This window comes from Ochotona princeps, chromosome 26 (genome assembly GCF_030435755.1).
Source record: "Ochotona princeps isolate mOchPri1 chromosome 26, mOchPri1.hap1, whole genome shotgun sequence".
Classification (NCBI taxonomy): Eukaryota; Metazoa; Chordata; class Mammalia; order Lagomorpha; family Ochotonidae; genus Ochotona; species Ochotona princeps.
The window spans coordinates 5,214,435-5,286,306 of NC_080857.1; the positions used below are offsets into that span (position 1 = coordinate 5,214,435).

General features: G+C 51.1%; 1 protein-coding gene across 1 annotated transcript; it reads right to left on the reverse strand.

Annotated features, from left to right (window-relative positions):
* Positions 1-14,508: 14,508 nt before the first annotated feature.
* On the reverse strand, positions 14,509-42,935 carry TUNAR (TCL1 upstream neural differentiation-associated RNA). The gene is made up of 3 exons (XM_058655435.1): positions 42,819-42,935; positions 42,253-42,556; positions 14,509-14,802 (listed from the first exon to the last, which is right to left on the reverse strand). The coding sequence occupies exons 2-3, from the start codon at positions 42,262-42,264 to the stop codon at positions 14,617-14,619; spliced, it is 198 nt and encodes a 65-aa protein (XP_058511418.1). The 5' UTR covers positions 42,265-42,556; positions 42,819-42,935; the 3' UTR covers positions 14,509-14,616.
* Positions 42,936-71,872: the final 28,937 nt, after the last annotated feature.

Below are 71,872 nucleotides of genomic sequence, written 5' to 3' on the forward strand. Positions count from 1 at the left end.
GAAGAAGAGAGACAGAGAGGAAGATCCTCCATCCACTGATTCACCCCAAGTGGCTGTAAAAGGCCAGAGCTTTGCCAATTCGAAGCCAGGATCCAGGAGCCTCTTCCGAGTCTCCCACATGGAGACCATCCTCAACTGCTTTCCCAGGCCACAAGCAGGGAGCTGGATGGGAATTAGGACCACCAGGACTAGAACCAGCGCCCATAAGGGATGCCAGCATGTGCAAGGAGAGGACTCTAACCACTAGGCTACCACTCCGAGTCCATTAGTACACTCAGTTTAATGACTAAGACAGTACCGAGGGATGAACTGTCCACGCAGTCAGGAATTACAGGTACACACTGTTTACACCCTTCACCGCTGAGCTCTGCAGAGAACCTCCTGGAAATGGTGCCACAAGCACAGACCCATCCCCCGACTCTTCTGTCTCCAATGGGGAAAAGCCCCCTCCCCCAGGGTCTGCAGAGCTTGTGTCACTTACCAGCTGCTGCTCGACCCTGTGGCTTCTTAACCCAGACGCTCGGCTCGAGTCTCTGTCTTCCACATCTTACAGGAAAAGTAGCTGAGGTATAGAGGCCTAACTCTCCTCCATCTTCGTGGTCTGTGCCGTGGCTCCCCGTTGATTGAATCCCAATGGAAGCCAGAAATGCAGGTGGTTTGTGGCTGCAATCCCCAGAGCTCAGCCCACAGGAGCCGGTGCTGGATAGGGCAAGTGACCTGGGACATACCAAAGGTATTTGGCAGAACCAAGAGGTGGCACTGGGGGCAGCCACAGGCTGCTCGAAGTCCCAGCAGCTCCCACCCTGAGCTTCATGGAAGGAGCTGGGTCTATGGAGTCCCTGACACAGCAGGACCTCCTCTCGGGGATTTTCACATGGCCTCTCAGGCGCCGCCAACTCACCCATGAATTATTCACCCTTTAGATTAATATTTGATTTCTAACAAAAGAGCTGGCTTTGAGAGCACTTGGTGCAGAAGGGAACCAGCTAGTGCCCAGGGCTACAGCCCACTCCTTGCCAGTCTGGTTCACCTTTGGCAGTTCAATATTTCAGAGGGTGGCCAGGGGTCCCTGCCACATGTTGTAAATATTTCAGGAGTTGAGGCTGACTGTCAAGATGATGGCTCATTTATGAACGTTGATGGAACCCAACCAGTGAAGGCAGTTCCCGCAGTTAACACAGGAGCAGCTCTGGGAACAACCTACGAAGCCTGAACTTAGAAACCCAGGGTTGAAGGGGCTAGAGGGGCTGGAGAGGCTGGGGTTGCAGCTGTGCCTCTCTGGCTGAGAGAGAGAGTGAGTGCGAGAGAGAGAGAGAGAGAGAGAGAGAGAGAGAGAGAGAGAGAGAGAGACTCTTTAAAAGCTAGTATTTTGAGAAAATTCCCAAAACAACCAGTCCTGAGACAACTGAATGCTACGAGGTGGGGCAGCAAGTGGGAAGGGCAGGTGCTGGGTGGGTGCTGATGGTCTGCCCTGTGGAAGGAGGCAGGTGCTGGGTGGGTGCTGATGGTCTGCCCTGTGGAAGGAGGCAGACTCATGCTCTGTCCCTATTTGGTATCTTTGTGTTTGCTTAGGGTAGTCTCTGCCTTGTATCTCACAACCCAATCTTACTCATCCTTTTAAACAGTGTTTTCCAGCAAGGCTTCCCAATAAGACAATGGACCCAGGACACTTGGCACAGGGCCTGGCACACGGCAAGTATCCAGCTGTTCTCTGGGCTGACAAACATGGGCAATTTTTGGGTTTCGAAACGAATTCTTTCTCTGCCATCTGGCTTTATTTCTTGTTGCATCTCCCCTAGGATCTTAACCAACGAGCCTACAGTTAGAGGCAGGTTCCGAAAATTTCTCAGTTATCATCCCACTGTCATATTTCACGACGGACACAGTAAAACGGGGCAGAAGATGCTACCAGTTTCCCTTTGGTGGCTCAGAGATTCTGATTCCCTCCCATGGATGCTTTCCAAGTACCAAGGTACATACTGTAGACCTGACTCCTCTTGCAGGAGCGTTGGTCACCAGTTTCAACCTGGAAGAAGTAGCCTAACGCAGCCCCACTATTACATCTTGGTGTGAGCCCAAGTGGAGGAGCTGGGATGGCTCTGGGCATAGAAGCAGCCGGCCGCTTCTGTTCCTGCTCCCGGAGGGAGCTCTCCTCCCAGCATGCGCAGAGTCGGAAATCCAGGCAGCCTGCCGGTCACAGAGCGTGGCCCTCAGGTACTGTCTTCCCATCAATTTGATTGCTGAGCACCTTACATGTGTTGGGCACTGTGCTGGGCATAGAGAGCATCAGAGGGGAGTTGGGTGGGCTCTCAAAGCCTGACTGCCCAGGGAAGGGAGCTACTTGCCCCTCAGGAGGCAGAGGGCAAAAGCTGAGGGGTTCTAGGTAGAGCAGGGGTGGTAGGAAATGGGCAGGTCCCATCCCCAAGGGCCCTGCATGCCAAACCACAGGCTCCCACGTGAGTAATGCTTTGGAAGCAGAAACTCCACAGGAGCAGAGTGGCTGCCCTGGGGAACTTGGGTGAAGTGTGACAGGCTAGGGCCTGGGATTGATGGATTCAGGCTGGGCCTGGGAGGTGGGGACCCCCAAGTGTGGGTTCCAGGGCTGAGACGCCCAGGTTCCAATGAGAGTTCTGGCAGGAGTTAAAGCATGAGCCCTGTTAGCTTCAGCTTCTCCATCTCTTTATTGGGGACAATTCCAACTCCCAGCTCACTCCAGGAGGTTGCTGTGAGATCTGTGTGGAGCCATGCCCAACTGACCTGGTGCAGCTGCCCACTGGGGGACCGTGGCTCTTGCTGTTTCTGTTTAACTGTGCCTGTTGAATGATAAGTCCCGGCCCAGGCACTGGGACAAGATTGTGAGCAGACAGTCTTGGCCACAGACCTAATGCCTTCCTGGAGCAGGCATCTGCCAATCACTGGTCATTGACAAGGCTAACCCCCCAGCAGGTGTCACCCCGGCCTCCTGCTCACGTGCACATTAGGGATAAGGAAGCAGGTACCCAGGTGAGCAATACTGGAGACACATAATAGAAACAGTTTAATCCTGGGCCGGGTCTGACCCCAGAGGCCACATACCATGCTGGCACAGGGGGACTGGGGCAGGGGTAGAAGCTAGAGAGCCGGGCCCGGCGCCATGGCCTAGCGGCTAAAGTCCTCACCTTGAATGCCCCAGGATCCCATATGGGCGCTAGTTCTAATCCCAGCAGCTCCACTGCCCAGCCAGCTCCCTGCTTGTGGCCTGGGAAACTACTTGTGGCCTGGGAAAGCAGTCGAGGACCGCCCAAAGCTTTGGGACTCTGTACCCACGTGGGAGACCTGGAAGAGGCTTCTGGTTCCCGGCTTCGGATCGGTGCAGCAGTGGCCGTTGCGGTCACTTGGGGAGTGAATCATTGGACGGAAGATCTTCTTCTCTGTCTCTCTTCCTCTGTATATCTGACTTTGTAATAAAATAAATAAGTCTTTATAAAAAAAAAAGAAGCCAGAGAGCCACCAATGAAGAGCAGGGGCAAGCGGCTTCTTAGGGGGCACACAAGGGCTAAGCTGAGGCCAAGGGTGTTAACATGCCAAGATTGTCCCAACTCACTGTCCCTCATCATGTGACAAAACACAGGCAGTAGTTTTTTTTTTTTTTTTCAAGAAACCAGAAATAAGAGTGAATGTGGGGTGCAGGGCAAGCAAAAGGCCAAGGGGCACCAGGTGAAGGGGCATAGGCAGAGGTCCCGCAGCAGGGCAGCCCTGCCCCAGAGGAGATTCTGTGCTTGGAGTTCCTCTGTGCCCAGTCCTGCCTCCCGGGACTTGGAGGCTAAATGTGGAGCTGGGTCCTCCAGGAGCATTCTTGGTCTTCCTCTGCAGTGAATTCTGCTGAGGTGGAATTGGCAGCCTGTGGTCTTGGCACCAGCCCCTCATGCTTCCTTCAACTGGTCAAACCTCGGAGGCAGTTCCTTTGGTCCCCGGCCATTGTGGTGCCCAGCAGCATCGGGCTGTCTCAGCTTGGAAGGTAGCAACTCTGACGCTGCTACCAAGAGGGCATTCCATGAACTCTGCAGTCTCCCATCCATGCCAGGGTGTGGGCTTCTGCTTCAAGTCCTCTGGACTCTTGGCAGCTGCTGGGCAGAAGACGGCTCTTGTGTTTTCTCAGTCCCTGGTGTTGGCAGTCAACTCTGCAAAGCTGTGGTCCATGGCATCCCCCTCCCATTGGGTCCTCCTGGGAAGGACCAGAGAGTGACTCTGCCTGGCTCTCCCTCTAGCCTCATGAGTCGTGGCAAGTATGTCCCTCTAGCATGTGTCTTGGCAAGCACGCATTTTGTGGGAAGCACGTATCTTGACTTCTCCCAGCACAGCTTTCTTTGTTCTTGTGTGTGAATTATTGGCAGCTCAACCCTCTTCCTGGGCATGCCAGTCCTCAGCCCGTCCCACCTCCACTCTGCAGGAGACCCTGACACACCTGAGTCATCTCCTGGAGGGGGTCCCACTTTGGAAGTGTTACTGCTCTCCAGGACTGGCAGATCAGCCTGCTCCCTAATCCCTTCCTGAGAAACTCTCCCTATAAAACTCTCTCCCCAAATACCATGATGGATCCAAGGTGCCCTCAAGGTGAGCCAGAGACCACATTAACTTTCCCCTTGACACATAGGGCCTGCTGCTTTGAGGTCCCAGAAAAAAAATGGGCAGACATACCCTGCATTGACTCTGGGTGGCTGTTGAGGGGGGGGGTCAGTTGGAAATGGGGCGAGGCAGGGAAGCGTAGTGCTATAGCGTAGCTGGTAAAACCATCAACTGGGACACCAGCATCCCATATGGGCATTCATGTTGGCATGAATGTGTCCCACCTGTTCCACTTCCAATCCAGCTCCCTGCAGCTGGGAAAGCAGCAGAGGATGGACCAACTGCTTAAGTGCCTTCCACCCACATGGGAGACCCAGATGAAGCTCCTGACTCCCAGCTTCAGCTTGGCTCAGCCCTGGCTACTGTGGCCATTTAGGAAGTGAACCAATAGATGAAAGATATCTCTCTCTCTCTCTTTCTCTTCTCCCTTTCCATAATTCAGACTTCAAATAGATGAGTAAATTTTTTTTAAGTAGGAAACAGAGAGTGGCCTTGAGAAAGAGAGAAAGGCCCTGAGTGGGTGCCCAGGGCCACCCAGGGCTCAGGGTGTACTCCACACCAAGGGACAGTGAGCACAGCCATGGACTGTGATTCACTCTTCTTGGTAATTCTCACCTGAACACTCACTTCCCATGGCAAACCTGTCTAACAGGTTCTCTCACTGCTACCCTCACCTCACAAGGAACAGGCCAGACACAATGCAGTTGAGTAACTCACCGAAGTTGTCTGGTTAGGAAGTAATTCAGGCAGGACTTGAGCCTGACATTGAACTCAAGAATTTTGTCCTGGATCATGGTACCATATTGCTAAGTCATGGCTTCGTCCCCCTGCCCCTTGGTCTCAGTTCTCTTTGCCATGTACAGGACTGTGGACCTTGTCAAGCCAGGACAGAGTTGTGATACAGACTGTGACCAAGATGTGGCATCCCAGCCCAGAGATGGACATCTGGAGGTATTGACACAAACCTGGGCTTTGGGACAAATGTGGTTCATTATGTACCCAGAAGCTGACATCCCGGACTGACCAAGCCAGTGTCGGCTCTCTGTTTAGACAAGGATCCCAGGGCACAAGACCCAAGGCCAGCTGTCAATACAGAACACAAATACATCATGTCACTGCGCAGGCAAGAGTGGCACACTTCCAAGTGAGTTTGGGAAAACAGTTCCATCTTCTGCCCACCAGCTGCCAACCATGTCCTCTGTGAAGGTGGCCTCCTGCAGCCCACAGCAGCCTGACAGGTACCTGCCACTGGCCATGGTTATCAGCAGGGAGGCAGGTGCTTCCTCTCTGGCTGTGCCTCAGGATTAGCTTCTGTCTCTGCCTGAGCCTGTTTCCCTTGGCTGTAGAATCCGTGGGGTGATAGCACATACCCAGTGCATCCTAGCCTGACAATCTGTTCATTCCTGCATCCATGTACATGGACAGGTGGACTCTGATGCTGGGCTAGGGGGTGAGGGGAGGGGTACACAGGCCACCAACCAAAAATGGCAACCAGTTGTGTCAAATAGAGGAGGGTAGAGTTTGGATACTCAGGAACTCCCTCTCCACAGGTGCCTGCTTTTCCTGTTACACAAACATATGGCATAGAAGGAACAATTTCTGAGCATTTCTCCTAAGCAGGGTTCTCTTGATTGCCAGGGATATAATGTGAATTTTATTATTGCTGTGTTCCCCGGATGGAGCAGGAAGTGATATACATGGGCCCCAGCTCCTTTTTGTCTTACTGACGGCAGGCTTCACAGTGTCCCACCCACTTCCTCCCCAGCCAGGAAGTGAATAAAGCAATGGAGACAGGTAGGTAAGCAAAGGCGCCCTGGGACCCTGCCTGGGTGAGCATCCCAACTCTCCTACTGTTTAGGTTGGTGCCCCTTTAGCACATTTGCTAAAGTCTCAGAGCCTCCGTATTGTCTTTGGTAAAGTGTGTTTGTGATGTCAGAACCTATTGACCATCCAGCTGATCCTGGCATGATGACGATGATGATGATGTTTGCTGCTGTCTCACAGCTTTGTCATTCAAGGGACTGGCACTCTTCTTAATCTTTACTTTTAATTACCTTGGCTTGGATCAGGTGATTAACCATGGACCATGCAATTCTGGTCATATGGGAGGTTATTTTGATTAACTTCCCTTTCAGCTAATCGGAAGCAGGGTTGCAGAGAGAATGAATCAGGACAAGGTGGCAGCTCTTGTTGACATCACCTTAAATAGCGGGAGAACCCCAAAGAAGGGAGTCCTGTCTGAACAAGCAAGAGGACAAGGGACACAGAGCATACAGGAGCAGATTCTTCTGCTGGTCAGAACCTTGACAAGGTGCTGTTCGTGTTCACAGGGTCCCACGTCTTTGCCAAAGCAAAGTATTTTCACAAACACTTCTGATTAAAACGCTGTCTCTTTCCAATGCAGTTTTGCTTCCATCCCACATTTCTTGGTGTCAAGTGACATTGGAGTGTCTTTGAGCATTTCTGGTGTCTGACTAAAGGGATCTCAAGCTAGAGACATATTTATTTGTTTGCAGTTTTGTGAAATAAATTCATGTCATTCACAGTTACTCTCACAGATGGTTAAGCTCCTGCTGGTTCTCCCAGTGCAGGCAGTGCTTCCAGGAAAATCTCCACTTGCTGAGCTGACTCAACTGGTACGTGACCCAAAACGCAAGCCCGGACTCGGCTTCTCCACATGAACATTATCAACGGCAGCCAGCACCAGAAGCCAGCTAGTGTGGCTAATGGAAGAGAAGCCAGGTTGAATCACACAAAGAAAATGTGGAAACTTTCTGATTCTTTCAGCTTCTAGACTCTTACTGTTGGATGATGATGTTGAACACACACATGGCAACTTGGATTTGTCTTAGAAGAATACTAGATGTAGTGAGATCTGTACCTTACAAAACTGTTTAAACCTTATCTTACAGGTGACAGACATTACAAAGATCCTAGCAAATATTTTTGGAATCTCAGAAGATGAAAACAAGATGCAAAAACTTCACTTGACATGTGGGCATGTTGGGTGGCATTCTAAATATACATTTCTCTGATGATTAATGTTTTGCTTTGATGGTTGGTCAGCTGCAGGGCCTCCTCATGTAGCGTCTATTGGAGTCTCTTGCTTATTATAAAAAACTGGACTGTATTACAAGCCCTTTGCCAAATCTATTGTGAATATGTTCTTCCAGCTCATGCCTTAATTATTCATTTTCCAATAAAGCCTTCTGATGACTAGTTGTAAGTTTAATGAAGTCTAATTTATCAATTTGTTGTTTCATAATCAGTGTTATCTGCAGCCTCCCTTGGAGCTTTTCCCATATCCCAATGTTGAGTAGGTATTCCCTTATGCTTTCTTAGGGGGACTTCTACTTTCAGCTTTTGCCTTGGTCACTGGCCCACTCTGCAATGTGAGATGGAGGCCGAGGTTCGGTTTGTTCTCATGGAGCACTGCTTGTTAGGCTTGCAACGAAGTCTTGTCAAATTTCTTGGCCTTGTAGCTTTCTGAACTTTCTGTTCTCTCCCCATGGGTCCGTATGTCTCTACGAAAACCTCGACATCTTGGGCATCGTAGCTTTAACATGCATTTTGAAATTAAGAGGTATAAATCCTCAGACTTACTCTTTTTAAAAACTGCTTTGGCTGTTATATTTCCTTTTACATTTCATGCACAGTTTGGAATCAGCTTGTCAGTTACAGCCCAAAAGGCAGCTGGCATTTCATAGGGATCATATTAATCACATTGAACAAATTTAGGGAAAATGGGAATTGTTAAGTCTTTCAATCTGTGAATATGAAATAGTGCCCATTCATTTACATATGTTGAAGGATTTCTTGGTCAAGTTCTATGACTTTCATGCACAGATCTTGGACATATTTTTAAGACATATTCTTAATTGCTTCTTATCTTTTATACTGGCATTTTGTTCTAAATTTTGAGGTGAAGGGAAGCATTTTTTAATCCTTTAGCACATTGAAAAAGTTCTAGCCTTTTCTTTCCAAGATTTTTTGGTCAAAAGTACTTTGTGGGTCCATGGAAACTGTTGCACCTACCAGTGAGAGCTGGGACTAGGGCAGGCTGGGCTGAGCCAGATTGTAGTAACTGCCAGGAAATGCCAAGACTGGGGGCAGGCCATCTCAAACTGGGTTGTAGCATCTGCTGGCATTCAGAAGACTGGGTTGGGAGTGGGTTAGTGGGGAACTTGAGGGGCTCCCTTGCTGGGCTGCTGCACCCACTGGTGAGCACGAGATCCAGAATGGGTGCAGGCCAGCTGGGCTAGGCTGCAGCACTAGCTGGCAAATGTCAGTCTGGGTGTGAGCCATGTCATTCTGGACCACACTATTCCCTGGCAGACACAAGATTTGGGGTTGGTAGCTTGCCTGGTAGAGGAACTACAGGCACTCCCCAGTACCCCAGACAAGATTTGTTGGGCCACAGTGGAAAAATCACAGGATATGTGGTCCAACCTTGGAGTGCAAGTATCAAGACTGGGCTTCCTTTGCAGGTGATGCCTGTGCAATGAACAGCAGGCCCAGATACACACAGCTGAAAAGCAGCTCGTCTAGGCCAGCAGGGGACATTGACTACCTCATGAGTGGATGGAAAGTAGAATATGTTAGCCCACTTTCCTGGCCAAGCTTTGCACTATGTTCCTGGGTCTGCAGATGCACTAAGCTGGATTTTATCAACCAAAGTCCTTAAAAAGATTATCTCAACCATGGTGTGATGAAACCAACAACTTCTTAGAACTACTAAATTCACTCAAATAACATCCTCGACACACCCTTTCTCACTCAGGGTTCTAAGGTGTCCCTCTCTCAGGGTGCTGATGTAGTTTGACAGCAAGGAATGACCTCCCACCCCTCCTCTGTAGATACAGGAGAAGAAAAAGAATTGGGATATTTGTCCCACATATCTACCTGCATGCATGACCCTCCTCACCCTAATCAGAGGCCCACATGGGTAGGTAGCCATCTCAACTGTGTAGACAATATTAAAAAGAAAATATAAAATTAAAAAAAAAACATGTGGGCTCAGAAATACCAAGGCTGTAGCCCAAGACCCATGTCCGGTATGCACACAGGCCTCCTGGTTCTGAATCTCATCCCCGTTCCTGTTGACTTCCCAGCCCACAGCAAAAGGGGCATGTGTCCTGGATAAGGCAGGAGACAGGGATTTTCAGCACTCACAGGCAGTGAAACTGCCCACACCCATAGGTGATGTGTGGAACTTTCCACAGATTTTTCTGGAAGAAATTGTGATAGAAAGAACTGCAGGACAGCTGCAGCAGCCACGCCAGCGTCAACCCCCAAAGCAACCCTTGGAACTGAGTCACACGGAGGCAGGCTCAGAACTTCAGAGCCCAAAACTCGCCAGTGGGCTTCAGATCTGAAAACACCAAAGTGGACTCTCTGAACCGAAATGAAATATTATCAAAAGGAGGAACATGGCTGACTTCAATCAGGTAATGTCCTCAACAGGCTGGGACCACAGCCAGACAGAGGCAAGGTGATGATAATCATATGGCATGGTGAGTGGCTTGGGATCTGTTTTCAGAACTATAGCGAGAAGTGGACTGGGGGATGACCCAGGAGTTAGGTGAACTAACCACACATGATTGTCCATGGTAGCCCCAACAGTTAGTTCTGGAACATGCAGGCTTGTGAGTAAGTGTCTGGGCCACGTGCTCCTGGCTGGGCATCGCAGGGAGTCAGGGCAGCTTTGATTTGCGGGTGGTGCGCAGTGGCTCACTCTGCATCTGTGGCCTTTTGTGGTAGAAGTCACTCAAGGACTCCTGTGATACTTTGTTCTGTGATGCACACACCTGTTCTCCCATGGATTCTGCAGGGAGCTACACACAGTCTCACTGAACCAGCTTGGCTAGCACCTGGTCATGAATGGGTAAACCCAGTTACAAACAAGGGAAAGGATCTGTCCAACAACCCATGTCCTGGTGCCCAGGTGGTCACTCTGGGCACCCCCACTTGCCATTGGAGGTACTACCATGAGACCCTGCCTCAGGATGACCAGCCAGAGCCTGAGCAGAGGCCTGAGGCTGGGGAGTATTAACACACATCAGGATGGTCCCGACCACTAGTTTATACCCATTGGCAGTCATCTTGGAAGAATCCCACCTGAGATCACTCTAGGGGAGACATGGGGAAGCCAGGCTAGTGCCTGGGGTGTTTGAAAGAGTAGGGCTGAGGAGGTGAGGACTGAGGAGGTCACAGCAAGACAGAACCTAGGCAGAACCTTCAGGTCCAGCAGAGATGCCGGTGATGATGCCAGGACAGCCACAAGGACAGAACCCCAAGCACAGTCATGGACAGGGCAGCCCAACAGACTTACTGATAGAGGTGCCACGGACAGTGTCTGGGAGCAGTGTCATGACACGCCACTTGTTTTACGTACAATATTCTACTGCATTTGCCATTTACTGGGCGATGTTGGAGTGCCTGTTCAAGGCTACCACATAGGATGTGGTTGAAGCCCTAAGAAACAGGCCTGTGGCAATGCTGTCCAATGTTAGATGTCAAGGCACAGGGACAGTGAGCTGGAGGGTGCCCACCAAAAGGCAAGGAGATTTTAAAATCACCAGAAGCCCACCTAGTCTGTATTTTATACATTTAAAAACTAACCATGATGGCTTCTGGGTGGTGTGGTTTGGAGATGGTCTTAATTGTAAAAACCACCCAGAACTCAAAACAAGTACAATTCTTTTTCAATGGCAGCTGAGTGACTAAAGAGTGGCTCAGCTCATCATGCCTCACTCCCCAACGCTCCTCTAGCAGCTACTGTGACGACACAGACGAGGTAAGCTGCTGACACAGCCAGTAGCATGCCTGGTCCTGCCCTGCCAGGAGGCTGAGCTTTCTGAGTTGCTCTTTTAGGGGAGAGAGGTGACACATGTCAATCCAGCCGCACTTCCTGTAGCAGCTTTATTGTGACTGAGCGCTCACAGGATGAGTGGGAATCTAGCCTCGGCTGGGTATAGGGCAGACGGCTCATGGAGAGGGGATGCTGGTCTCTGGCTGTGTGACCTTGGCCCAGTCAAGTTGCCTTTTGGAGTCTTTTTCCCCTCTTGGAAAACGAGGATGAGCATGCACAGTCCACAGGACTCTCTGCATCCCAACAGGTAAGTGGCAGGTGCTGAGTAACATTCACAGTCCAGTTAAACCACCCCTGGTGATGATCACACGCCCGAGTGGAGAGCTGGTTGGAGTCCTGGCTTGCCCACTTGCAATGCCTGGGAAGCAGTGGAGGGTGGCCAAAGTACCTGGTTTCCTGGCACGCCTGGGGGAGCCCTGGATGAAGAATCTGGAAGCTATCCTTTTCTCTCTCCCCTCACCCTGTTGCTCTATCTTCCACACGCATATCCATGCCCTGGTGTAGTTTTGAGTCTAGCTACCATGATCAAGGCTGGGCTTGGGCTCACTTAGGCATTTAAAATCAAAGCCGTCGGTAGTCTCCCCACACAGTCCCTCACCGTGGCCTCCGATGCAGGGAAGCCATGAGCTGGCCCCGTGCAAGCGTGTTTGTGGCCTCTGCTGCATATCCCAGCAGCACAGAAGTGCGGTGCTGCCTGGCAAACTTGTATTTGCAGGCCATGGGTTAGGAAGCCCAGAAGCTCCATCTGGGGAGCTGTTCCAGAGACCACAGAGGCAATTTATCCCCTCCATAAATTTCCAATTAGTATCCTTGAAAACTCACCTAGGCTCCTATGGTCCAAATGCAACAGAAGCTCATGAAATAGAATTCTTTTCAATTTTTTTCCCTTTAACTAAATACATCCAGGCAAATGGCACTAATGCTTTTTAAATGCCCCAACATTGGAGAAAAGGACAGACACAGATAGTTTGTTCCATTGCACCTTTATTGTTTCCTCTGTCCAGAATTTTCATACAGTTTCCCAGAATCACACATCAAATCACCCCCTAATGGTTCACCGTATGCCTGCCCAGCCTCCTCTCGGCTCGCACCCTTATGCACAGGACATTCCATCAGTGTCCAGGTAAGTTCCCAGGGTCACTGGTCCTCCTGGGAGTGTGGGGTGGGGAGGTGTGCCGAGCTCGGCAGCAGGCTCAGCTTCATGCCCTGGCACTTCATGCCCTTCCCCACCCCTTACTTCCTCCTCTCCTGCCCCCCCATCACTGGCTGAAGCCCTCCACCATCCTGGCCCCAGCAAGGGGCCTTGTGATCTCAGGAGGCTGTTCTGACTTCTCTCTGCACCCCCCTGTCATTCACAAGGTGGGGACAAAGACTCCTCTCTCGTGGGGGTTACTTAGGATTCAAGTGAGTTCAAGAATGCCAAGTGCCTGGCACATGGAGTGCCCTAAATATGCCATGGCATCCTTCCTTTTGGCAGGGAAGGGAAGGCGTCTCATGAATCAGGGTCAGAGCCCAATGCTCAGGGGCGCTGGCGTTCAACAGAGCCCAGGACATGGGACGTCAGACATCGGGGCCCAATGCTCAGGGGTGCTGGCGTTCCAAGGGAGCCTGGTCCCCAAGCACAGCCCAGACGCCACAGAATGGGGGTGAGAAGGGGCTGGAGGCAAACACAGCCTCAGCTGGGTCTAACCAGGTGGACAGCATCCCTCCCACCCACAGGCCAGGCTAGCTCTGGTGGCAGGGACCCTGTCAGGGGACGGCCCATTTCAGGAGAAGGGGGCCAATTTGCATTTATTCAATTGTTTCTGCCAGGGAGCTTTGTGAAAACCAGGAGCTTCACAAAGAGTAGCCATCCTTTAGGGTGGGCAGTTATCAAATCCCCTTCTAGTACCCTTGGCAAGCCACCTGCCCCAGCCCCGGCCTCACTGCAAGCTCACACAGAGGGCAGGGAGTGTCTTGGTCACTCATAGCCCCACTGACTTTGGAACAGGAGCCCCAGGGGTTTGCCAGGCAAGGAATTGTGCACCTGAGGCTGGGTCTGTTGCTTTCATCTCCCCACCACTCACGGTACACTGCCATTAAAATCCAAGAAGGCTGCCAGGACGGAGTTGAAGATTTTCCCGGTAGCTGTGGATCTGCGAAGACAACCACGCTCGTCTTCCTCCGAGGGAGTCCGTGCCGTGTTTGCAAGCTGATCTGCCGCTCAGCCTTCCTGCACGCATAATTCTCAGGAGGGATGGGGCGGGGGCGAGCAGAGGGGGACATGCCCACAATCATCTCACATCTCCAGTGAAACAACAAAAAGCCGCTCAGTGGGCAGTCTTAAAGCATGCACCAACCAAGACCATGGCTGGTATTATGGAAAAATGTCCTCTGAGGAAAGGAGAAAGAGAGGAAGAGAGAGAGAATTCAGGATGAGACAAGAGATAGAATGACTGGGCAACTGAATATCTGCAAAGGTACAAAGCAGATTAAACCAAGGACGCTAGCTCTGTGGTTCTGGGAGGATCTCTCGGGATATTTGGCTCATGCTAAAAAATAGAGCACATTTATTAAAAATATAGATTTATAAACCTTGATATGAACAGATACACACGTCAAGCCAATGGAAAAAAAGAAAAATAAGTTATCTTTCTGGTATCAAAGAGTGAGATGCTTTTGACAAATGGGATGCCAGTCGAAGGGCTGCCCCTGTGGCTCTCCACCAGTATGGCTGGTGGAGCTGGGGGTGGGGCACTCGGCCGGGGAGACGCACGCCACTGGGTTACACCTGCCCAGCTCCTTGTTTCGAATGTGTCAGGGGGAAGGAGGTGCCAGTAAGTGGTCCGGGATGATGCGTGCCTGCAGCCCTCGGCTCGCCATCGGTGCCAGAGGCTGGCGGTGCCCCTCCACGCCTTCCTCCCGGCCTGCCGCTGGAGATGCGGAGTTCCTCGCTGTGTGCATGAGTTTGATTGGATTCATTGTGCTTTAGTGTCTGCTCCTTGCAGCAGAACTGGTTGGTTGGTCGGGACTTTTGTATAAAGTCCAGCAGGTGGCGTGCGTGGGGATCACACCTTTTTGCTGTTGCCCTGGCAGCTCACAGACGTGGCCACCCATGGGGCTGCTATCCGGGGACCATCCCTAGGCCACCAGGGCCCCCTTCAAAGAGTGGTGTATATGTAGACGAATATGATGACGATTAGGTTCAAGATGGTCCCAATGATGCCCAGCATGGCCAGGACACTCTCTTCCTTACTCTCCTTCTCTTGGCCTCCCCTGTCTTCGTCATTGCCACCTGTGATGACCATCTTGGTTGCAAATGTCTTTATCTTCCTCACCGGGCTAACCTGAAAATGGAGAGAGGCAGCAGGAGAAAGATTAGCATTTGTTACATGGTTTCTGTGTGGCCAGGAAGGGCTGCTGACAAGTGCACGCCAGGGGACTGTATGCTATCCAGTCTCAGGACACACTGCTCTCACTTTGGAGGGCAACAGAATCTGGTGGCTGGACTTCAGGGATGCTGTGACATTGGAATAAAGACATCTCCCATTTGGGTGCCCCCAGAGGGGTGAGCAGGTGGGTCTGCGGTGATGGAGCTATGTAATGGGGCAGCACGCAGCAGCAGCAGCAATGCATGATGGTGTCCCATGACGACACCAAGCCCAGGCCCTTGGCGCAGAGGAAAACATACATGGCACAACGCTGTGCATGCCTGGCTCAATTCAGTCAGGCTTGGGGCTGCTGTGGAGGGGCCAGGAAAGGCCTGTCTACCCATTACTAACCCCAGCCCTACGGAAACATCACTGGTGTGTGTGCATGGTGGCAGCAGCCATCTCCTGGCTGCCATGTGACACAGACCAAAGCTGCCACAGTCTGGACAGCCAGGGGACTTGCCACACTCCAGGGATATGCTGGGGAATTTTGTGCATTGCCCTGGTCAATGCTGTTCTAGGGTGCCAAGAGGGTGCTTCAGGATGCAATGCCTGTGCAAGTGGCAGACTCGGTGGAGCTGACTGCTGAGGCAGCACGGGTAGAAACTGTCTGATTCGTGGAGAGCAAGACCTCAGCAGAAAGGCCGCAACAGCCGGTTGATGCCTCCTGCCTGACTGCTTTCCAGCGGGAACCCCGCTCTTTTCCTGTCTTTGTACTCAAACTGTCAGCTTCTGTCGGGTCCTCCCAGGACTGCAAGAACCTAGGTTACTATCCATCCCAGCTCTCCTGCTGGTGGACTCCCACTGCAAGGACCCAGGCCTTGCTGGTCTCCATCATCGCGGCATCAACTGCTCACAATGGACCTAGCTCTGCAGAATGGATGCACCCATCAGGAGGATATGCCAGAGCAAATTCCCACGATTTCTATCAGGATCATAGACAGGAGAAGGATGTGGCTGAAAAATAAAGAACTGTACACTCCTCTGCAGCCTCAAGGGCGGGGCTAGGCCTCGACAGATGGAAGAGAGACACGAGGAATGAGTGCAGAGCGTATGTACCAAGGAACACACGAACAGCCTCCGACTTTGGCTAAGAGAAGGCTCCAATCCTACAGCTCGGTCAGGCTGCGCCCATGTTCTCAGCCCTTCCTCTCCCCTGCCCTCACATGCCCATCTTACAAAAGCACATGGACAATGCATGTTCTGGATAAACTCTGCACATATTTCAAAGTTTGGGACACCCAAATAAACCGATCCTTCAGTGAATTCCCTTTCCACAGAAGTCCTCTGGTATGGTGGGCAGGCAGGAAAGTGTACTTTACACAGCTTAACACATGCTTGAACCTGGAGAGCCATGGAGAAGCAGAGCCTGCCAGCACCCCTGGGACTGCCCACAGGGCCCTATTAGCCTCTCCCCTCTGCCCTTCCTTCTGAAAACCACAATAAGACTTCTAACACCATAGATAGGTTTTGCCTGCTTTGGAATGGAAATAAATGGAATCCCACAGTATGGGGTCTTCCAAGGCTCATTTCTTTGCCCCAACCATGTCTGTGAGATCCATGGAGGTTGCTTTGAGTCACTGGAGCCCATTTGTTCACTTGGCAACAGTTTTCCATTACACCAACACACAAACACACAATGTCCACTTCCAGTCTACTGCCTCCAAATGCCATACTTTTATTTAAAAAAAGGTTCTTTATGTTGAAAGGTATAGAAACAGGCAGGCAGAGATTGTCCATCCACAGATTTAGTCCCCCATGCCTATCAGAGCCAGGACTGGGCCAGACTGAAGTCACGCCACTGAAACTAAATCTGGGTGTCCCATGTGAGTGGTAGGGTCGCAGGCACTGGGCTATCAGCTGCTGTCCCCCAGGGTGCACAGTAGCAGGAAGTTGAGCCAGAACTTGAACCCAGGTACTCAGATATGTTCCCAGCAGTATGTTAACTACTGTAGCACATACATGCCTTACAGCATATTCTACAGTTGTTGGGCACGTGGGAGGCTTGGCATTTGGGGCAGCGGTCCCGGTACTGCTGGGAACACCCCTGCCCACACCGGCTGGACACACATGGACCTTTCCCTGGTGTTTGATGTGAAATGCTCACACCTGCTCATCTTTGCTCACCTCTCTCACACTTGCTTCCTCACAACCCTTGCCATCCTTGACTCTCCCATCTCTTTTTTGGGTGCATTTCAAAGAAAGTTAGAGGAAATATACTTTTCCCCCTTGAATAGTGCTGCATGCATATTTAAACTAGACTTCAATATTTATTCATGGATTTTTTCAATGTAAAATGCGTATGCGTATGGGTGAAACACTGTAGTGCCTGCATGCACTGAGATTTGGGAGTGTATGTGCATGGCGTTGGCAGGTTCCTCTGGGCAGCTTTTCGATGTAGCTGTGCGTGTTTGCTTGCTTGTAAGGGCTGTGTGGACACTTCACCACCCAGCCTTGGCACAAAGTCATGGGTAAGCGCAAGTTCCTTAGAAGCCTCCCTGCTTCTTGACTGCCCCGAGGGAAGGCAGGCACCCATGCAGGGAGTGTCCCTTACCTTATGTCAGTCTGCTTAGCCAGATCCCGAGTCCTGACCAGGGGAGCCGTGAGGCCCCTCTCCAACCTCAGGGCCCGGCATGAAGCATCTGGGCTGAATGAACGAATGGATACTGTGGAGGGAGTGCAGGGCAGGGGAGAGGAGACATGACCAAGGTCAGCCCGAAGAGATGCCATTAATGCTGCCCTTCAGTTACACATGATGACAAAGACAACCACTTAATCAGGAACGCAGGGGCTGTGTCAAGCACTCCATGAGCACCACCCACACATCTTCCACCCATTCATCCACCTACCCATCCTCCACATACCCACTCATCTACTTGCTCGTCAAATATTAATACTTATTACATGCCAGAACCTATGCTAGTGTATTGGGTCCTACAATCAGCAGACAAAACAGACAAAAATAAGTATTACTCATATTTTCAGAATAGTTACAAAACACCTGCAATGTGCAGGACACTGTTCTAGTCACTCCATGTAAGAAAAGAGCTACAAATACATGTGTACCTGCCCGTTAATACCAGACACTTTTAAGATGGGCTGCATGGAGTAGGAGAGAAGGGCAGATGGCAAGGGGGTGGGCGGCAGGGACAAGGAGACAGTGCCACTTCTCCATCTAGCTTTCGGTCCAAAACTGACTTAGAGGCAGCCCCTTCTCTCACACACACAAGCTGTGCACACCCATATATACACACTAAACTCAACCACGACATATGTGAATCACAAAACAGAATGTAAACATTAATAAGATCAAATTATCATAAATACGGAGCATTCCCATCCCGCAGAGGGTGGGAAAGAAGAGAGACGGTGCCTTGGCTGCCTGCAGGCTGAGGCCACAGAGACCCTGCCCATGAACACCACTACCGACTCTGAGCTAGTACAAACCTTTCTCACACGGCTGTGGGTGAGTCGATCTGAAATGACTTCAGAGTGTTCTAGAATTAAGTTGTTACATTTTAGCTAACGGGTGCTTGCTTTCTCTTCAGAAAGGGGAGAAGGAAAGGGCCTTGTGCTGCTGGCATGGGAGTGGGGGTGATCAGCCTAGGAGTCAGCGCTCCCTCCAGGAGGGTACAGGACCCAAAAGGACGCACAGGACCCACAGGACATGTATACCTGTGCCTAAGCATATCTGCACCGCCATGCCTCGCTTAACGATATGGATGCTCTGAGAATCACTTGGCTAGGCAATTTGTTTGCTGTGTGAACATCACAGAATGTAGCCACACATGCTCAGCAGGCTATAGCATCTCACGGCCACACAATCTCACCTGGGCGCTGTTTTCACCCAAGCAGTGCGGGACTATCGTTGTCAGTCCTGTCCCTGGGGAGGCCTTCAGGATCGATAGCTCAGTAGGAGTGGGCACACCTGATGCCCACTTACATCTCTATGCCCGATTCTCCAATGAAAGGAACCAGGGCTCCTTGAGGAAGGGAAAATACAAAATGCACTCTTAAACACAACTAAGAAAGTAGTGAGGGGAAGACAGGAGTGGAGAGATAGGCTGTAAGCACAAAAGCTTCAAGGAACCGGACGCAGCAACTAAGTTGTTGCTAAGGCTGCTGCGTCCAGTATTCAAGATCCGGGGCCTGTGCTGGGCCCCACTTATGGAGCTGCAGAAGCCGAAAGCCCTCCGGTTGGGCACATGGGCTAAAGAGTTTTGCATGGGAATCTGAGCAACACAGGGCCAGGCAGAAGGGGTCTGTCCCTGGTTAGGGGCCACCCAGCATAGAAAGGAGCCTCTAGAACATCGTGCCCAGCATTCCTAGCCAGGGCTGCAGCCCTGAGAGGAGGCGGCAGGGGGCTCAGCCTCTACATCCCTGTGGCCATTCTACACAACCTGCCCACCCCAGTCCCCAGGACTTGAGGGCTGAAGCAGCTCCACTTCAAGGTGTTGCATTCCAACTGGGACCTGCTGGATCGCCCCAGACCTGGGTCCCTGACTTTGGTACCTGCTCCTCCATTGGCTGGAGGAGAAACTCAGGACAGCTGGTAGACCACATGCAGCACTGAATGAGCAGGTGCAGATGGGAGGAGCATCATGAGGGCAAAGGTCAAAGAGGAACGAACAAACTGACCACAGAGGAGACTGGATGTAGTCCATGAGCAGGAGCCGAGACACACACTACAGCTGAGTTAAATCCTACGACTCAGTGTGTTCCTAACTATAATACAAACTTAAATAGACTAGGAAAGGCAGTGACCAGAGAACAAGATAAAGCTCCTGTGAGTGCCAACAGGTTTTTACAAAAATCACAAAGGGCCCAGCATGGGGGCACAGTAACTAATCCTCTGCCCGCTTTACCAGCATCCCTTATGAGCGCCACTTCAAGACCCAGCTGTGCCACTTCTGATCCACCTCCTTGCTGTTGGCCTGGGAGGCCAGTGGAGACTGGCCCAGGTCCTTGGGCCTACTCCTAGACCCATGTGGAAGGACCAGGAGGAGGCTCCTGGCTCCTGACTTCAGATGTGGCCATTTGGGGAGCGAGCCAGTGGATGGAGGATCTCGTCTCTGTTTCTCCTTCTCTGTAACTCCGCCTTTCAAAAACAAATAACATATTCCAAAAAAAAAGTAACAACAAAGATACCATAGAAGGGGAAAAAAAATGAAATCAGTGAAGTTCAGGATAAAGAGCAAAAAGGCCAAAAAATGAGGAAATGCAGGGGAGATGTACACAGAAGAGGACAGACCTACCCTGCAAGGCTGGGGAGTCCAAAGAAACCTGCGGAAGGGACGTGCGGGTTTACGGCGGCCAATGCACTGGCTGACAGCACATGGCTTTTCCAATGCAGAGGGTACACTGGGCACCCACAGAAACACATGGATGAAGACCCAGAAGGGGGCCATCTATGTAATCTATGAATGCCAGGGATGGAAAATGCTTAAAGCTTCCCAGAAAGCAAAGTGAGAAATGGAAAATCTTCCACAGAGCATCAGGAATCCGACTCAGCAGCAGCAAGGAAAGCGTCCTGCGAGTTCTGTGCCTCCTATCCTGGGAGTTCTAACGGGAACAATTTTGAACCTAGAACTCCACTTCCAGTGAGGAATTCTGAGAGCAGGAATTCTCCCAGTTTGCTTCCTGTGTACCTCTGCTTAGGAAGTGAGCTGAGCCGTGGGTGGCTCTGAGCCACAGAAGCCATGAAGGCAGCCTGGGGCAGCTGCCAGAGGAACTGGGCTGCTGGGGAGAGAAGACCGCACGTTTCAGAAAAGAGATAGCTTTCCAGGGCAAAAACTGCTGGGAGGGGCTCAGTAGAGCAGGTGCAAAGGAAAAAAGAAATTCCAGGGAAAAAATCCTGCACAGCAGTTCATCCAAAGAGGAAGCCAACAATGAGGCTGATGCTGTAGTGCAGCAAGTTAAGCCCCAATTTTAGTACCAGGGCATATCTCAGCTGCTCCACTCCTGCTCCAGCTCCCTGCAAAAGGTCTGGGAAAAGCAGCAAGGATAGCCCAAAGCCCTAGCCATGACAACTCCTGGCACTGGCTGGCCCACAGCCCTAGCCATGACAACTCCTGGCGCTGGCTGGCCCACAGCCCTAGCCATGGCAACTCCTGGCGCTGGCTGGCCCACAGCCCTAGCCATGGCAGCTCCTGGCGCTGGCTGGCCCACAGCCCTAGCCATGGCAGCTCCTGGCGCTAGCTGGCCCACAGCCCTAGCCATGGCAACTCCTGGCGCTGGCTGGCCCACAGCCCTAGCCATGGCAGCTCCTGGCGCTGGCTGGCCCACAGCCCTAGCCATGGCAACTCCTGGCGCTGGCTGGCCCACAGCCCTAGCCATGGCAGCCATGTGTGAAGAGATTCCTCAGATGCAAGACCTCTTCTGCTGTCTATCAAGTAAATAATACCTTAAAAAAACCAATTATCTGTTGTTCCGTTAAATATGTTTTTTTAAGTCATAAGGCAAAAACAAAAAAAGAAAGAAATGCCTGTATCAGTCGTCTTACAAATATGGCGTTTATCAAGCTGTTTTAAATCTTTGCCAATCACAGTGCTAAGGATCATTCATGACTCTAATTCTAGTGTTCTGTGACTATTATAGAATCTATTGTGTATGAGTGAAGGTGACAGCTTTCCTTTTGATTACTGTCGACAGTCCTTATCAATACTCTTACTGAACTATGATATGTTTACTTTTCATCTGATGAAGTGCAGAATTAAGCCTTTCAGCAAAATACAAACTAAAAATGTTATCTGAAAAAAATGAAAATTACAAAGAATAAAACACCACAAGCTTTAAGCCGCTGACAAAGGGAAAGCAGCGAGAAGCCCCCGCTTTCTGTCGTCCAGCCCGTTCCACTCTGAGCGATCCCTGGGCAGCAGGCCCTCGGTCTCTGGAGAAGGAACCGTCCCCCAGCCCTGATCCTTCACATGGAGTGACACGGACATCCAGCCAGCATCCAGCTGCGGGTGACACATCTGGTGGGGCATAGGGAGCAGCTCCAGATGGCAAACACCCCAGCATAAGGTCAATGCACCCCACCCTGCCCCTCAAAGGTGGCAGAGGTGATACAGATGCCGACAAGAAAGGAGGGACAGACGGTCAGGAGTGACCCACCTAACCAAATGAGGAGACAGAGTGCTGAGAAAGAACCAAGCAGAAAGATGCCAAGGTGCAGACTGCAAAGCCAAGCCAGGAGCACTTTAAGAAATGCGGATGGGCCACTGGCCTGGAGGTCAGCGCTTTTGGCTTTGCATGAAGACATCTGTGACAGGGACCAGAAGGTGACCCAGGCACTGGGCAGAAATGAACCCTGCCTCACCCAGAATGCGGACAGAGTCATGGTAGGGATTAAGGGAGTTTGTTTAAGGAGTACCCCCAGAGTGGTTCCTGGCACAAAATCAGCACTGGCTTACATAGGGATTTCATTAAGCATCTACCTATCAGGGAGACGTGGGGCACCTGGTGTGGTGCTTAAAGACACTGCTACGGGTGCCCGCATCCCATAGCAGAGTGCACAGATTTCAATTCCACCTCCACTTATTTTTTTTAATATTATTATTTTATCCATTTGAAAGGTAGAGTTTCAGAAAGAGGGCAGGTAGAGAGGAGGGAGAATCTCATTTGCTGGTTCATTCCCCAGATGGCTACAAGGCTAAGCCAGGCCAGTCTGAAGCCAGGATCCAGGACTTCCAGCTGCATCTGCCACTCGGGTGTAGGTGCCCAAGCACTTGTCTGATGCCTTCTCTGGTGCACTGGCGGGGAGCTGGATTGGAAGCCAACACTCAAATTGGCACCCATTTTGGAAGCTGGCATCCCAGGTATCAGCCTAAGCTCTATGCCACAATGCCAGCCCCTTAGCTCCACTTCTGATTCAGCTCCCAGCTCATGAAGTGGCTTTTTTTTGGGGGGGGGGATGGCTTTTTAAAAAATATTTATTTTCTTTTTATTGAAAAGGCAGATATACAGAGAGGAGGAGAGACAAAGATCAATCTTCCATTCACTGATTCACGCCCCAAGTGGCTACAACAGCTGGAGCTGAGCTTATCCGAAGCCAGGAAACAGGAGCTTCTTCCAGGGCTCCCATGTGGATGGATGCAGAGTCCTAAGGCTTTTGGCCATCCTCGACTGCTTTCTCAGCACCCAAGCAGGGAGCTGGATGGGAAGCAGGGCTGTCGGGATTAGAACTGGCACCCATATGGGATCACAGCATGTGCATGGTGAGGACTTTAGCCACTGGGCTACTGCGCTGAGCCCAAGTAAATATTTTTATAAAAAATGAAATTCAAGCACAGATTTTTCATCATTTGTGAACTTTCTGAAGATCCCTTGTGTCATCTGATTTGTTACAAAATGTGTGTGTGCTCATCTTAAAATAATTGGTTAAATGTTCAATCAAAAGATATGCCAAGCATAGCTACTTGAAGGAATACATGCAAAAGCAAACTTGTATCGAGGCATAAACTGTTAAGTGCCATTCCAGAGACTGCTGAACAGGGCAGCAGAAGCCAGGAGGAGGTCTGAGGTGAGGCAGGCTCTCCAGAGACCACAAGGAGATCGTGCCCTTGGCACCGTCTGCAAAGTGTGGAGTGCTGGGCCCACCTCTAAGGCAGCCTGGGCACTTGGCATAAACTCTGTGCTGGTGGGAAGCGAGCTGTTGTTTGGTAGCTCCATTCTCACTGTGGAGGGAGGGGAACAGGGCCAGGCTGTCTACTTTACCTAAGTGAAGCTCTGCCCTGCCTGCGGGATCCAGGAGGGGGTGGTGCAGCGCTGGCCCTTCCTGGAACTTTGTGGCCCTGGAATGCTTTGGAACCTGGTTGGGCTCTGGCCTTGGCAATGACACGGTAATTCATGTAGAAAATACTGTATTCAAGTGCCAGGCGGAGCCAAGGACCATGAGAGGTGTAGGGCACAACACAGGTGCCCAGGCATGTTGCATGCCTGCAGGGAGCTGACCGAGGTGGCTGCCACTTCATGATGGATGCTCCGCTGGGCAGGCACCGTGTCCAGGAGCCAGTGGAGGGGAGCAAGGTCAGGGAGATGTGCCAGCTGTGCTGGGGTCTGAAGGGAGGGCAGGAGCAGAGGAGGAAGCAGCATGTGCCAGCTCGAAGGGAGTGAAGCTGCAGCCGAGCTGCAGCCGAAAGACATCGTGAAGGTCTGCAGGTGCCAGGAAATGATGCCAGCGCGATTGGAGGCTCTGTTAGCTCTTGAAGTCTCCGGCTACACAAGCGCTGGGAATGACTGAGCAAACTCCCACCCTGTGGAAGTCGTGCTGCTGGGTCCTGGTGCTGCTGTCAGGAACCCCTCAGAAAGCTGCCTGAACCTTGGCTTGTCTCATTCCACAGCTTTCTGCCCCTTACCCCTCTCACATACACACCCACTCACCACTCTCATAGGCACCGAGTATTCACAAACATGCACCAAGTACACACACACCCCAAGTATACACAGTCACACCATGCACACATACCAAGTACACACACATACCAACTATACACACACTCCAAGTATACACAGTCACACTACACACACATACCAAGTACGCACACATGTGTACCAAGTACATACACACACTCCCACCAAGTACACACATACACCTGGGAACTTGCTGGAACAAGCTCTTTGGAGACTGAGGCCTCCCCAGCAGGGTGCCCACCACATCCAGCCTGCAGACCCACCCTTCCCGGCCCCAGTCCCGGCTCCCACCTGGCCCACAGGCCCTGCCCAGCACTCTCCTTCTAGCTGAAGGCCCAGGTCTGCTCTTGGCACTGCCCTGCCCTTCTTCCCACAGCAGTCGCTATACGTCATCACCATAGAGCTCAGACATCCCCGTGCAAGATGCCTTCTCAAACCCTGACCTTGGTTTCATGGAATGTTCCTCTCTTGCTGTACTTCCCCCCTCACCATTTTCCAGGCACACAGGTGTGGCTCCTTGGCCCTCCCTGTGCTTAGCAGCTTCCCAGATGTGTGTCCAGAGGTTCCCAGGTGTGCGCCACAACTGCACCACCACCTGATTGCCAAAGGGCTCAAGAGAAGCCTCCATCACCCCCACACCTCTCCCTGCACTGGCGGTAACCAGCCCAGTTCTGCTGGAAGTTGCTGTGGAGGCTGCAAGCTCTTCTAGGACCCCTGAAAGCACTACAGAATGTACATAGCTGGTGACCAGCTGTGGGGGGAGCCTGCTCACCCAGGCTCGGCCTCAGGGGCTGTATTCTATGTAGCCACCCACTGAAGTTCATGGGCCCCCTCAAGCCTACCTTCTCAGGGGGCTGGGGACAGTTCATACCAAGGAAGACATTTCCATAAGCGTGGCTGCTGCCAGTAGCCTGTGAACCCTGCTCCTCCCCAAGGTCTCTCAAACCCTGATCTGCAATCCTAAGGGCTAGACCTCACTTCCCCCCCACTACCACACCCTCCTCAAGTGGAGCTGCCCCATCAGGAAGCGGGTTCGAAGCATGCCAGGCTCCAGCAGGACATGACATTTGTTAATTTGCCCAATTTATTTAGGGGTCCCCAAGCCCTCACAGATGTAGCACTTAGCGTGTGTTCAACGAGCGCTCATTAGCACCGACTCAGAGGCTCGCCCCTTGAAGAGGTCCCACTGACAATGGGGCATTTTTCATCACAAGGAGACCATGTCAGAGGCGTGTGCTTCTGCATCTGGCCCAGAGCCACGCACGGAGCAGCGGGGTCACACCAGCTAACCTGGCATGGTTGCTTCCAGCAGCACCCTTCTTCCCTCTCCCTTCTGGACATCTCCCACACCAGATCCCCCTCACTGCCAGGAGCACAGCTGCTCCGACTCCAGAAGCTGTGCACAAACATAGGCTGGAACTCTCCAGTCACGTACACTCTGCACGATGGTGTGTCCTAGAGGTGGGGTGAGGGCGAGGGACACTCGGGACGCAGCCCTAGTGACAAATCTTCAGGCGGCTCTGATGATGCTGCCGGGCCCCCTGCCAGTCCAGCTGAATCCTAAGACCAAATGGGGGTCACAGAAATCAGCCTGTGCAAATGGCCCTTGGACAAGTCACCTTGGGTGAGTGGCACCCGCTTTCTCAGTTAACTGAGTGCCTATTGGGCACCTGCAGCCCTGCCCTCAGTGGGCTGCGGAGCAGCTGGGAAACAGGTACTGAGTTATGGCAGTTGAGGCTGGCTCCCGCTCAAAGGTTTACCCCAGACTTAGCCTTCAAGGGCCAGACAGGCGCTGTTCTAAGATCTGCCACCCTCATGGCTCACTCAGATGGCATTAGGCTCCTGTCTTGTCCCAGCATTTTTTTCCTGAACTCCCATCCTCCAAACCTGGCTATCTTTTGAACTGCCGGAAGATCCCTGTCATCTGAGCCACACAGCCTCCTCCTGCCCTTGCACTGTCCAATCCCCTCCCCACCATACATTTCCTGGGTTTCCACTCCCCCCCCCCCCCCGCCAGACTCTACAGCATCTCTGCTCCCTCCCAGGCTCCTCTGGTAAGAAAACTTTTACAGGTCATGGCTAGACAGAACAGCACCCACTACCATATGCGTGGGTTGGATAGTGGGGCTGGTTGGGTTGAACTGGCTTCAATGTATGAGAGTTGAATGGGATATGGGACAGACTGGACCAGTCTGCTGCACATACTGGCAAGCATGGGAACCAGGACAGGGGGCGGGCCTGGTGAGGGCTATTGTGGGTCGCTCTGACTAGGCTGCAGCTCCCACTGGTTTGCGTGAGGGCCGAGTGTGAAGTGGGTAGGATTGGGCTGGACTGCAGCATCTACTGGTTCACGTGGAAGACAGGGCTGGAGGCAGAACTGACCCAGCAATTGCAACCACCACCATTTGCATAGGCTGATTGGGGCGACAGTCTGTGCCGGACCCTGTACTGGCAGGTACACCCAAGAATCAGGTCTGGATCACCTCAGACGAAGTTTCTTTGGGATCCCTCTAACTGAACTGCTGATCTCAGGACTCCAACCATGAAGAGAAGTGCAGGTTCCATGGTTTGACCATGAAGTGCATGTTTCAAAGCCGAGCCTCTTCAAAGGCTCAGAAAGAGCAGTGGACAGCATATCCAGGTACACATGGAGGACATGGTAGTCCATCAGAACCGGCAGGGAATACCTGGTACCACAACAGAGGAAGGACAGGACAAATTTATCATCTACTCTAGCCATGTGTTGGCAGTGAATAGCTGGGCAAACGGAGACTCTAAGGTGGACTGTGTCAGTCAGTGGATGCTGAAGAAATTTCATTGTGGTTGGAATTGTGAGACGGCAGCAATTGAGAACTGTTGAACCATCAAAACCACTTGAGCAGTGCCCTCAGAGCATGCCCTAGGTTGGGGACCCTGGGATGGGTGGGAGACTGGGTGGGACTTCTCCCTTTATCTCTTCCCTTACCCCAGATACAGAAAAAAAGAGAATATGGAAAAACAATGGTCTTACTCACTTTCCTGTAGCCCTTGACCCTTTGTGCCCTAATCAACTATGTAAAGATTATAAAAATAATAATTCTAAAAAGGAAAACTTCTGCAGACCACATGCACTGAGCCTTCTTGAATACAGAACGTTTATTTGTAACTGGAGCAAGTTTCCACAGGAGCCATCTCCTGGCCTCAAACTGCCACCCTTTGCCGGGAGCACTTCCCCAGGGAGCCATGGGGCCATCTCTCTCTGCAGCCAGACGGATCCAAGCTCCATCCCTGGCAGTGTTCTTCCATCAGACCCTTTCCTCCTTAAGCGTAGGTGGCTGGGGTCCGAGGAGTGCACGGTTAATGTGTATTGCTGCACGGAGTCTCACGACAGCCCCGCGGAGTGCTTGGAAAGCAGAGATCAGTAACACGGAGGGTCTGATGGAGTTTCTAGCACATAGCCGCATGGTGCTCAAAGCTGCAGGCATGCAACAGCTCCCACCATACCCCTGACACTGTGGTGGAAGAGAACAGAGGCGGCCAGGTGGCCCTGCCCTAGCAGTAATTGAATGATTCCAGCTTGGCTCTCTAAGCTCTGACCACTCCCACAAATCCAGCCCCCGACCATGCTAAGGTTGGAAAGCTATCCTGACCAAGAAATGCACCAGCTGTCCCCAGCAGCCCTGATGAAAGCCAGCGCATGCAGCCCTGCTCTCTGGAACACACAATGTGCCCAGGCTGCCGCCCACTCACTGCGCCAGGCACTGGCAGGGTCCCAGACAGACACACAGCGACACAGCCCATCTCCCTGAGCTCCAAGCTGGCAGCGGCTGACTTCACGCCCATCCCCGTGGAGGGCCTGGGGAGAGGGACAGGGGTTTAAAGAGGAGTTCCAGGTTGAGGGGGCCTGAGCAGCACCCTGGTGAGATCTCTCCCCTTGGGCAGGACAGGCCGACGAGCTGAAGGTGAGGTCCACTAGGCAGAGCCATAGTTGTCTGTTTAACAGAATGCCTGAACTATGCATGCTCAAATGACATGCTCAATCACTAGCAGCCATGCCTTGTTCAGGAAGAACACATTTCAAAGTGTAATTCAAGTAAAATGAGGTCATGTTGCAGCACAATGGGTTCAAACCCTCTGACTGTGTTTCAGATGGAGACCAGAGAAGGAGACCTGGATGGAGACGTCCACATGAGGACAGAGACTAGAGCAGCACAGCTACAGGCCCAGGAACACCCAGAATGGCCAGTGATGCGGCCAGGAGCCTGGCTAGGAGCTGTCCGAGGTAGCAGGGCCCTACAGACACTGTAGCTGCCACTTCCTGCCTCCAGCTCTGCTTGTAGTTTGATTGGCACAGCCCTAAGAAAGGCACAGAAAGGCTGGCCCAGGACGTGAGATGAACAGCATATAGCCCCAGGCAGAAATCGCCTCCCACCTGCCCATAGGGCGAGTGTCTCATCACGGGACACTGACAACTGCCATCTGCAGGAGCTGGCTAGGTGGCGCAGAAAACCGGCCAACCTTCAGCTCCCACCCTGTAGTCCCAGGCTTTTTCAGTCATTCTGTGCCACAAGCCGTACCCACATGCCATCCCCCCACCATGTCCCCTGTGGGGTTGCTAAATTCGTGCTCACGAACAGGCTCCATGGGCAGAGCGCAATGCTGTGTGTGCGTGCATGGCAGAGGGGGTAGGCGCTATTCTAACAGCCAGGGGTTTAATCCAGAAAAGGAAATCAAAACTCAAAGACCATGCGGTCCTCATGGCCTGCTGGCTCTGGACTCAGAGGTGGGTAACAAACAGATCAGTCTCCAATCAGGTTCCTTCAATGTCAAGCCCCAGAGAAGGTGGGATTCTTGGCTGGACCTTCCCAGTGGGCTATTTTCAGCAGCTAGTCCATGCAAACAGATGGGCCAAGGCCAAAGGTTTGCTCTATTTAAGTGGTGGCCAGTGCAGAATTCTAGTGTGCAAATGTTAATTCAACTCCCACACTGCCAAAGGGCTCTTTCTAAATCACAGACCAGATCAGGTGGCTTCCCTGCACCCAAGCCCTGGACACAGGTAGCTCTTGTTGCTATGAGCAGAATCCCATTGAACGACCTCTGAAAACCTCTGAGACTAGCTAACCACTGCAGGTCCCCAGCGGGAGTCCGCTGGCCACCCAGGGCTGAGACCAAAGCAAGGAAATATGTAAGAACAGTACACTTCCACTGATGAACCTAGCTACTTCCAATTAATTCAGTTAATTAACTAACTAAAAACACTTTAGGGATGGCTGTTCTGCCTGGCAGCTGGGATGCTCGCTTTCCCTCTCAGAGGAATTCAACACCCGGCTCCGCTTCTGACTCCAAGCTTCCTGCTAGTGCATACCTGGGAGGCAGCAGCGGCGGCTCAGCAGCAGGGCCCTTGCCACCTGTGTGGGACACTCAGACCAACTCTGGAGCTCTGGCTTCGGTTTGCCTCAACAACAGTTGTGGACTAAAGCAGCAGGTGGAAGGTCTCTCTCTCTGTTGTCTCTCAAAGTAAAACATTTCCTAAAGTCTTCAAACAGATTCTAACGTTAGGATTTCCCCTTTTAAAATCATTTCTCATCCGATGGTGATAACAAAGTTCGGAAAAGGGCAATCGGGTAGTTTCACACCAGTTCTCCAACGAGAACATCAAAGGGCTGACACCACGGCCCCTGTGGCCACTGTGCAGAGAGGGTGCCGCCCCCCTCTCCCAGCCCTGCATGCCCATCCTGGTAGCTTGTCCTGGGGACCACGCCCGAGTCAGGAGAGGTGGCTCTCACAGCCACAGGCCCCCTCCTACCCAGCTGCAGCTGTCGGGACGGGGGACCCACCCCGATCGACTGCTCCGCTGCTCTCCTGGCTATCTGGGTCCCCAAGGAGATGGACTTTGCTTTTCTCTAAACACAGATTATTTCAGATTTACAGACACAGAAACAGAGAGATGGATTTTCCACCTGCTGGCTCATTTTCCCACATAATCACAACAGCCACCACTGGGCCAGGCCAAAGCCAGGAGCCAGCAAGGCACAGGGGCCAAGCTTGAGCATGCACATGTGCAGGGGCCAAAGCTGCAACTTAGGAGGTGGGGACCAGATGCTCAGAGGAGCCAGAAGGGAAAGCCTGAGAGAGAGAGAGAGCACGCTGTCCTGACCACTACCCGTGAATCCAGACCTCCAGACTACTTCTTGCTCAGTTCCCACACAATGTCAAATCCTTAGAGATGTAAAGAAGTCCCAGTTGCTCTTCTGGGCTTTCATGCTGCCTTATTTTGTCCCTGTCTCTCCGGATGAGGCCAGAGTGCAGATGGGCTTGTAGGATGCCCAATACCAGGCCTGCCACGGAGCAGCAGTTAAGCAGAAAGCTCTTTCCCAGCTGAGTGGGTGGAAGGTGACACGCTAGCTGGGCCGCCTGATTCTTGTCGCCCCGTGTGCCCACCCAGACAGGGAGCCTTCAGCGACAGTGTGCATGGCCGCCACCCTCTACAGCTTGCAGGCAAGCAAGGGAAAGGGGTGACTGTCCAGGGCTCTGTCTTCGGAGGAGCCTGTGAGCAGCCAAGGGGCAGCTCCTTTAACATCTCACAGAGCAGGTGTGTCTCCCTCGGGGAGGACCTGAGTCACAGTTTCACCTGCGGGGGCAGAGAAAAGCCTGGGAGCTAACAGTCAGCAGGGGAGAGCAGCAGAGGGGAAAAGGAGGGGAGACGAGGAGGCAGCGAGCGGAGGGGCCAGCCTGCTTTCTCAGGGACGCACAGTGCCCGGGGCCCACAAAGGTTTTTCTTTCAAAATTCGAAGGGGAAAAAATGAAATTTGAGGTAGAAGAAAATGTTTTAATATATTACACTAATATATTATTCATCTTTATATCAACTCAGTCAAAAGAGATTTTAGAATTTTTTTTTTAAGAAGGGGAAGCAGCTCATGATGGCAAAAGCACCCAGGAAAGAGAGAGTGGCTGGGGGAGGGGCAGGAGGGGCTGTGGGATAGGGGTGCCTGCCATAGGCGGGACTGGGTCCTCACCAAGCTTAGCTTTCCACTTTGGGGAAGGATAAAGACTCGGGGGCTGAGGTGCACGGAGCTCTACTTCCACTGGCTGGGGGGCAGCTCAGGGTCTTAAAGTCAGAGGGGACAGGATGTGTTTGCGATAGGACCCCCTGGCCACACCCCATTCTGCTACCCACCAAGGACCATACCCTATGCGGGTCACCAAAGCTCCCTGGTGGCATGTAGCCTGCTGCGCATTCTCCTGGTGTGAGAACCCACTCGTACAAGCACCCTCCCCACCCTGAATGCAGCTGGCCCTAGCGGCAGATGTGCCAGGGGGTGCACCACATGGCTTCTGAGACTCGAATCTGACAGGTGATATGAACATATGCCCTACCCTGGGATGTGTGTAGGAACCACAGCTGCCACACCTGCCACAACACTGAGAAAACCAAGTGCCGAATCCACACGGGCTGACGGAGATGACTCGGCCCCCCACCTGTGCCCCCAAATGCTGCCAGCCCCAGTTCCAATCAGATGATGACCTCACAGTGAGACCTCCAGTAAGGATATGCGAAGCCACTCTGGAGAGGCTCTTGACGACAGTAATGAACACTAAGCCTCAGTGCTTTCATCTGTAAAATGGGAACAAGCAAAGGAACTATTTACTGAGCTACCGTGCAAATGACACGGAACAGGACTCCCCACAGAATGACGAAGGCTATGGTGACCTGGGCAGGTGTGCGGCTCAGGAGTTTAGACGACGTTTTAGGACAGCCATGTCCCACACTGGAGTGCCCGGACTTCAAGGCCCCAATCTTGATTCCAACTTCCTGCTAACGTGAACCCTGGGAGACAGAAAGGTCCCTGCCATCAACATAAGAACTGTGGATTGGATTTCTGGTTCCTGGCTTCTGCTTGGCTCAGCTCGGCTGTTGCAGGTGTTCGGGGAGAGAACACACATGCAAGCACTGTGTGTCTGTTCTCCCAGTGTATCTCCGTGTCACTGTGCCTTCTGAACGATGACACTGCCTGGTTTTCCAAAGAAAGACAAGGCTGAGAAAGGACACACAGATTGTCCAGGCATCACACAATTACAGGTCTGTCCACGCCTCCAGAGTTGGTCCCTGAGAACAGCCTCACATGGGAGGTGCACAGCCTGCACACAGCTGTGACAGCCAGCAGGATCTTGTTGAAGGATTGACACACCAAGGTGGCATTTTAGACTGTCACCAACCACAGGCAGGAGACTCTATGAGGTTCCTCACTCACGAAAACAAAAGGAACTGAGGTCAGACATTCAAAATGTCTTCGTCATAACCGCCTTGCACAGCTGTGTGGCACACCCACACGTCTCCCAAACGGTGCCACCACCCCATCGTCTTGGCTCCATCACTGGGCTTCCCACATTCATCACAACAGTCCATAATGTGTCTGCCAGCTGCAAGCTGTCCCCACTGCAGCAATGCAAGGGCACCCCAACATGACTTAGCTTGTGCAAATATCTACCAGGTTTGAAGGGGGGCTGGCAAAGTTTACAAACAATCACTTGGCGTTCTGCAGGGCTGTGGGGGCGGATCTGAGAAGCAGAAACTGTTTTTTTCAAAGCCCTTAAGCTTTCCTGGACTCCAATTCAGCTGGCAGAACTGTCATCAGCTTCTCACACGTCAGGGCAGCCTCGACTTGACAAGGCACAAAACTGCCAGGGCAGTCGGGCTATTCCGGAAACTTGGCTGGGCCCGGCATCCTGTAAGCCCCGTGTGCCATGGTATTCCCTGTCCAGTCACTGCCAAGTCCATGACCAATGACCAGAAGCCAAGCGAGCCCCATCTTGTGGGGTACTGGACAGTGGAAAGAAGGAGCCGCAGCCCCCAACAGGATGTCACACGGTGGTCTGGGCTGCTCTTGGGGCACAGACAAGAAGTCCTGAGAGCCAAGGTGAAAGTGTGGATTTGCTAGGACCCTCTGTGCATGCCAACACCCCAGGGGCTCCATGCAGAGAGCCCAGCCCAACTCTCATGGTCACTCTGCCCTGGTATGCTTTTGCCAAATACCCTTCTTGTCCATATGAGCTGTAGCAGCCAAGGAGCAGACAGGAGGCTGGCAACCCCAGGGTCAGGCCCAACCCTCATCCTACTCCGGGCGGCCTACCGCACAAAGAGACAGCCGTGTCCTCCCACCCCGCTGGCAGCAGGCAGCTCTGAGGACGATCTGTCCACTTCCAGGTGGACCCATGCCAGTACTGGGCATGAGCTGGCCTCAGAGATCACGTGAGCCAGAGCAATGTGGTCCCCCCAGCCACAGCCCCCTGTGGGTGGTGACCTTGGGCCGCCGCTTCGCCTCTCCACGCCAGCTTTCGGTTTGTTGACCCGCTGAGTGGGACCTACGAGCAGGAGGAGCCAGACTCCTCTCATGGGCCAGTGTGCCGGGACGGGCAACCCTCCAGAGGGCGGCGGCTCATCCCCAGGAGGCAAACTGCCCAGGTGCCCTTGACATGATTTGGCCATTAGCCCGTCTTGAAGGAGGCTTCCTGCCAGGGCACAACTTCCCTGAAGGCAGCCAAGAATCTGGCTCGTGGGAACACGCATTTTTTCCTCTTCTCCTTAGCAATGAGAAAGTAGACATGGAGGCCAGAGGGTCACCACCATGAGCCCTGGAACAGTCCTGCTCATGTTTATCTGACCAACCAGCTCTGCAAAGGCCACATGCCCAACTGGGTTTGTCCATTTCAAAGCCAGAGGTGGCCCCAGGGTGGGGGGCACGAGCCTCAATAGGTGACACCAGCCTCAATAGGTGACACCAATCCCTAACCTGCCCGTGCAAGGGAAACTGGCTTCTTAGCGGCCTGGATCCCCTCAGCCATGGATATAGGTCTGCAGGCTTTGTTTTTAGGCTAGGCGCAGCCTGAATGCGTTTGCAGAGGCGCAAGGAGACCCATGGCTCGGTGAGTCAGGTCGGGACACTGCCTGCTCCATTTCCTGTTGGCTGGAGTCCATGATGGCCCGGCAGCAAGTGCTGGGGCCAGCCAGAGGCTACTTCACTTTCCCTGCATGCCCCAGCTGGGTCATGGAGCTGGGGTCTAGGCGGCAGGGCCTGGAGGGTCACTTATTAGATGCAAGCAGGGTGGGGCAATCAGAGAAATGTCATCTCTTCTGGAACAACTACCTGACAATACGGAGCTACCGGGGATCATGGAATGGGGCTGCCAGCTGTTGTCTCCAAACTCCACCCTCACTCCAACACTGCCCACAGCTCCTGGCCACCGCTGAGATGGGAGGTACCCCCTTGCCAGCAGCAGAGACCCACTCCCATCTGAGCAGGACCCATTTGACCTCACGCCTGGCCACAGCCCAGTAGCACTACTCTCCCTGCAGCACAGCCCCATGCCTTTGTTTCCGCCTAGAACGTCTCTCCTCCTGGCCTCTGACTGACAGCTTCCTACTCCTCTCCCAAGGCTTGAGTCCAAAAGCCTGTCCTTGCCTAATCAGATCCCATCTTTCCTGCCTCCACCTGCTCTGGGCCCACCTGTCGCTCTAACAAGTTGCAGGGGTTTCAGGTTGGGCTAAACACCCGGGCTGCCCTGCTTATACTCACCTCTACTCCACTCTGCCTAGTGACCCCTCTGTACAGCCGTGGCCGACGTGGCTGCCCCAGGAATCCCAAAACAGACAGATGCAGAGAGCAAAATGCTTCCTGCCAAGAGAGTCAAGGACGAGGGAGACCTGGGTAGGTGTGCGGTGTCCGTGGCCCCTTCTGTGTTGACACACGGCTAGGCAGCCTGGGTTCTGGGGAACCTGACACCACCTCCATGTGCAGGCCATGTCTCGCATCTCCAAAACACCACATATTCTCCCCATCATGCCCTCAGCTCTCCTTGGGGGACAGATCTTACAGGTGGCTCACCTCTTCCTCCCACTCACCAACGGATGGATATTTCTGAGCGTACCTGCTTAACTCAGGCTCCTGAAGAGAAATAGACCAGCATACCTCCTCCTTGGGTGAAAAAGGCTGGATTCACTGTGTCACCTGTGTAAGCATAAAACAACCGTGGGACCTAAAATCAGAGCTACTCGCGCCACAAGGCCCGTGCTGAGCCTTCGTGCAGCAGGTACCCTGAGGGAGCACGAAGGAGGGGCGGGGGGGGGGGGCAGTACAGCTATCTGCTCTGTGCCTTCACAAGACACTGGGGCCTGAGAAGCTTGCAGGCACCCACGTCCTGCTGAGGGCCCCTTGGCTGCTCCACAACATGGCAGAAGGGCCAAGAGCATGACAGGCTCGCCTTGCTTTCTAACAATCCACGTGGGGTGTGGGGTGTGCAGTCTCGTGGGATGGACGCTGTACAGATTGGAAGGTGGAGCCTGCACGTATGACCAAGCCACTTTTCATGAGGCCTCCAGCACATGAGTGACAGGGCCTGCCAAGTACAGCAGGTGACAGGCCCACCAGGATCCAGGGGGCTGAGCAAGCACTCCAGCCTTCTAGGACCATGAGGATAATCTAGTCCTCTGGGACTCACCCTGCGACACAAGGTCTGCAGGCAACATCACAGCGTTTGGGGACCCAGGGCACTGAGTCCTGCCCTCATAGGTTTAGCACAATTTAATTGGTGGGCTTGCAAACAGTTTGTAGGACAGAGAACAGCGGCTCCTCATGGTCAAATCCCACCCACCAACCATTCTGCCATGCCGCTTGCTCCACCCTGGCTCTGTGGCTCTCAGAGGAAATGCCTGGATTTGGATGGAAGCCAATGTAGCTAGAAGAGAAAGCATGGGACAAGTGTGAGGAGGGAGGGGAACACTACACAGGGCCCCGAAGGTCACGTTCAGAGCCCTGTTGTTGCTCCAAGGGATGCCAGGGAATCAGCAAGATTTGCGAGCAGAGGAGAGGGCAGATGTGGAGGTCGGTGGGTGCCCAAGGGAAAACAAGCTTCGGAGACAGAGGTGGAGGCCCAGCAGAAGGGTCAGGAAGCAGACAAGTGCTGGAAGGGCAGGGGGACAGGGAGACATGGAGGCAGGGAGGCAGAGGATGCAGCCAGCAAGGCAGGAGGCTGTCCTCCGGGTGCGTGGCCAGGAGGGGGCCTGAGGACCAATCACAGAGGAACCAGCCCATCTCAAATTCCATTGCACCTGCCCCAGAGACACACCTGCGGCCCTCCCCTCAGGTATTCTCACTCAACACTGGCCTAGGGACTGGGGCTTCCACGGAGGCAGCTCTTACGTCAGACTTGGAAAAAACACAGCAGGACAAACTCTTGCTCTGGCAGACACGGAAGTCAAAGAGGGCATGACAGGTGAGGGAAGGTCACAAGCCCACAGGTCTCCAGCTAGCCCTTCCCGCAGCTCGGGCTCCTCCACAAGGCCCAGCCTGTCCCCACATACTCTACAGATTTTGAATGCACCCCTTTAAAAAAAAAAGGAAAGGGGGTTGCATCGCAGGCCGGCTGAAGTAGCTACAGCACACTGGCCAGCAGGTGTCTCTGTGCCAGCCATTGCAGGGCCTGAATGGCCTAGCCCAGAGCCCAGCTCAGCTGGCTTCTGCGAAGCTGCTGTTGGCTACATTTGTCTGAAGGAAACAGGACGAGGGGTGGGACAAGGAGCGGAGGGGCCACCAGACAGGGCTGGAGAGGCACGCTCGGGGCACAGGAGGAGGCCCTGCACAGGCACAGGTGCACACAGCACTCTCAAACCTCCAGGATGTTTTCCTGCAGGCTGCAGGGCAGGCAGCCCTGGTGCAGATGTGGCACCCACATGGGACCTGCGGATGGAGGTCATGTTGATCTGATTGGGGAAAGTGACAGCAACAGCCCTGATACTTGCGCGGAGAAACCAGGCAGGGTTTTCCACTCCCACCTCTCCAACGGGAAACAGGATCCACGGGCTGTCGTGGGCACCTTCAGGTTTAAACCACGTAAAGCTGGCCTCACTTTTCTGGCAGTATTCGATACAGCTCTCCCAGCCAGGTCCAGGGAACTCCATACAGCCGTAAATCATTTCAAGCCTGCACCTTCTATGCCCAAGCACACTCCCTTTATTTAAAAACCTGGGGCATGTCGATGCTGATCACCACAGCAAGCTGACTGCCATGGTCACCATATTCTGAATTAAAAGGGATCAAGAACCCAGGGGCAGAGAGTGGTGGGAAGATGGCAGAAGGAAGTGGTGAGCTGGTCAGCAGATCCCCAGACCTAGACGGAGGTGAGCAAATCCAGGCTAGAAATCCATGACAATAAAGGGCCCGGGCACTCCCTAGTTGCTCCTCCACTTGCTGATGCTAAATGAGGCACACTTAGCCACTTGCCACAAATGATGAAGAAACAGACCCAGCTAGGACCGCATTGCCACACCCACCACCCCAACCGCCACCACCTGACCCTCCTCTTTAGGTCCTGATATCGCTTGGAGATCCTGGAGACCTCTCCCCTAGCAAGCGGACTGTGCCTCTCCTTACCTGCTAGCAAAGGCTAGCTGAGGCACAGGTGTTTAACCACACAGTCTCGGCACACAATGACAACAAGAAGACTTAAAAAAAATTATCCTGTGAGTTAATTCTGGGATTCTTGTAATGTATGCTTCCCATGTAATGAGTCTCCAAGAACTGTTCATAGTGATCACAGACTTGAGGCCCTGCCCGAACACCTCTGTCTGGATTCTCTGAACACACAGATTGGAGCTCTGGCCCACAGTGGATGCCGTGGGACACCTGTGCTCTCTAGGGGTGAGGACAAAGATGCAGACTCCCCAGGCCTCATGGGGGAGGTGCAGAGTTACCCCCATAGGTCAAATCAACAAAAACAGTCTCCACAGGCTGTGAAGACACTACACATCATCTCAGCTAAATCCCAAAGGACTTCTCCAACTCTCTGCCCTTGCTCGTGGGTCAGACAGTTGGTGAAACGGGAAGATTTCTGCATATAAGCAGCTCAGCAAGCCAGGAAGTGGAAAAGGGTCCTAGGACTTGCCTGCAGACGGGCAAAGGCAGGCATGGGAGCTGTTCCCAACTGCCGGGTGACAAAATTGGCCTGAGAATCATGGCTGCAGCCTGGAGTGGGGTGACGGGGCAGAAGCGTCCCTGCGGTGACTTCCCTGTACTGTCCGGGACGCAGCAAGCACTGGTCCTGGACATGATGGCCACTTGGCCAGTCTACAGACCCAGCAGCAGCTACGCAGCTGAGAGGGCACTTCTCAAGACCATAACCTGGAGTGAGGACCTCTCAATTGGAAGCTACCAGGAAAAAACCCTCCATTCCCTCCTAAGTCCTGGAATTTCTCAAGCAATGTAGATGAAACTGTTCTGCCCAAGGCTTTGTTTCTCACTGGTTGTTTTAGCGAGGACTAACCAGGGCAGAATCCTTCCAGAAATTTCTGTTATGTAACATCCCCCAAAACATCCAAGGGTCACTCCCCACAGAACTCCAAGGTGTGCCTTCCCCCAAGGAACTATAAATACTAGCCCTTTGGGGGGTCACCCCTGCCTGATTATTTCTGAATCTCTTGGGGAGCATCATACAGATGGCATCATGAAATCCAAAATCTAACACACCTGGGATCCTGTCACTAGCCGAACCGTCAGCTCCAGTTACCAACACCCAAGCTTGTGCTCTGTTCATCAATGCTAGGAAAGACACAATCTGGTCACCAGACACGCTGCCACAGGGGCAGGCACACGACACAGCACGGGTTGACAAAGACCCTGGCAGAGCACACAGCAAACCTTGCTCTGTACCTGTACAAGCCTGAGTGAGACACGTGGGTGCCCCGAGCCCAGAGCCCGGGTCTCTCAGGTGAGGGGTCAAGGTGAGTGTTAGTGGCTGGGTGGAGCAGAGAGCTCAAGACAGGAGCGCGGTGCTGGTTCTTTTCTCTTGCCCCCTCTGTCGCAAAGTGACTGTCTCCCCCGGAGGCCTGACTGCAAGGGGCCCTAAGGAGGCTGCACGGGGCGGTGTGTCAGCACCACATGGATGGCCGGATGACTTCACACCTGGCTCTAAAGAAAGCACTCTGTGGGCAGTCACGATGTGGTCTTCCTCCTCTTCTTCCGGGAGTTTCCTGAGCCTGAGACAGAGCTTCACAGTCCCCTGCACCTGGAACCACACGCTCGGCCACGGAGTCCCCACGTGGGCTGGGGTCAGAGAGGGTGGGAAGGGGGTAGGACACACACCAGCAAACAGCCTCCTCCTGTTCCAGTGACCAGCTCCTTACTGCTGATGGGCACGTTTAATTGAAAATGTTATGTAACCTCCGAGTGTGGAGCTTTCTGAAGCTCCCATAGCCAGACACGTCCAAATCCAGCAGCATCTTAAGAGCGGGGAGGGGGCTGTCAGGTACCACCTCCACAGACACACACACATGCACACCATCACATCCCTGTGAACTGTGCTCTGCAGAATGGAAATGCTTGTGCCTGGCCACAATGCCAGATGACCACAGAGGGCTGAATTCCAGGTGTCCTGGCTTCTGAAGATTGCCTCTCTCCTCCAGGCACCTGTCAGGTCTCCCCGAGTATCCACAGGGCATGTGTCACTGCACTCAAACACCTCACAGCGCCAGCCACGGCTGAGACCGTGAGATGTCTAACCTCTCGAGACCCGAATGGATCACAAAGCTAGCATCTCACCGAGGCTATGTGTGTCCCATAATCCTGTTTTTCTTTCTTGAGCACTTTGAACCTATTTTCACCAGACGCCAGTCGGTGTGATGTGGCTGAGCTTCCAGAAAACTCATGTATTAAACAACAAAGCAAGCTGAAAAGAAATGACTCTGGATGGCACATTTTCATGGCAGGGGTGGTAATGGAAGAAAACTATTAAAATTAAAAAAAACTATCAGGAACAGCGATGCCATGTTTTACTGGGCAATTCAACTTTGGACATTAGGAGTAAGGCACAGGAGCTGACACCCACTGCTTTGGGGATCATGTTATCTTTTTAAAAGAAGTGGGTTGCTGAAGACTGCTGGAGCTCTTGTTTTTATCTGAAACCCCTGCAGCTCATCACCAGCGCTAAGGCGCACCGGCTGGGAGATCAACTCCCCCACAAGGCACACGATCTTCCCTTGGCAGACCCTAGAAACTTGTCAAACAGGAAAGTTTTGCTCTGGTTCTACGAATTTTCAACAGTCACACACTGGCCACGGGCTGAATTTCTGGGGAAAGCAAGGGATGTGCCCATGTCACTGGGGATCCAATTACACCTGAAAAACTCCATTAGTCTTCCCTGGATGGAGGACCAAGGCCCACCTAGCACACAATCAGGCTGCTGTCTGGGCTGTCAGCAGCAGCCAGAAGCCAGCCCAGGGTCTGAGCACCTTGTGGTCATTGGGCTTGTCACTGTCTCTCTGTGTCCATGCTCACACCCACACTGGGGGAGCTGAGCGAGCCTCGACAATTACTTTATCTACTTGCACCCTGTTCAGGCCTAGGAGGTTTTTACCTATTCAAATGTGCCTGACTGTTCTGGGGAGAGACAGGCAGGGCAGGGCAGCTTGCAGCCTTCCAGCCTGCTGGGCATCGGGTTGAGCCGTCATATTTCATCAGTTCGGAGGGTTGTCATCCCTGCACCTGAAATGCCTACCCCAGCCCAGAACCCTCAATCCGCACCTTGAGATGCAGCCTGCTCTGGGCTCAACCGGAACCTCACAGCCCCCTCCGTATCAAGCTCTTCTTGGAAAACAACAACCCGTTGAGTGCTGAGCCCTGAATCTACACTGTGTGCTCAATCAGCCCACACGGCCCGGCTCGGGCCTGCAAGCTGCCGGTTCTCATGTTCCTGGCATCACTTAGCTGAAGGGATCTGACTGGTCATCCAGGGCCACCCCGCTCCTTCTAGGCACAAGAGGCCCAGTATCACAGGGGACTCTCCTGCACCTGTACGTGGTATGTGTCAGGTCAACACCACAAGCCCTCTGGGACTCAACAGCTCGAGCAGGCCACTGGGACCAGGACCAAGCGCTTCCACAGAGGATGGACCTAACGCCAACAGCCAGTGCTGCAAACTAGAGACCTGGCAGCCAACAGAAGGCCTGGGGGCTGCCTGAACCTTTCACCCTTTCCGGTAATTCAGGACGTGTGATATTGGGCTGAGCAGGAGGGAGGGCCAGGTGAGCCCAGATCTGGCTGGCACTGCTCTGTGCCCATCTGGGATCGCCACAGCTCCCATATTTATGCCATCCACGGCAGGTAGCTTGATTCATCCTCACCCCAGGGAAGGGCTTAAGATCCAGTCCTGAGGACATGCTGAGCAGGTGGGACACACAGCACAGACAGAAGCAAACCCTGCTCTTTCCACTGGGTGCCAGGGACAGACAGAATCCCTCGAGAGTCGACACCTGGGGATAGGATATGCTCTCCCCTAGAAAAAGAGAATCAGCTGCACCCTTAGATATACGCAGGGGCCGGGAGCCACACAGAGGAGCGTCAGATAGCCAGGAGCCATGGGCTGCAAGCAGTTCAATCATGTGAGCAAGTTTGTGCATGCAGGCAGGACCTCCTGAGGCCATCGCCCCCTTCCCCGCACATAGCTAGACAGGTGAGCACCTTAGGAAGGGATCAGCTGGCAGACGGAGGACAAGTACCCTGAGCACCAATTCTGGCTCCTACCACCCAGCCCTGTGACCTTGCTGAAGTCACTCCATTTCCCTGGGGCCTCAGTTTCCTCCTTAGGGTTGGGGAGAAAGGCCGACTGACTGGTTTGGAGGCACACTGCTCATTAGTCCACTGCATATGAGCTGATTCTGAAACAGGATGCTAGCACACGCCGCTGACCACACCAGACAGGTCTCCTCCTGGCTGTGCCTGAAGCCCACAAGAGAGCACCAGGTGCCAAGGTGCGGGGGCCGGGGGTGTTCGGCCTCCAGGTGGGCCGGGACTAGTGGAGCTGAGGACGTCCCTGAGAGGCTTCAGAGGTTCCCAGGTTCTGGGGAGCTCGGAGGCAGCGGCCTCGGGTGGCGCTGAGCTGGGGAGGAGGGTGGGCTTTGGACTCAAGGCGGAGGGCCTGGCTTACCGAGAAGCGCATCCGGAGGCGGGTGGGGGGCGCACGGGGCACGCAGGAGAGCCACAGCCCTACCAGGGCCTGGGGCGCCAGAGCCAGAGGAAGGCGAGGAGGAGAAGAAGAAGGAGCAGAAAGAAGCTGCCGCCGGCTCCAGCCTCATTCTCTTGGGCAACGCCGACTCGCTGGCCGCCACCAGCTGGGGTTGGCCGCGGGGCGCTGGACCCCGTGTGCCTTACTCATGTCCCCGACCACCGCTGGCGAGCAGTGCACGCAGCCAAGTCGTGTCGGGGCGGCACCCGGAGCTTGGCTGCAGGACCTGGGGAAGGCAAGGAGGAGGGAAGGGGGGGGCAGCGTGAGAGGACGCAGAGCTGCACCCCGCGGGGGCCGGGAGCCTCTAGCACCGTGCCGCCCCACCCACCACGCCTTGGCGCCCCGCGCAGAGCGCACCGGGGCTCAGAAACTTTAGCACATGGCCAGTCCCGCGGCCGCGGTGGCCGGAGCTGCCCGGTTCCGTGCACGGCCCCCGCTCCCTCCCAGCCCTGGCTCCCGCCCCAGCCCAGGCCCAGAACGCAGCTTACCAGCGGCGACTGCGAGCGCAGCAGCGGGTTGCCCACCCGGCCTCGCACAGAGCAGTGAGTGCGCACCGGCTGGGCTGAAGGAAGAAGCGGGCGGCTGCAGGGGAGAGGCACCTCGGCGGCGGGGGCAGCGTGCGGGCCTCAATCTGCAGGTCCCGATGGGAGAGGGTCCGTGCACCCTCCGTCCACCCCCGCCCAGCAGCGCCGCTGTGACGACGCGCGCGGGCTTCCCCAACCCTGGGTCTGCGGAGCCAGTCCGGTTACCTAGCGACTCGCTCCGGGGAGCCCACGCTGACGCGCGCTGGGCTGCGGCAGCCGAGGGGAGGGGCGAGGCGGGAGGGTGGGGGGAGCTCTGGAGGGCGGGGGAGTTAGAGAGGGGGCCGCCGGGCACGGCCGCAGCTCCGCCCTCCACCCATCCGCTCTGAGCTGGGCAGGCGTGGATTCAGAAAGGAGCGAGATGCTCAGTTGGCTGCACTGAGGACGCGGCAGCAGGTGGCGGCGGCGTGGCCCGTGGAGGCCCCGGCGCCCGCAGGCGCGCGAAGAGTCCGGCCCCGGCGGGAACGCAGCGAATGTGGCCATGGGCTCGTGGGCCTATGTGACACGCTTCCACCCACGTGGCACACACGGGGACTTGGCCACACGGGTGGAGGAGGAGTCTCCCCTTCCTCGGGCCTCGCTTCCTCCTGCCTGGACATTTTGCTCCTGCGCGGGTTGAAGACTCATCATGGAAGCGCAGGTCGCTCAGAGCTCCTCCCACCTCCCTGGGAACCGTGCTTGGCTGGGAGGCGAGGGCAGCCTAGTCGCCTTTAGACGCCAGCGGTGGGTTGCCTCTAGAAACCATTAGGGTGAAAACCCAGGCCCAGACCCTTCCAGTACTTACAAGGTTTTTAAAGGTACTTAGAATCTTCAGTAAAATGGAGGCTTTGTCCCCAAGCTGCTAGCTATGCGCTGCACCCCGTGAACATGAACGTGCATTTTCTATAAGATGTGCAACCCGTGGGCGTCAGGAAAACCACCATCAGAAGGCAAGCGCCACCACCTCTCAAGGTGTCCACTGAGTGCCTGTCTGCCCGCAGGCCTCAAAGCAGAACCAGACACAGAACCCAGACCTGGTGAGCTTGTGCCCAGCCCAACGTGGTGCCCCTCGCACAGCTGGGCTGCAAGGATGGACCTTCCCACTTCTCCCTCCAGGTCAGGCTGCAAATGGCAGCCACTTGCCGCCTCTGCCACGGGTTCACATTCATTGTTCTTCCGTGCTGTGCAGGTGCAGATGCGAAGGCAGTAGGCAGCTCCTGTAGAGGATACAGGGAGTCTCACCTGCCCCCCATCTTGGCCCCGGATCGCCACAGGGCAGTACTCCTCCTCTTTGGGCCTGCAGACATGAGGTTTCTTCTGATTATTTAGTCTGAAATGCAATAGTACCTGTTGAAAAGTCCTGCAAGTCCGTCCAGACAGAATCCTGCACTTAAGCAATGCAAGGTGCAAAGGGAACACTGTTCTGGGGCCAGCAGCTTTGTGTTCCAGCCCGTGTGCAAGAGTCACCTTCCAACAGTGCCCCACGACTCTGGGAACATTCCTGAGCTTTTACACAGCCAGGCAGGTGGTTCCAGACACTCCAGAAGGACTCTTCCTGGTACCGAATCGTCAGCCAGATCTTCAGTAAGCCCAAACATCTCAACACACAGGTATGATCTGCCATCTAATTTGGTCCTGGTTCACTGCTTACCAATGGAAACCTCAGAGCTTGCATTCCACGCACAACAGGGAGGGTGACTGGAGGCTGTGAGCATCATTCAGCTCATGGAGATCTGAAAACCAAGGGCTTGCACCATTACCAAATTCAGCTCACGCACCTTCACATGCAGCAGAGAGAAGAGGGCAGTGAGCAGGGGACCTCCCTCTACACTGCCATTCTTCCTGCTCTTAAACAACGGAGTCAGAAGTGCACAAGCAGGTTCTTAAGGAAGCCCACGAGTTCCTAAGGCCACAGGAGGATGGCATGCCTGTAGTGCAGTGGAGGAAGCCCTCCCTAGTAGGCGTGTCCACCACAATGGGCACAGGGCTGCGCACACGGCATGCAGAGGCAGGACTTGGATAAGACTTCTTTCCTCTGGTTCTAATATGAGCACTTCTAGAGGACTTAGCCCATGGCAGGTGCTTCAGGTACTAAGAGCTTTCGCCACAAGAGTGCATTTGAGCCTTATCCAGCCCTGTAAAGCAAGCCCATGATTGTAAGGCCCAGCAGGTGTGGGTGAGGGGCAGTGCAGGAGAAGGCTGAGAAAGATGGCTGATAAGGCCACACCTGCAGAATGCAGCCCCCTCCTCAGCTGAGCAGTGAAGCAGTGATGTATGGATTCACCAAGGTCGAAAGGAACCTATGGTGCTCTATAGCACCACATAACAGGCATTCCTTTGCCCCCGACACCCTACCTTTACAGCTCCCTAATAAACATGACACCTCATGTTCCCCCTGGTTTAACTTCCCTGGCCCGCTGTTCACTGAACCAGCGAGCCTGGAAGTGCTCCCAATAAAGTTTGTTTTAAGCTGAACTTTATTGTTTGTGGATTTCCGGTTCTGAACATGAACTCGAGCCTTACAATGATCTTCAGAGGGGAAACTGAGACTGAAGCAGTTCCCTATACTGGTGTATCTGTATGAGAGATGATGGACTGGGGAAGTGTGGTCCAGTCTTCCTAGTTCCTAATAACTGGCCTACACAGCAGGCTGAAGGAAAATGGGAGTGGAACTGACAAGCGCTACCTGCTCAGCATCTGAGATGGCCACAGCAGTGGGCGGGTCTCTAGCTCAGCCCCAAAGCAGGTGAGCTGGCTATTAAAAATGGCTGTTAGTATCACCATTAAACTTTGTATGTTGTTTGGAATTGATGTTGTATCTTACAGGGGCATGGAGGAAAGTGACATTGCCAGTCTGTAGGGTGGCAACTGGCCTCACTAGGGCAGCGGCATCAGATTGAGACTGTCAAGGTGAAGAGGTGAAGTCGGGGGCAGAAACAAGTGAATCGTGATGTGGGAAACAAGGGGAGGAAGACCCAGAGCAGGACCAGCAGCTCAAGGGTGAGAGCTAAGACACATTGAAGGAGGCTGCTGGTTGGGACGGAGCAAGGCCCTGAGGCTGGGAAGAAACCTTGGCTCCCTGAGATCTCCAGGGAGGGGGCTCCTGGGAAGGTCGTTTCTCTCTCTGGAGGAGCAGGCAAGGCCACCTGCTGGGCCTGGCCAATGGGATGGGCTGTGGGGATAGACAGTGAGGCAGATGGTTAGACAAGGTTCAGTGTCTGGACTGCCACCCAGGTACACATTTAATGGCAAAGGGGCTGTGACCCCCCTTGCCCTCACCACCTGCCTCTGCTTACTGCAGGGACACTGTGGTGCACACAGTGACTACCCTGGGGACTGGGGTAGAGGGCTTGGAAACCTACTCTGAGGGCATTGCTTACATGGGGCATAAATAAAACACTCTCCCATCAACATTTGGCAGAGGGGTTCATACAGTGGCTCATCTGGCTAATCCACTACCTCCAAGCGCCAGCATCCCAATGTGGGTACCAGTGTCCTGACTGCTCCACTTCCCATTCAGCTGCCTGTTATGGCCTGGGAAAGCAGCAGAGGATGGCCCAAAGCCTTTGTATATTGCACACTCATGGGAGTCTTGGATGAAGCTCCTGACTCCTGGCTTTGGATCAGCTCAGTTCTGGCTGATGTGACCACTTTGGGAGTGAACTAGCAGATGGCAGATCTTTCTCTCTGTCTCTCCTTCTCTCTCTAAATCTGCTTTCAGAAAAAAAAAAAAAGCATTTGGCAGAACTTAGCCGGTTTCCACGTAATGTGGTTAAGTGAATGTTCATTCACTTAACTGTTGACCAATTACCTGTTCCGTGCCTGACGCTCCATGGCTCCAGGCATTCAGCAGTGAGCATGCTGTGGAGCTGCCCTCCAGCTGTGCCCAGTGCAGTGGAAGAGAGACCAGACTAGCCTGAGATCCGTTTTGTGGAGTCCACAGGTCAGGTGGCTGCACAAGAGAGAGGTCCTTCCTCAGGCGCTGAGGCTCACACAGGCTTACTAGTGGAGGAGGCTCCAGGAGGAGTCTTGGGAGATGAATGAGAATCAGGAAATGAACGGCAGGTACAGTGTGGTGGGGGTGGGGATGGCATTCCGAATTCAGCAGAGGTGGGTTCACAAGTGCCAAATCACAGCCGAATGGGACAAACAAGCCCCACTGCTGTTCTGCACAGCGGGCTGACGCTGGTAACAACACTGTTATCACAAAGAAAAGATGCAGGTCGGGAGTGATGGCTACGCTGAATGCCAGGACCGGATGCTGCACAGCAGCTGTGTGCACACCCTACCCCACAATGTGTACATTGTTGTGGATCAAAGACCTACATTTTTTTTAAAGCCGCATGTCTATATTTTAACAAGTTTGCATTTTTTAAAAAGAGTTTTGTAGCTTTCAAAGCCATTCGCTTCCCAGCTCTCATCACAGGCACTGGGGGTTAGGACAGGACCCTCTCATAGCCTCAAAGTTGACAGCCAGTAGATGCCTGGGACATCCTCCTGTCCAGTCTGGTCCTGGGCTTTCCTGGTCCTTCTGCGTGGCCCTTTGCACTTCCCACAGCACACCCCTCCACCTCACCTGGCTCTGGTGGCATCTCCGGCTCTAGCAGAAGTACTCAGAGTCCGGAGAGGGACAGCAGCTGCCCTAGCACAGCACCCCACCCTGGCTGACGCCTTGTTAAGAGACTGCACCTTCTGCAGCCAGCATCATGTGACCCATTGCCTACCAACCAGGACAACTGAGAGCATAACCGAGGGAAAGAAAGCAGATGACTTGGACAAATGATCTCATGAGGGTTTTGTTGTGGGAAAGGCTTAGTCAAATCTCCTTTGTGACCCCTGGAAGTTGAGCCAGCAGCCACCAGTGATGCAGTTGCCTTTTTCAGAACAAGGAAGAGCAATACCACAACCAGCAAACTCCCACTCACCCAGCCACGGACCGCTTTTGCCAATAAAGCTTTAAGGGTGCACAGGCCACCCACTCCTTTATGTGCTGTCTGTGGTGCACTCTCGCTTCGAGGGCGGAGTTGAGTAGCTGCTTCAGCAACTGCATGATCCCCAAAGCCTACAGCATTTAGCATCCTTTCCAGGGCACATTTCCAGCTGCCAACGGAGGGTCATTCCAATATAAAAGAGTGGGCAGTGAGTGTCCCACCATCCGTGGCATTCAAGCAAAAACTGAAGGCTTGTGAAAAGTAATGTTGGAAAGGGCTCAAGAGAATCATAAGGTTCCTTACAGAGGTGAGAGTCCAACAGTTATTGACAATTATCACACGTCTTTGCTGCAGCCACAGCTATAGATTAAAAAAAAAAATCCACCTAGAGACGGGCTGCTGTACAAACTGAGGTCTCCAATTTTCATCAGCGTCTGAAACCCATCAAGGCAACGGTGGCTTTCTCTGCCTGATAAAGATGACAAGACAGATGATGGGCAAACTCAAACAACCTTGGGAGTGAACATCTGTTGGAAACCATTTCATGCCCAAGCCTGCCCCACTGGGAACAGAAACTCATTCGTGAACTGCTGTGCAGACCAATTCTGAGCCACTGTGTAGCCAGCTGCTCCCTGTGTTGCTAGGCAGGGATCAGATGTGGTGTAAGCGAAATTAGCTTCACTGCGATTCTGTTGGAGTCTTTGGGGTTATTGTTCAACAAACTTGCCACCAGACCCAGAGCTGGACAGAGCACCTGCTGTTACAGAACTGAATGCCTGGGCTAGCTAGGCCAGAATGTGACGTAAAAGACTCATCCTCTGCCAGGCGCATCTATCCAGGAAAGCAGCAGCAGGGCAGAGTGCTAGCCACTGAAGTGTGCCCTCTTCCCGAGGCAGATCAGAAAGAAAACCAGAATAGTCTCTCTGAAGCAGAAAAAGAAGTCTGTGGCCACTTCACTGTTTTCTTCCCCAGCAAGACTGGACACAAACAGGCTTGATTTCGCCCTCATGGACATCTGGCATACACGCTGATGAGATGGAAACAAAAGACAATGCTCTCCTGTAGGATTCCATAGCCAGTGTGTGGAATCGAAGGTTTCCTGACCCTCTAAGAAGGATGTCCCCTTTTGAAGAGTGTTGGCAAGAGTCCCATGGATTGAATCCTGTCCCTGGCAGCTTGCTTGAGCAGTTTCCTGCTGCTCAGCGGCCTGGGCCACTCCGCCCCACGGTGCCACCTGAACGCAGATTTTTCCGAAGTCCTCATTGTTAAGTCCTTTCCTCCATCAAAACAAAGTGACAGCGGCAACGAACTCATTTTGCATTTTTTCATTTTCCATTTCTTCTGCCTCTGCTTTTGTCTGCAGGTGACAGTTGGACAAGTAAGGTGTTTGGCAGCAGGCAACACTGGCAGGTTCCCCCTCTGAGAGGCACAGATTCCGGGTGGCTTTGTTCCTGAGAAGTGTTCAGTCAGCATGCAGGCCCCAAGACCCCTGTTCGCAGAAGGCACATAAGTCGTGTTCAAACCCAATGGAAACAAAAGTGTTCTTGCTTCCCAGCCAGGAAAAATCTCACTGCCGCTCTGGTCTTCTGCACAGTTTTCAAAGACCACCAAGGATGCCAGGGACCCCCACACAAGCATCAGGAAGATGCTCTGGGCATCCCACGCCTCCACAGGATACCCTCTGCCAGGTACCCCCTTGTTCTCTCCCGGCTACTGTTAGAGACATGGATTGTCTAATGTCAATGTAATTTGTCACTGTAATCTGTCGCCTCACCCTCCCTCTGTCTGCTCACTAGGCCACAAGAACTCTCGGGCTGTAAACTTCCATTTTCTCCTGTGGCTCTAGATAGCTTGTAGAGTACTAAATTCCCTTTTTAGGCATCTTTTAAAAATATGTACATTTATTTGAAAGAAAAAAAGAGAGAGCTCTTCCATCTACTACCATTCACTGGTGAACCCATCCACTGGTTCCCCACCCAGCTGGCCACAACAGCCACCTGGGCTGAGCCAGGTTAAAGCCAGCAGCTTCTTCTGGGTTTCCCGCATGGGTGGCAGGGGCCCAAGATCCTTTTGTTGCTTTCCCCAAGCCTTTCTCAGGGAACTGGATGAGAAGAGGAGCAGCCAGGACCCAAAAATGGACAACAGCGTCACAGGTGGTGGTTTTATCTGCTATGCCACAATGCCAGCTGCAAGTAGGAGTTCTTAAAGGAGTGTTGATGCTTGTGTTTTTCTTAGGTTAACGTGCAGTTAGCACCTGTTATCTCAGGTGATGAGATAACAGTATCTTCTCCTCTGTTAATTACAAGTAAGATGATTCCTAGACATTTTGTTTATAATTACACAGTGCCAGCATGCTTGGCTTTGGCTCCCAAGGTAAAATTGGAAAGCATTGTTAAATTAATTGCTCCATGTACACTCAGGCACACATTAACTTATTCTGAGAATTAATATTAATGTAGTATATCAGTTCTTCTGGGGAGATTGTCCCATAAAACAGAAATTTCCATAAAATTGCTAAGAATGTGAAGGTTGTTGAAGTCACTCATTCTTCCTCTTAGTCTCAACAATCCATAATGTTAATTGCTTTAAAAGCTGATAAATATCCCCAACAACAGGGAAGCCGTAGTAATTAAGCTAGAACATACCACAGAGCCGACACATGACAATGGATCATTTCTCCAACCTGCCTCCCCTCCTCGCCACACCTCGTGTCACCTGCAAAGCCCCCCCCCCACCCGTGCACCGCAGCACAAGTGAGCAAGCAGACTCCTGCCCACCTGCAAGACAAAGGTTTCCCACCTTGCCTTTGTGATCAAGATACTTTCTGAGGCTTTTATTTCTTCCAAGAAATCACCCACAGGCTGACTTGGCTATCTTCGAGATCATGCCAAAAGCCAAATTCAGGTTAAGATCCCTCCGACTAAATAAGGAGAAGGGCGGGCTTTGGATGAGTTCATGAAAACATAATACCTTGAGTTACCAGAGTATTGCGTTCTCATGGTGACTGTATCAATAGCCTGGCCAGGAGAGCTTCCAGATGCATCCACCGCATCAGAAGATTGCTCGCTTCCCCAGGGAGAACTTCTCCATCCTCCTCCTCAGCAGCAGCAGCACTCACAGAGCCTGTCCTGCCAGGCGCCATTGCACATACTGCTCTCTAACTCACAAAGCTGCCACAACTACGTGCTATTACTCCTGTTTTACAGATAAAAGGGCAGTGACCCCAAGAGCTCAATGCCACTTTCCACCTTCAGATCTGTAAACCCAGCAGTGAATATTCCAAGTTGTTACAAGTTATTGAATTAATGACAATAGTAAATATACAGAGCATTTCACAAATGAACTGAACAGATAAGCTTACTTTGGTTTGAAGGAGAGCTTGAAATACATGAAAACAAGAGTTTCCAAAACTTCATGGAAAAACAACCTATCCATGAGAAACTATGTCTGGATTTCAAAAAATTTGCATCAAAATGAATGTATCCTTAAATTCTATTTTCATGAAATTTTCAAAATATATCTAGCTCTGATTAGCCATGAGGTATTATTATTAAGGACATGCCCACAGCTGCTCGTCAGTGATGGCTGGTTATCTAACAAACTACCGGAGCTACTCAGTGACTTAACACATTGCACATTTATTACCTCACAGCTCTGTGATCAGAGACATGGTGGGCTGGGTGCTCTGCTCAGGGTTTCTGTGAAGCCTGAAACTGGTATGTCACCGGGGCTGGGCTCTCATCTGAAGGCCTCCTAGGTGTGCTTCCATGGCAGGCTTTTTTTCAAAACATTTTTGGTATAATTACATCCCTTAAGGGATGCCAGACTGAGGAACCTGACTTCCCAGGTCAGAGCTTTACATTTCAATTAGATTGTGCTGAGAGCAAGATTCCATGCTCAATGCCTGGTTGGTAGCCACTTGTCAGACACTAGGCATGATGCAAAGGACAGGTTCCCCACATAGCCTACCACTGTCACAGTTCCTTGGAAAAAATGTATTTAAAAATCAAAAGTGGACCTTAAGTACACAAGAAGAACCCAAGATTCACTAAGTGGAGAGCAAGAAGGGCAGGGTGAACAAGGCAGCATCGTCAGGTGCTTAAGAAGGTACTCGATGTTCCTGCTAGGAGCATCCACAGTCCACACTCCTGCCCATCCCATGTGTTCAGCTTATCCTGAGATAAGAGACTTTCTCCCCTGAACACCTACACTGGCTTCCACGCGTACTCCTTGCCTTCAGCCCTTCCTTCACCCTATAGGCCAATGGACATACACATAACCACGCTGTTCCCTTACCTAAACTCTCCAGTGACATTCCCCAAGAGGCCAAATCCCTGGATGGTTCATAAGGCCTGTGGTAGGCAGCTGGCATTCATGAACACCTTTTTAAAAACCTCTCTTCACTCCGACAGTTCCCTTATGAGATTCCCACCTTTCCAGGGTGGGATGAACAACAGCATTAGCAACGACTCCAGCTTCCTTACAGCTAGGTCCCAACCATGAGACCTGATTCTTACAATCAGATCCCCCCGGGAGAACTGGATGCTCAACGTGTTCCATGGGAAAGCAGGCCCAGCCACAAGCCAGGAGATGGTCTCCCATCGTGGGTAGAAGAGCATGCTTCCTCCGCAGTGCTCCCTGCCACGCAGTCTGGCCCTGCTGGTGCCAGGCAGAGGGCCCTGGTAGCCATGTGCTGTGCATCAGTCATGGCTGTGTCTTCTAACCCTGTGAGCTAACAGAGGGTGGTGTGATTCATCGCTGAGGATCCTGACACCAGATCTTTTATGTCCAAGCTCTGACAAATGTCATCAATCTCTTTGGCTTCTTCCCCACCTACCCTCATGATGCAATCTGTCTTAAAAAATACCTGCAGCCCACCCAATGCTTCATTCTTTCTCTAGCTGCTGTAAGTCCCCATTTCAGATGCCCCAGGACTGCGACCTCCTTAGCTGTCCTTAGTTTCCCTGCGTGATTTCTGTTCAGTTGTCCGATTTTATGTTCAGTGTCACTTTGACCCCAAGTTTTTCCCTGGTTCTCAGGTCTGTGCCAAGGCCCCTTATAGAGCCATACTTCACTTTCTGCACACATGACTGCATTTTAACTCACAGTGATCCAAATTTACCACTAGATTATGGGTGAGGAATAGGTCTATGCTGTTCATTCTTCTGCAGTGAAATTTGCCTACCCATGATCTCACTCTCTTTCTTAAAGATTTCTTTTTTAACTTGAAGAGCAGAGTTACAGAGAGTGGAGGGTGAGGGAGACATAAAGATCTTCCAACCACTGACAGCTGTAACAGGTGGGGCTGGCTAGTCTGAAATCAGGAGCTAGGAACTCCACTTGGGTCTCCCACATTGATGGCAGGAACCAAGCACTTGGGCCATCTTCTGCTGCCTTCCCAGGTATATTAGCAGGGATCTAGGTGGGAAAAGGGTAGCCAGGACTCCAACCAGCACTCCGGTTTGGCATGTGGGTATCTATAACACCTGCCTTAGCACTTCATCTAATGCTGAGAAATGTGCTAATGCAGTTAGCTTGAATGGAGGCCTCTAACCTCTGCCAATTCCCACCTCCCCAGCTTCAGCAGTTAGTAGGGTGGATGCCTGATATGAGCAGGACCAATTACAGCCTCTTAATAAGATCTTTTTGAGCATGTCAGGAGAAAACGTGGCCTCCCAACCACCCAGGCTACAGATGAGAGATGTGGGTCTGGAGATTTTGGAGAGCAGAACTCATCTACTGTCTAACAAACGACCATGACCTTATGTAATCTGACAGTTTCTGTGGGTCAGGAGCCTAGGAATGCCTTTGTTGGGGCCTCAGTCTCTGGGACTCCTGTGAGAATGGTCATCAGGGCGCTGGATAATGTTCCCAGCTCCTCTCAAGGCTCGGGTGGGGAAGAATCCTCTCCCAAGTTCAAAGGGTTATCGATAGAATTATGCCCTTGTGAGCAAGAATCCTAGAGAGGGAGGTCTTCCATTTGTGATTGGTTGTTGCTTTCAGTTCCAGCAACTTGGGGCTCCCAACATGGTTACTAGCTTCACCCTAGCCAGCAAGGGAAGGTCCATCAGCTAGAAACAGACTTCAGTCTTGTGTAACCGCAGGAGAGTCATCACTTTACCTGTGTAAGCCCCAGACCCCATCCAGCCACAAGAGGAGGAAATCACACAAGGTTACGAGTTTTTGGATGTTGGCATGATTTGGGGCTATCTTCAATTTGCTACCACACACTTCAGGACTGGGAGAAATAATTTCACAATAAAGCAGGAAAAATAAAGAAATCAGACCAGAGAGTATCACAGGCTCTTACTGCAATCATATCTGACTCCTGGCTAGAATCCTACAGGTTGGATGAATGGATAGATCCTTTTCCCACACTAGGCAGTTTGTTTTGTGTCTATTTCAACCAGCAATGTTCCAAAGCTCAGTAAACATTTGATTAGAAATGATTATTGATAGTATTTTGTGGAATCAAACAGACAGTTTTCCCACTTGGTGGCACTTTTAACTCATCAAATTATAAGTTGTTTCAGCTTAGGGTCCCTTTCAATTGGCTCACTTTATATTTTGAAAAGAAGGGGGTGAAAAAATCAGGATCATGTCCCTGGTCACATGATTAGTCAACTAGTGACAAAACTAGAATGATTCTAAATCCTGAATTTTATTGTTGTTGTGGGGGAAGTTGAGGTACCAAAGTCCAGGCACCTGATTTTTATACATAGGGAGTTGTTTCTTACATATTTGGGTGACACTAGTGACTGTCCCACACCCTTGGGCTGCTTCTCCTTTTTCACCTCTTGCCTGCTTCTCTCTTGCAAGGGGATGTTCACCAGTGAGGTCACCCTCTAGGATGTTAGGATGTTAGGATCTGATGGTCCAGAAAAGGCCTTCTTCACAACACTGGCTCCTGTGAATCCACAGCCCATGAACTTGACCTTGCTCTGCCATTATTTGTGGAGCAAAATCATATCAGTACAGAAAACATTGCCTTGCAGGTAGTAAACAGCATATGAAGAATGAGGTGTGAATAAGGTTAGCCCTTGTAGCTCTACCAATGATTCTAGGAGTTAAATAAAACACTGAAAAATAGGAGGTTCTGTGGGAATCACCTTCCTTGGGCTCACAAAATTTATCTTTTCCATATGACTTTGTAGCAGTTTGTCAATTTTTCCATAGTTGAACCAGCTATTAGCTTTCTGAAGAGGCAAAATCCTCTTCATTTTAGGATCAAATTCGTACTGCCTTTACCCAAGAAGAAAATATAAAAATCCATCTTCCTTGAAAACAGTGTCAACCTGGTTTCCAATTCCAGGCCAGCCCTGTGCTGTATCTGGGGAGAACCTGCATCTGCGGGCCTTTTTCATCCATTACATCTTCCAGTACTTGTTAGCAACAAAAAAAACCTATGTTTTATCAGTATGTCCCTCAGAAAAGGCAGTATCAACATGCTTCCCATTTCTAGGGCAGCCAAAGGAGATGCGGATGTCCTCGAGGTATCTGCACAGCACATTCTGACCCCGTTCAGCCCCAGTACTTATTACCTTTGAAAAAGTAGGCTTTGTCTCTATCTGCAAGTTCCTAAGTGGCACCAAGTCCATTTGGCAGATACAGAAAGAAAGCAGAAATGAAACTGACTTCAGTTTTCCAGTAGAAGGAATATGTATGGGCCCATATGGCCATATTAGACCTGCCAATAAACAGCATTGGTTCTCCACAAATTGAACTTATAGCAACCAGACTCTAACTTACTGGCACATATGCTTAGGGGGCCTGTGGGCCTCTTGGCTGAGCATGTTTTGGGAAAGACCCACACACAGCCCGGATGTCCTCAATGTCATGCTGAGCCCAGTGAACATCACCACTGATATGGTCATTGAGGTACATCAAAGATGTAATACCAGAATGACCCGATTTGTGAGCCACACTTGACACAAGCTTTAATTTATGAAACTGTTGATCACTATTCATCTGTATCAATATGAGCAGCCCCAAGGTGGGTTTTGGGGAGCAGCAGGTAAGGCATCATTTGGAGCATCAGCATCAGAATGCCAGTTCAATTTCTGGTTACTCCGCTTCCAACCCCGTTTCCTGCTGATGTGCCTGAGAAACTGTAACAATTCAAGGAACTCACATGAGAGATCTGGGTGGCATTCCTGGCCCTGACTTCAGCCTTCTCACCCCTGGATACAGCAGCCATTGAGAAGGGAGCCAGCAGATACAAGACATCTCTCCATACCCCTCCCCCACTTTTGCTTTTCAACTGGATAAAAATAAACATTGTTAAACCAGCCCCTCCAATAATTAAGCTAGGTTAACTTAAGTTCAGGTCTGTCAAAGGGAACATGACCCCCATTCATCCTTCACAGACAGCACTGTGTCTGCTTCACTCTCTAAGACCTTAGAGAATGGCAAGAGTGAGACATCATTCCAGAATCCCAGGGCTTTCTCCATGGCAAGGTCTGTGCCTTCTCTTGGAAAATCCACCCTGTAATTTTCAACCCTGTAGGTCAGGTGTGTGTGCCCCCAGTGAGGGTTTTCCTGGTTGAAAGCAAACAAAGGCTCTTTAAATTCCATGTCTTGGCTGCTTCGTCATCCTTAGGGTTTTTAATTTATTTACAACTCAAAGGATTTTTGCAGTTGCTTCAGTATTTCTACCACTGCTTTTATGCTTTTCAAATTCCTTTATGCCATTCTCCAAATGGTAGCAGCTGTCCAGGTATTCTGGAACATCTCCCATGGTTAGGAAGCCGAGAGACCACATTTGCATCAATGCTGTGCCACAATGCTGGACTCCCAGGTTGCTTTTCTTGACAGCATCTGGGTAGATGGGTGAAGAGTCGGAGAACATCACATGCAGGACCTCAGCCTGCTTTGCTGCTGGAGAACATCCTGATCCCAGAAGAGAGGAGCGCTGAGCCTTGTTCTCCTTCTCAAAGACAGGAAATGGAAGATGCTGTTGCTGCTTGCTGCTCCAGCCTACGCCCTGACCCTCAAGTCTGGCCTTTGAGGGTGAAAGGATTGGGCTCAGTACCAATGTGATGTGAGACCAGACTCTGATGCAAGATTGGGGATCAGCACCATGGATAGTGGCTCATGTGTGTTGGTCCATCAGCACATTATAGTCCTCGCCCAATGGTTAGTGCATGGATTAAAAACTGAAACAAAAATATAATGGACCAAGGAAAATCATGCCAGTAAAAATTTACCAGATGGAATTATTACCTCTGATATAACTTACAGTCTCAATATATATGAGAACTATATGCCATATTCCTTTTGTGATTGTGATAATTTTCCATAATGCTTGTCAGATAAGGAATTTAGATTGGCTATTATTTTTACCAGAGGTTCAGTAATTCTTAATAATCAGTTTGTTTCATAAAGAAATCAGCATTCTTGCAGTTCAAAGATCTAAAAATATACTGTAGGGAAAAATAATTGTATAGCCTCACGCAGAACGCACATCCTCTTTGCTGAATCATGTTCTTCATTTCTGCAGAGTCATGTGCGTTCCCACTGGTTTGGTTCACATTGTCAAAAGAGTTGAAATGTTTTGCTTGCATTTTTAATACTTGAAAGGTATCAGCATGTATTTTAGTATAGCTGGAAATGGCCCGCCAGGGGTTCTCTTTATAATATTTGGAAAAAAAGTAATCTTTCAAACTTGCTAGGTGTAGAAAATTGAACATAAATACTATCAGCGGAAGAATAATACCTGACTTGAACACCTCTGATTTAAAACTACTTTTTGCATTAAAGTTCTACAGAAGAGCTGTTTTTGTCAGCAATCACAGAAACAGTGCTGTGGGATTTATTATGAAGAGATACAAGCAGAAGGTGTGTGTTTATTGCTTGATCTCCACACGCAGAGGTGGCTGCACAGAGGGTAAAAGACAACTGAACCTCAGTAGAAGCTTTGAGAAGATTTTCAGACTTGGTCATGGGGGCTCCACACTTGAGTCTGCAGTGGCTGGGTCCAGCCACCTAGCAAGTCAAGAACTGTCAAGAACTGTCAAGAACTGTGCTGCCCATCTTTCTGTCAGCCCCTTGTGCATGCTGGGAAACACGTGGTATACTAGCTTCAACAAAAATGCCTTTTTGAGCAGTTATGTGAGTTGAATCAAAGCTAGATCTGGTTTTCCCACCCAAATTCCTTCTGTGGCTTTCTTTTCTTTGGGTTTTTCTGTGAAATATCGGAAACTGTAAAACTCCAAAAGGATGCTAATTGGAAATCAGGGTTACTCACAGAGAAAAATCTTTATAATGGTAACAGTGAAAAAAACATTAACAAGGATTATGCAAATGAGCTGTTATTTTATCATGCCATGTATCAATTAATCACCATTTTATTGTAGGAATTTCAATATGGAAAATCGGTTTTGAGGGCTTCCAGATGAAGCTACATCCTTCACAAACTGGGAGCCATTGTTAGATTTTCTCACTGGAACTTGGTTAAGTAAAATTACTGAACCGTATTGCTGTTACTCAAGGCAGCTTAACCTCACTGTTTTGGAAGAAGGCAGCAGCCCACATGTGCTTTACGCTGCTTTTGTTCTTTCTCTTCCCAGACTTGCCCATCTCCACAGAATGGATTCTCAGAAACAGCATGGGATCCCCTGGCTTTGCTCTTCACAGCAGCGTGACCTTGAGCCAGAGAGTCATACAACCCACGGTGTTGTACCTTCCAAACGAGGGTCCCCAGGCTTGCCCCATAGCCTCTCAGGAGAGTGAAATAAACATATAAAGCGTTTTGTGATCCTATAGAGATTGCACACCCTTCGTTCCCCTTTTCTTCCCTTCTCATTTCCTTCCTTCTTTCACTCCTTTCCTTCCATCTTCTTGCCTAATTTCTTCCTTTACTTAAAACAATTTTCAGTGTTTCAGCAAAACAGATCCTCTTTGAAACTAGAAGTAGAAGCAAAGGGGGAGCAATAATGGGGAGGAGGGTAAATCCAGGAATTTTCAGACATTCCTAGTTTATCTTTTTAAAGATCGATCTATCTATCTATACTGGAAAGTCAGATTTACAGAGAGAAGGAGAGAAGAGAGAAATATCTTCCGTGCTTTTGCTCTTGGTCATTGTACTTCTGGTTAGCAGATTCTTCTCCTTAGGGCAGGTTTCTAAGCTGTGTCACCCACAGGTCTGCAATTTGATTTTATTTATTGCATTTGGTACCCGGTTCTTTGTTTGCAGTCACTTGTGCCTCTCCCTCCAGCGAGTTTCAGGACTGGGCTCTTGTGTTGGGCTTCCATCATTGTCTCTGTAGCCCCAGCTCCTGGCTCAGCACTCTCCATCTCCTGCGATCCCATGCTGTGATTGCACTGTTGTCTGTACAACTTTTCTCCCACTTCTGCTTCTAGCAGTTACCAGGAATAAGGAGACACCAGGTATCCTAAACAACTATGTTGTTGGTGGTGCTGATCTTGCTGCATCCTGCTGGCCTGTTAGGTCTGAGGACCACCTGGACTACTTTGATCTGTAGGATGCCAAAATCAGTATTAATTTCTATGTGGGACCAAGTGCAATGCACTGAACTGGAAGTGAATTCGCTCCCAGCTCAGCACATGTGCAGCACATTGTTGTCCCTCCGGTCTCACAGCCTTTGCCACACTGCACAAAATGGTGCCTGATATGCCACTAGCCTGATATGCTGGCCATCACGTTTGAGGAATACCTGAACGTATTCTGGGTGGAACCCCTAGGATGCCACATCAGTGCAATGCACTGAGCCAGAAATGAATTTGCTCCTAGTTTGTGCATGTGCAGTCCTGTTCCACAGCCTTTGCCTCCCTATACAAAATGGTACCCGATGTGGCTCTGGTGGGAGTCTGGGCTATGAAATCAATCCTGTTCCTGCACCACTGTTTGGAATCTGCTGCTCTGTCCCTGCTCCTGGTCAAATGAAACAAACAGTAGGATGGGCAGTTCTTTGTCTGGGTTCACCTCCTGAGCTCCCTGTGAACTCCTCTTCCCACGTGGCTGTTGGTGAGCTCTGGCCACCAATGGAGCCAAGATCACTGCCTGCTGACTGCCACTGGGGCATCCAGTCACTGCAATACCACACTGCTGTCTCCACTGCTTTCCCATGCCCGTCAGTCTCCAGGTGCCCCTCTGTCATCGGCCTGTCCTCTCATAATTTTTGGAATGTGCCATCTCTGCTTCTCCTTGGCTGATAATTCTCTGTCTGTTTAAACATGTTCTTACTCTATCTGCCATGTTGATTCCCTGGATTTTTAATTTATTTGAAAGGCAGTGAGAGAGAAAGAGAGAAGAGTGGAGAATCTTACATCACTCCCCAAAGAGCTGCAAAGGCTGGGGTTGTGCCCAGGTAAAACAAGAGTCAGGAATTCCACCTGAGACTCCCAGAGGGTGGCAGGATCCTATGGATTTAGACCATCTTCTGCTTCTTTGCTAGACACATGAACAGGGAGCTGGATTAACAGTGAAGTAGACGGGACTTGCATCAGTGCTGTGCCACAATGCTGGGCTCCCAGGTTACTTTTCTTGACAGAACCTGGGTAGATGGGTCAGGAGTCAGAGAACATCGTATGGGGGACCTCAGCCTGCATGACTGCAGGGAGAGAACAGATCCCAGCCCTGGGGTGGCCCCTGGTCACCTATGCAGTCATGAGTTGGTCACTTCCACCCACTCACCTGTAACTGTTAAAGAGTACGACCATCTCATAGCACACATGCACTACTGGATGTGAAAGTCTAATACAAATAGCTGCAAAGCTTCAGAGACACTCCGACTGACCTTAGTCAGCTGGGACGACATTGAGACTTTAATATCTGACACTGAAGAGGTACTACTGTAAAGATAATTTTTTAATTTCCAAAGTGTGGAAGCACAGAATACCAGTGCAGCTGCTAAAACAAAAAACAAAACAAAACAAAAAACCAGATTTTATGTCCAGGCAATTGGGGAAGAGCATAAAAGAAGTTCACTGTTGTTGGGACTGATGATTAAGGAACAATTCCTATCTTATCTTCAATATTTATTGCATAATTATTACTGTTTAGATTCAGGGCTGGGCGCTCAGAAGAGGTCCTGTGTACCTAAACTACAAAATAATAAGTTGGAGGGTATTTCCAGTAGCAGATGGGATGGGCATCTATAGAAGCAAAGGCCTTCTAAGAGATGTGTAGTCACAGGTACATTTAAGAGATGTAGGTAGGTTATGGTTATGTATTTCTTTGTAAACGAATTAGTTTTTTGTCAAGTATTGAAGATGAATTTCCAGGAAACATTCCAAATTTTTCTTTCTCATTTTTTGGTAACATTTACTGTTGACTATTGAATTGTTAGAAAATAAACCCATCAGTTATGATCCTACTGTAACAATTCTGTATTTATTATTAACCTCTGAGTCATGCAAACACCTAGGACTTGCAGAAAATATATTCTGGTTCCCTCATGTTGCAGAACTGTGAGCCAAACCCAGAGACAGCAATGCATTGTAACAGGGTTGAAAATACAGCGTGAGTTCCTATGAACCATTCTGCCCACTGCTGCAAGCTGCTTCCACCTCTGGCATCTGTCCCCACCTTCTGTGCTGTCAACAGTCTCACTCCCAGGGCATCATCGCCTGTTGCATGAACCAGTCATTCAGGGTACAGGTTAAACTCGCAACACCCTGGATGCCTTTCTTTCAGGGGAGAAGCCACTGATGAGTGATTGAGTTTGGCATCACAGCAAACAATCCTGGTTGGTAACTTTGGGATGATTCCCACTAGCTTGGTGTATTTTCTGGCACTCCAGAGACCTTGAAAATATCCCAAAGCTAGCAAAATCCTTAGATTCTTATCTACACTAGCAAGTGTTAGAAAGAACCAAGAGCTGGAACCTTGGACATGAAAATTTGGTCTTCCTCTCCTCCCAGCTCTCAGTGTGAGTAAGGTTACAGGTCACTAGGCTTTTCCATTCACGTCTTTGGTCTAACTGCCCTTTAGTTCATTCAGATTACAGCTTGGGGCTTCTTGCCAGGTAATGGGAGAGATCTAAGCATAGAACATGGTTTCTGTCCTTGAATGGGGCATTGGAACCGGGGAGACAGATACTCAGAAAATGCATGCCACATGAAGTGGTGCCAGATACAGACTAGGGGTGATGTCCAAGAAAGACTTCACAAAAGAGATAAGGCTAAGGATACAGCAGAACTGAGAGGCTGTTAGAAAACATGTGGGCTCCAGAGGTTGAAAGCATATAACTGTACCCAACCATCCATCCCTCTGATAGTATGCATCCCCTACAGACTGTGGAATAGGAGAAGAAAATGCATGGCCTCTTCCTAAATTGCTCCCATGAACTTGAACAAAGACTCCTGGGTCACAAAAGAGCAGCAAACCAGTACTGGCTTGCTCTGGCAAAGCCCCTTGTCTAGGAGCAGTAGGAGGAAAGATTCAGAAGGTCAGTGGGGCCTTAGGTACCATGTAAGACCTTGACCACTTTACTAAGGAGTCCCTGGTTTACCTGAAGAATTGTTTTCAGAAGACCTTTCTGATGGATGGTTAAGAGTAACTGGGAATGAGGAAGTAGGGCATGAGTAAAAGTTACTGATCTGGAGGCTGTTCATGCTGTACACCATGGTGACATAGACAACGACAGTGATGGAAAGATGAACAGGACATCACTGAGAAGTAATCACGCCATCTTATTTCATATTCATTTCTCAAAAAGGAAAAGCGAGAAGCCACAGGTCTTGGTCATGGTCATGATCTGCTCAGAATTTTCCCATGCAAAACACAATGCTCGGACTCAGCAAAGCTAGATGCTGCTTTGGGTAGAAAAGCACACTTTCTTGAGCTGGGTCTGTTTCTTCAGCAGCCACACTGGGACATGAGCTGACTATCTAGGTCTAGATTCCAACCACTAACACTTGTAGCACCTGCTTCTATCAAGGACATTCAGGACCTTACAGCCTGGCTGACTTTATTATGCTGGATTGCTAGGAGGACGGAGCACAAGTAAAGGTGACCATGGCCAAAATAATCAGAGAAAACATCGAAGAGGAGGTGGAGCTGGCTGGGGCACAGGATTGGGGAGGATATCCCACAAGGACAGAGAGCAAGATGTCACAGTGGCTCTGGCAGGGTATGACTGACAGCCATCCCTGGCTGGCTGGTGGTGTGGCACATTCCTAGGCATGAGCCATTAACGTGATAATCTCCCTCACTGGGGTGTATATGTTGAGAAATTAGAAAGAGGAGAAAGAATTGCCACGGAGTCAGGTGGAACTTGGCAGTAGAGGCCTGGAGAGCCAAACAGAACACATGAACAGACAGGGCTCCATTCCCTCCCTCCCTTCTCTTCGAAACCACAACACTGACAGTCTAGTTTAGAGTTAGACCAGCTCCCTTTCCGATCCCAGTTCTTGTTTAAACTTGGGATGTTGTCACTCAGCCTCACTAGGTCTTGGTTTCCTTATTACATGGGGCCATCAATAACAGCACCAGCACCTCATGTCTAGTGAAGTGATGAAATCTTGCACCAGGCTTGGTATACAGTAAGTGCTCAGCATAAACTAGCTCTGTTGCCTTGCTTTTCTGGCCTGTGTACTCCACATTGAATGTCTACATTGTTGGGCTCCTCTGAGTCCTGAACTCCTCCACCACCAGCAATGTGAGCTTTTTCCCTCTAACAGATTCCTGTCAGTTTCATGCATTTTGCAAGATCCCCTTATTTAGGAAGTGAGTTTTCAACAATGAATGCAATGTGAAATGACATACTTTCTCCCTGTCTGCTACATTTCCCTGAGCCCTGTGCAGCTGGGGGGAGCAAATCAGCCACAGCTTGCTTTTCAGTGAGTATGCTCAGCTGTGGAAATCCTTGGACTATAAATAGTGTGTGTATGTGTGTGTGTTTTAATATGATGGACTCATTTTCTCTGATCATAAAATCCATAGCTTCTATTTATAGTCACAATGCTGCTCACCAGTGCTGAGGGATTTCAAAAATAGGCTTCAGGAAATAAGATATGCTTGGTCAACCCTCTCTGTGAGGAGGCAGCAGAAGGGCCTAGAGACTTAAGACTGAGGTTTAGGGTCTTCACATTAACCCCATGCTGTCTCCTTGGTTCTGGCCACCCTGGGGCTTTGTGCCTTCAGCTTGTATTACATTTGCTCCAGTGGAGATATTTGCTCATTCAATCCATGAGGACCTCCTCTGGGCCAGCCATCATGCTGTACTTTCTGGAAATAGAGGGTTTGTACTAGCAAGGGACTCACAGCCTACTGGGGAAAGCAGAGCTGTAAATTCATCCAGCATTCCACGGTGAGAGCGTGGTAAATGCCACATCCCAGACGGGAACCAAGGTGTGGGAAGCACCAAGAACTGTGGAAACACAATTCTCCACGGGCAGAATGAGAGCTGCTGTGGTAGGCAGAAGCACAATCCCCAAAGACAGGCCTGACCCCTGGAGCCCGTAAGTGCCATGGACAGACAGACCCTGCAGCTGCCACTGAGCCAAGAGCCTTAGCTGAACAGATGAGCCGGTCCTGTCTGGGTGGGCCTAGGGTGGTCACAGGCATCTGGTCAGAGCGAGGCAGGAGGGTCGGAGGAGAGAGAGAAGGGAGAAGGTGATGTGACCATCGAAGCAGAAGCTGGAGGAAGCTGCACTGCTGGCTTCGGGGGAGGAAGGGTCCCAGGGCCAAGGGAGGCAGCTCTGGAAGCTGGGAAAGCCAGGGGCTGGGTTCTGTTCCAGGGCCTTCAGAGTCTATGGAGCTCCACCTCTACCAAGTGTTGGCCCAGCAGGCTGATTTTGGGACCTCTGGTCTCCATGACTGTTAGGGAATAAATCTATGTGATCTTGAGTCACGCAGGGAACACCTGCACTGGATGTTTGTAATGAACATTTGATGTTTAGGGTCACCTGATGTTAACTCTCTTTTTGGCATCTAAATCCCAACACCCCTTCCCTTCTTGGCATGGCCTCTTCTTCCCCTTGGCTTTTGGGGTGGGCACAGGCTCATCTTACTGTATTTAGCTGGTCCACAAGCACCCCCTATAACAGAAGTGTCTGTGAAAGCAATGCCTGGACAAGAGGCTCAAGAACATTGCCCTCCAGGGGCCCACAGCCAACACAGATGAAGATGTTGAAAATTTCCATGTGTGTCAGAGAGAAACCCTGAGAGAAGAATGAAGAAGCCCACAGGATCAAGCCAAGAAGCCCAATGCTGGGGACCTACGACTGTAAACCCTGTAGGGATTTGAATGACCAAATGGTCCATCTGATGGAGATGCTGGTTCAGTTTCATATGTGGCTGAAGAGGGTATCTGAAGAAACCACTCTGCAAGAGTCACAGCCAGGCTAGTCTCAAGCAAGGCAGGAGCAAACGTTCCATCATGGGTTCTCCACAGGAAGGAGACGCCACTAGGACACTGCCAAGCCTTGGGGGTGTAAATTCCCATTTCATTACACCACGTGGGTGGTGCAGAGGAGTCTGCACACGGGGGAAGGCACACGAACTGGCACTTTCACTGTTGAGAGTCTCTGTGTGGTGTCACAGCAGGTGTGGGGTCTACTAGAGTCATTAGCCATGGACAGAAGGAGACACAGTCCCTAAGTTACCCTCTGAGCAGCTACAAAGGGGAGCGAGAGACACTCGTGCAGCGCCACAGGCTCTAACCCACTGCGGCTTGCACACCAACACCTTCACTTGACTTCTGCTTAAAAATAGCACTGCACTTTCAGGTCCCTCTTACCTCCAGTTCATCAATGAAATTCAGTCTTTGAGATGAGACTTCTGGAAGATTACACGGGAGTGAATTCTTCTCCTGTGTGCCTTTTCTGCTCCCATCTAGAACACAGCTGTGATGGCTGGAACTGCTACACCTGTAGTGCGACCGTGTGGAAAAGAACACAGAACACTACAGTGCTACTAACTACCTCTTGTGAACTTGGGCTTTCAGGAGAATACACTCATAGTGTTTATGTCACTGTCATTTGGGTTTTGGGCTGCATTATCCCAAATAAAAGTCCCTGATGAATAAAAATGGAGACTAGCAGATGTCAATTCAAGTGCAAGCTGATAGAGCCTGGGCAGCAGCATGGGGCACAGATGAAGGTCATCACAGTGACAAGCAGGGTGATGAGCCAGAGGATCTGGCCAGGATCAGGAACTCCCGGCCACCAGGCCAAGAGCCACACTTGCTCCTAACAGGGGCAGGTGTCTTATCAAACAAGAACTTCATTTAGTTTTTGCTTACTCTTCAAAGCTTTATTGAGGTATATTTTAGACATTGCATATAGGTGATACACATAATTTGATGATGTTGGAAGATGCACACACCTGTGAAGCCCCATCACAATCAAGATGGCAAACACCTGCTCCCTCTAAAAGCATGCGTGTGCTCTTTTATTCTAGGAACACTTAACACAAAACAGGCCTCCTTATCTATATTTAATTCATTTACCTGAGAGAGAGAAATATCATCTCCTAGCTCATTACCCAAAATGCTCACAAAAGCTAGGCCCAGAAGGTGGAAGTCTCTTACACGGGTTGCAGAAACATAACCACTTGAACCCTCCCTGCTGCCTCTCCAGGTCTGCACAAGGAGGAAGCTGGAGTTGGGACCTGGGGCCAGGCAGCAAAGCCAGGAGCACCACAAGCAGACATAGGTGCCCTAACGGGGCGTCTGCACCACAAGGCCAACCGCCTGCCCTGTAAGTGCACACCACAATGCTGCTACCCACAGGCACTCTAACCAACCCCCACAACTGCTCCAACTCCATACCCACAGCTGCCCGCCTCCCTTGCCCCTCAGCTCACAGCGGCCACCCTTCTATTCTGTCTCTGTTAGCTATACTGGTTTAGGTGCCCCTCTTCCCTGGCACCAGGCAGTGTGAGTCCATCTGTGACTGGCTCACTTCTTTCACCTAATTTATGTCAAGTTCATCCATGCTGTTGCTTCTGGCAGGATTTCTTTCTTTTTAAAGGCTGGCTAACATTCCATCGTGTTTCATTTTTTTTCTTCATTCGTTTGCAGGCAGATATTTAGGTTGCGTCCCTGTTTTGGCTATTGCTAATGTATCTCTTTGATATCCTAATTTCGATTCTTTAGGACGTACATACTCAGAAGTGAAATGGCTGGAATCTCAAAGATTGTAAGGTAGCCACAGATTCAGTAACAGTCTTGCTTTAGAAGGAAAGGAAGGTGGAACTAAACTGAATGGCCTTTATACTACCTTCTCCAGTCTGACAAGTTTAGCCCAGACCTCTACATGAATCAGTCTCCAGGTTCATTCCCCTTGGACCACTGACAGTGATGCTGAGCGATTGGGAGGCCTGCTCCTGGCCATCACCTTCACTCGCGACCTTCACTCTTCAGCGTCTTAAGAATGACAGCGTAATTCAAGGCACACACGAGAACCTTGGCACCGAGCTTTCTATTTGGTGAAACTCGACATCTTTGTTTTTGCCTTAATTGAATTCCTATTTCTGGGAGGTAGACAGCTTCTCTTGGCAATCAGCTGGAGTGTGACTCGCCACTTCTAAGTCAGTTGCACAAACCTTCTGTTTCCAGGCTCGTGTTCGCTCATCTGTTCCCTGGGACTGCTTGCTTCTCATGCCACGGGCAGCTTGCACTGCTTGGTCTGTGCAGCCCTTCACTGTCTCAGCCCAAGGGAGCTGAGCAGGCCCGGGGGGGAGGGGTGCAGCATCCTCCCTGCCCAGCAGGCTGCTGACCTTCCAAGAAGCCAGGAGGTGCAGCCCACCCCTACGCCCCCACACACATGCACACTCCACACACACATGCATACTTGCACACTGAACACACACATATACACACTCCATACTCACACTTGCACACTCCATCCACCCCCCCACCACAGCTCTCCACTCTGGCCCTTCTCTCTGTAATAGCCTGGGTCTCTGCAATGCCCCTGAATGTGATCTGTTTGAAGACATTTCAAGTGACAATTAGGGATTCAATTGATGATAAAACCCGATGTGAGGGAGTTCTGCCAAATCAAATGACTCAAATTAGGTGACAACACCTGACAGGCACATTTGCACAGGAGACAAATTCTTTTTAAAATCAATTTTAAGCTGCAGCCTGGTTTTAGATCCATTAGCATTTGAAAAGGCCCAATCTTATAATTGAAGAACTAGGATGTAATAGCCACCGTGTGGAGTTGGCTGAAGCTAATTCTCAAGTAAACTCTGGATGAGATAAATACCCGGAGGCAGCGGGCAGCATCTTCTCTGGCCTGTGGCTGGCAGAGGTGAAAGGACTCACAGGTGTTAGCATGGGTGTCTCCAGCCCCCAGGCAAAAATGGGAAAGCAACTTCTGTGACCATGGCTACAGCCACTACGATGACTGCCACACAGCCAGGGTCAACAAGAGTGTTTTTTTTTTTTTTTTTCTTTTTAAGAGATTTGTTTTGTTTATTTGAAAGGCAGAGTGAAAGAGACGGAGAAATCTTATATCCTCTCATTCATTGCCAATTGGCCTCAGTGGCCAGGACAGGGTCAGGCTGAAGGCAGGACCTGAATCCCATCATGACCTCCCACATGGGTGGCAGCGGCTCAAGCACATGGGCCGTCTTGTGCTGCTTCCCCAGATGTGTTAGCAGGGAGCTGGCCCAGCTGGTTGAATGTTGAATGACTTCCTCTGCCTGGTGACATCAGGATTCTCCTGTTGACAGTGGTTGGATCAGCATTTCCCTGAAGCAATAGCTTTTGAGCTCAACTTTCCTGGAAGGATGGGATGCAGTGTGGTCAGTGGAACTAGCGGCTACAGTTCCAACCACAGGAACAAGAAGAAAAACAGGCCACAAGGAGGGCGTCAAGTGAGGTGAGGTCAGCTGCGAGGCTGGGGGCAGGGAAGCTGCGCGTAGGGCCCTCAGGCCACCAGTGCGATCAAGAATCTTCCCTGCCCCATTTGTCACAAGTTTTAGAGTTCTGAGGCATTTGACCTTTCTCTTATGCCATTTAAAAATGCTTTTAAATAATCAGGTCGCACACGAACTTGAGCCAAGAGGATGAACTCTTTTATTATTATTATTATTTCAAATGATGCAGCCAGGACATCACTTCTAACCTTATGCACAGATATGACATTTTCTGCTAAACAAACTCAAACTCAAGACTCTAATTACCCCAAGGCTGCTCTTTGTAGCATTCATGCCTCACTGTGAGACTGTATACCTAAGCACTTCACCTCTGGAAAACCTTCTGTCTCCTGATTCTGACAGTTTCTAAACACGTTTTGTTATAATTGGAGCTATAATATGAGAATAAAATGTCTCAGCTGCTTGGCAGAATGGGCCTCATCCATTTTAATAAAGCTTCTTCCATCTCCCTGTCTTTGTCCGTTCCATGTTGCTGTAACACGATACCACTAACTGGGTTATTTATAAAGAAAGAAAATAAGTTTATTTCTCACAGCTCTGAAGGCTGGGAGTCTAATACCGTGATGGTGCTTTCTGCCAAGAAACGTTGTCCCACAGTAACGATGGAAGGCTATGAGAGCAAGAGAGCAAGAAGGGGCACCTCATTTTCCCGTTCTGAGATAACTAATAACCCCCTCCCACGCTTCTCATCCAGTCTTGTGAGCACAGTCCTTACCACGTCACCAGCTTGTATCAGGACTCACTTCTTAACACTGTTGCTTGGGGATTAAACCTCCAACACGTGGATTTTAGGGCACACACTCAACCCTTAGCACCCTCCAGTTAAGAAGGGGATAACAGATTAAACTGTATCCTTCCCCAAAAGGTGTGTTTAATTCCTAGTCCCTAGAACCCATGAGCACAACTTTATTTGGAAATAAGGTCTTTGTGGTTGTAATCAGCTTAAGATGAGAACACATGGGATTGGTGTAAACTCTTCCACAAACTGATACTCTATTATTTATGAACACACACATGGGAAGTCTATACCCAGAGCCCCAGGCACATGGAAAGGGGTGCTGGGAACATAGAGACTGAGATTAGAGTGATAGATCGCAAGTCATGCAATTTCATGTGTGCTCAGCAACCCTGGAGGCCAGAACAGAGCCCTGGGACAGATTCTCCCTTACAGACCTGGGAGGGAACCAACCCTGTCAACGCCTTGAGGTTGGACTCCCAGATCATGAGAGGGTACATTCCTGTTGTCACAAGCCACCGGCTTCAGGTGCTTGGTTACTGTAGCCTAGGAAACAAATGCATGGGGACAAACAGGAAGGGATCACTTGCCTGATGTCTGGGACCCGTTAGGTCATAACTGTAGACAGGCCCATTAGGATAACCACATTAGGGTTATCTCTCACTCCATGCTTCACCGACAGAAGAGGAGCTAAAGAATAAATGTGCATTGCCAGTGGATGCCAACCCCCAGCCCAGGGCCCCCTTCTTCCTTCTGCAGTCACTGCACTCTGCTTAGCTGCCTGATGAATCTCTGGCACACCCTACATCATTCTCAAAGCCATACGCTGGACTCTGGCTCATGAACTCAGAGGCAGATCATCCATCCCACTTGCCATCCCACTGTCCACTTCCCAAGTAGTCAGCGTAACTAAGAGAATGAGAGGGAGAAAATCAACGTGCATTTTAGTTCCATTTTTAAGACATGAATTAATAAAAGGAAGAGTGTCATAAGCACCACCCCTTTTAGGATCCGTTATCTGACTCTTTATTCATAATTCAGAATCCTTTCTAATGAGTGATTATTTTTCTAATTAGAGGATTCTATTTAACATTTCAAGGACTTCTCTGAATAGCAATATTTGGGATAAGCTTCCTTAATCAAATTTCCCTGGGCTGTTTTAGAAGCTTCAGAGTAATTTGATTTAGATAATACCAACATCAAGCATAGGATATAAACCAGGATTTTGGCTTTATTAAACTCAGAAAATCCCCAACAATGAGCCTGGGTCATTTCATACCACCTGTGATACTGGAAATGCACCAATGAGAAGGAACAGCAAAGCCCAGGCATGGACACAGCTGAATGTCACAGTTAGACACCAACACACTTGAATCCTGGCTCTGCTATTCCTCACACGTGTGACCCTGGCATTTAATTAACTTTGTAGAGCCTCATGTTGTGACAGAACCAGCAGGAAGGAGGGGCTCCTGTTGCATTGGAAGATGGAAACTCACTGGGGTTAGCTGGATGTCCATGAAGTACATTTAAGTAAAAGATCACACAGTTACGTGATATGCCTATTTAGAGACTTCGGTCTGTTGGGGCATTGGGAAGGCAAAGCACTGACTTAGGGCTTAGGAGGTGCTGTGGTCAGGACGACTCAAGAAAGCCCAGGTAAGATCCAGAAGAGGAGCAGGCCGCAAAGTGACTTCACAGGGACAGGAGCCAGGACCCTAGGTTGATTTCAACAAGGACAGTGGAGGGTCTGTGGACACAGGACCCTGGTCCCTCCTCATACAAACGACCTCAGAAGGTCAGGGACAGAGCAGCCCGTGCTCTAGTGAGTTCCTTGGGGAAGGTGTTGGAGTGGAGCCCAGGCTGCATTTGACAGATGAAAAGGGAGACTTTACGAAAAAGGAGGTCGTGTCTGGAAGGTTTTACGTACATACAGAGAGGAAAGGAGGAGGGGAGAGGCGGACAGCCTGCGGTTTGGAGGGCACCGTTGAGAGGTTGTTGGAAGTGGAGCTCCTGCTCCTGCGGCTGCACTACTCCCAGCTGCCTCTTACCACATGAGCACAGGGCACCCGGGGTTGACAGAGACCTAGTCCAGGGCCTCAACAGCCTCTGTGAGTTTGTGTGGCTGCTGTGGTCCGAGCGATCACAGTGCTCTGTTGTCTCGATTACGCTCCTGATTCAACCAGCAGAGGTTCAATCAGTGCAAACGAAGTAGATGAAGGGGAAAGGTAGTCATCTTTACAACAGGTGCTCAGCACAAATCAACTCCGGACACTCCCTGAGTTTTATCAGGAAAGGTAAGAAGGGCTTGTCCTCTAAGCCAGGCGTGTAGCTATCAGGACTGTATGTTTCTGAAACCATCCTGAAAATGAATGGGTGAAGCATTGCTTTGGTGGAGGTTCCCCTGGCCTGCAGGGGGCGCTAGGGTGATGTACATGGAGAGTAGGCTTTCACGATGTGA